The following is a 72,089-nucleotide window of genomic DNA, read 5'->3' on the forward strand; positions in this document are numbered from 1 at the left end:
ACCAGCTTCTCCTCTAATATTCTCCTCTGTTCCAGTGTCTTGGTAATGTACCTTAGCCAGTGGCCAGTGACCGCAGCAGCCTCAAAGCCTATTCTAGGGATAAGAAATAATCAAAGGAAATATAAGGAAATTATTAGATTTTTTATTATATTACATACAATACAATTGAACGCATTGAATTATTTTCCTTTATAATTTTTTTCTGAAAATAAAAATATGCTAATTGTGTCAATTAAGTTATGATGACAAATATTTTTGGCTATTTGGTCATTGAATTGAAATCAAAGCTTTAAAAAAAAAAATGCAAAAGGGATTTGTGATTTATTAAATTATGTGTTTATTACTAAATAACCCAAAGGGTTATTTATTGTTAAAGTTGAAAGAAAAGAGAAATGGAGCTCTGTTAGTCAAAGGTAATTAATCTGCTCTAGTCACCCACAAAGGATGCCTGCTAATGAGAGCTTGACTTGTGATTGACTGCTGAGGGTTCCGTAGGGACCCATTGCTCTTTTGTGGTGACAATAGGGCCTCAACGCACCAGAGAGACAAAGTGACTGGACAAGTCATTCATCTATGCAAATGCCAGCCAAGACATGACCATAAGTATCCATTAATCTCTGCCTCTCTCTCTCTCTCTTTCTCTGATTTTGTGTGTGTTTGTGTGTGATGGACAGCCAACAATGCAGTCCCTCTGCCTCTGCCTTGAGAGGTCATTGGCAGGTTGTGGCAGGAGAGTGCTCTGTTAGGAGAGGATAAATGTCACACCACTACATTCTCAGTCAATTCTGACGGACAAATGTTTTATTCACACTTTTTTTTTATCAGCCCTGATTATAATCACACACACACGCACGCACACACACACACACACACACACACACACACACACACACACACACACACACACACACACACACACACACACACACACACACACACACACACACACACACACACACACACACACACACACACACACACACACACACACACACAGTTGTTACAAGAATAAATCTGTTTCCAGTACAAAATACTATAATTCCCATAATGCTCCGCTTCATAGGCGTTAATTCTCGATGTAAACAGAAGTGAGAACAAAAGTCTGTGGTTTCAGGATTTCTGCTAAAATAATCTCAGATATGGAACAAAGACAGTCTTGCTATATGAATGCTTAATTTGATCTACTGTTAACGTAAGTACATATGTAATCCTTGTTATATTTGTTCTTATTATTGAGTCTGCCACAGTAGTTTGGTCGTTTGCTAGCTAGACAAATCATGCTAGCCATTGCTAACGTTATAGTAGCTATCTGGCTACAATAACTACTTGAATGTTCTTTAGTGACAAACGTCATATTATCATGTCATGTTTTCTTAATAGATTAAGTGCGCATTTGCATCAACTTTAGCTGAACTGACGTATTTATTTCTACTGAGTTAATTTTGGTCCACCATATGTCAAGATAATCACAGCTGAGCTAGCCACATTCCTGGGTGATTAACGTTAATGTTTTGTGGGTTCAGTCAACGCGACAAGTTGGTTAATCATTAGCTCGCTACAGTACATCACGAGAACAACTAACGTCACAACAACAACATCGACGTAACAAGCTATAGCTGGCATTTCTGCAATGGCATGTTCTGTCGCTAGTTGACAGGTGTTTGGGGGGTAGGGTTAGCTTAGCTAGCTATGTCAAGAACGTGTGTAAACTTTAGGGATTCTAGCTACTTAAATTGGCTAGAATTGGGGTAGACCCACGGAGAGAGAAGTAGAGAAAAGGTAATTTGACACTGCAGCATCCCACTTAAAACATTAAACTGGTCCCTCTTTTCTCTCCTTTATTGCCATGTTATAACCAGCAGCACACAGCAATGCTGACCATATGTTTCTTTAATGAGAGATTTGCATTCAGAAATGCAAGCTGCCTCACTTTCGAGGGGCTGATGCGGTTTCTTCTCTCAGTAATTATTTGTCCCGTTTTCGAGAAGACCCTCTGAGGGAACGGATGTGGCCACTATGCAGAGTCTCCCTGTCATGACTTTAGTAAGCCGTGGGTAGACAGAGGCCTTGTTCTTCCACCAGCTCAGAGGATCTGCAGATCTTTGGAGAGGCTCCTCCAAATAGAATTGGACCTCCATTATGGCATCTGCTGAGGGATTCCTTCGTGCTGCATCCCCAGTTGCTCTCTCGTCAAACAGCAGACGTTTGTGGCACTACTGCTGGTGCTTCTGCTCCATCTGATCCCTCTTCCTGGTGCCTGAGCCAGCTGACTGCTGGGGCTGTCCCTCCCTGCTGCTGAGGTTATTCTTTGAAGAGCCTCCTCAATCGTTCTGGCATCACTGAAGGCTAACCTCTTAAATCTGGGGTCAAGTGCAGCGGTTTCTGATAGCATGTGATTATATTCCATTCTGTGGAACTTTCTGTCCATTGATGAACATAGGGTGTTCATCAACTCTGTCACATGTCCTGTGGTTACATTTGCTTCTCTCTGGCGGCTGGCTGTGATTCGCTGCAGACCCTTACACAGGAGTATCATTTTTGAGGCTGTCACATAGCTGAAAAGAGAGAACAGTAACTTATTAGTTCAGGTTCATGTTTTGTCTACTGATACTACATTCTCATCTACTGCTCATATACATATATAATACTGGATTAAATAATGATGTAGTAATAACTGCTTACTGTACCTCTCTCCACTGATCTCCACAGTGACCTGCCTAAAGGGTTCCAGGACTCTGCACACTTCCTCCATCACCTCCCATTCCTCTTGGGTCAGAGCATCATTGACAATGGCCAGGGTAGAAATGATGGCATCCTTTGACTCAAGAAACCACTTCAACATATAAAATGTTGAATTCCACCTTGTAGTGCAGTCTTGTTTAGGCCTCAGCTCAGGCATCCCCATCTGGAAGTAATCCACAGCTGCTTTCACTTTGTCCACAGTGAGCTTCATCACCGTCACAGCATCTCTTACAATCAGGTTGATTGTGTGGGAAAGACATGGATGATGTGTCCATTTTAACATTTTCATGGCTTTGGTTATGTTAGCTGCATTGTCGCTAACAAAACAGACCACTTTTCCATCTACTTGCCATTCTCAACAGTTCCTCTGCCAAGTTCTCTGAGGTGTGTCTGTCGCTGAACTCAAAGCAGTCCAGAAGACAGCTAGACATCGGAAAATCTTCAATGAAGTGACATGTAACCAACATATAAGAAGTGGTTACCCTTGATGTCCAGCAGTCAGTGGTAAGGCAAACTGCAGTAGCTTTTTGGACTCTTTCCCGCACTGAAGCCTGTGTGCTCTTGTACAGTTGTGGAATAACTGATTTTGAAAGGGTTTTCCTGCTTGTAATTGTGTACATTGGATTTTGACTGTTGCTATAATTTCTAAAAGCTCTGTCCTCCACCCACGAAAATGGCTGGAAATCGGTGGCAATCCTTTTAGCCAATGCAATATCAATTTGGCCTTGTTTTGCCTCAGACATAGACTTTGGCATAAACTGGTCCATAGAAGACTGCATTGCTGTGGGTCGCGGAGTAGGCCTACTTGACTGAGTGGATACATCTCCACGTGTGGAGGTGCTGGCTCCACCACTATCACTAGCAGGCCCGCTAGTTTCTCGAAGCTCCTCTACAGCTAGCTTCACAGTTGGGTGCACAGTTCACATATGCCGGTGTAGGTTGTGCGTAGAACCGGCTTTATATGAGATTTTGTTTTGGCAAATTCTACACTGTGCTCTAACATTGTCTACATGATTAAAATGCATCCAAATGCTATAGCCTATATGCTATGGGTCATTTGATTGAGACCACACTAAATAGCCTATAGGCGCACTTGATAATGTGGCCTGCTGGAGGTCATTTTGCAGGGCTCTGGCAGTGCACATCCTTGCACAAAGGCGGAGGTAACGGTCCTGCTGCTGGGTTGTTGCCCTCCTACGGCCTCCTCCACATCTCCTGATGTACTGGCCTGTCTCCTGGTAGCGCCTCCATGCTCTGGACACTACGCTGACAGACACAGCAAACCTTTTTGCCACAGCTCGCATTGATGTGCCATCCTGGATGAACTGCACTACCTGAGCCACTTGTGTGGGTTGTAGACTCCGTCTCATGCTACCACTAGAGTGAGAGCACCGCCAGCATTCAAAAGTGACCAAAACATCAGCCAGGAAGCATAGGAACTGAGAAGTGGTCTGTGGTCAGCACCTGCAGAACCATTCCTTTATTGGGGGTGTCTTACTAATTGCCTATAATTTCCACCTTTTGTCTATTCCATTTGCACAACAGCATGTGAAATTTATTGTCAATCAGTGTTGCTTCCTAAGTGGACAGTTTGATTTCACAGAAGTGTGATTGACTTGGAGTTACAATGTGTTGTTTAAGTGTTCCCTTTATTTTTTGGAGCAGTGTATATCTATCTGTATATATCTATCTGTATCTATCTGTGTATATATATCTGTGACCTTAATTGCCTACCGTCTGTAAGCTGTTAGTGTCTTAACGACCGTCCTCTCACTGTCAACTGCATTTATTTTCAACAAACTTAACATGTGTAAATATTTGTATGAACATAACCAGATTCAACAACTGAGACATAAACTGAACAAGTTCCACAGACATGTGACTAACAGAAATTGAATAATGTGTCCCTGAACAAACGGGGGGCCAAAATCAAAAGTAACAGTCAGTATCTGGTGTGGCCACCAGCTGCATTAAATACTGCAGTGCATCTCTTCCTCATGGACTGCACCAAATTTGCCAGTTCTTGCTGTAAGATGTTACCCCACCCTTCCACCAAGGCACCTGTAAGTTCCCGAACATTTCTAGGGGGAATGGCCCTAGCCCTCACCCTCCGATCCAACAGGTCCCAGACGTGCTCAATGGGATTGCAATCCGGGCTCTTCACTGGCCATGGCAGAACACTGACAGTCCTGTCTTTCAGGAAATCACGCACAAAACGAGCAGCATGCCTGGTGGCATTGTCATGCGGCAGGGTCATGTCAGGATGAGCCATCAGGAAGTGTACCACATGAGGGAGGAGGATGTCTTCCCTGTAACGCATAGCGTTGAGATTGCCTGCAATGACAACAAGCTCAGTCTGATGATGTTGTGACACACCACCCCAGACCATGACGGACCCTCCACCTCCAAATCGATCCCTCTCCAGAGTATAAGGCTCGGTGAAACGCTCATTTCTTCGACGATAAACGCGAATCCGACCATCACCCCTGGTGAGAAAAAAACACGACTCATCAGTGAAGAGCACTTTTTGCCAGTCCTGTCTGGTCTAGTGACGCCCATAGGCGACGTTGTTGCCGGTGATGTCTGGTGAGGACTTGCCTTACAACAGGCCTACAAGCCTCAGTCCAGCCTCTCTCAGCCTATTGTGGACAGTCTGAGAACTGATGGAGGGATTGTGCGTTCCTGGTGTAACTCGGGCAGTTGTTGTTGCCATCCTCTTCCTGTCCCGCAGGTGTGATGTTCGGATGTACCCATCCTGTGCAGCTGTTGTTACACGTGGTCTGCCTCTGCGAGGATGATCAGCTCCCTGTAGCGCTGTCTTAGGCGTCTCACAGTATGGACATTGCAATGTATTGCCCTGGCCACATCTGCAGTCCTCATGCCTCCTTGCAGCATGCCTAAGGCACGTTCACGCAGATGAGCAGGGACCCTGGGCATCTTTCTTTTGGTGTTTTTCGGAGTCAGTAGAAAGGCCTCTTTAGTGTCCTAAGTTTTCATAACTGTGACCTTAATTGCCTACCGTCTGTAAGCTGTTAGTGTCTTAACGACCGTTCCACAGAACGGGGAAACAGTGGATTTTTTGCTGAGTTTATACAGCCTAATAAGCAATTAATTCTAAAACACAGAGAAATACATTTCATAAATTACAAATGACATGACCCGCCACTGGACTAAATAAAAAATAAAAACTTTTTTTTTTCATCCATCCCTAAAACAGATACATTTGCTTATTTCTTAGCAATTTGTGAAAAAAAAGGATTGGCCCAAAGTTTTACTACTAGCACTCTTGAAGATCAACAAGGAACATTTTTCTGTCTTGCTTTTCTAATGCCTTGTGTGTCTTTTTGTCTCCCCCTAACCCACAGGTCCTGTATGTGGCTGGGCCTGTAGGCTGCGCTGTGTTGGGCACGATCACCAGAGCCAGGCGGGCTTCTGGGGCCGCTTCTCAAAAGCCACACCCAGCCCACTGCTCCCCTGACCCACTGTTCCTTATGCTAACTCTTCTGAGCATGTTTTACTATATCTGTCTGCGGCGCCGGTCCAGGAGCGGAACCCGGGGTGAGGCGCTGACCAGCAGGCGTGCCGTGGAGTCAGGCCAGCGGGCTACCCTGCCCATCAGTGTGGAGGTGGACCAGTATGCCAAAGGTATCATCATTCACCTGCTATTGTGCCCTTGAGCAAGGCACTTAGTCCAACCCCTTAAAATAGCTCCAGGTGTGCTGCACTGGAGCCGGCACTTGTGTGTCCCATAATGTGTGCTGTGTGTTTGTGTGCTATTGTCTGGTGGATTGGGAGCAGATGGACTAACCTTATCCTATCCTATAGAGGTGCTGGACTTCAGCTCCCACTACGGCAGTGAGAACAGCATGTCGTACACAATGTGGAACCTGGCCGGCATGCCTAACGTCTACCCCAGCTCTGGGGACTTCACCCAGACGGCCGTGTTCAGGGCCTACGGGACGTGGTGGGAGCAGTGTGCCAGTGCGCCGCTGCCCTTCCGCCGCACGCCCAAGGCCTTCCACAGCCAGGACTACATCGAGCTGGCCTTCGAGGAACCCGTCTACCCCACAGCTGTGGAGGTGCTGGAGACCTACCACCCGGGGGCTGTCGTCCAGATCATGGCCTGCTCCCTCAACCCCTTCTCCCAGAACCCTCCCACCGATGTCCGGTAAGAACCAGTGGTGGTGTGGGACTCGGGTTGTAGAAATGTATTCTATTATGACATTTTTGTTTTTCGTCCATAGCCACTTTCACGCCTTCCCTGTATACCACCCTGCATCCCACTGCTGGGTTGCTTTTGAAGCTAAGCAGGGTTGGTCCTGGTCAGTCCCTGGATTGGAGACCAGATGCTGCTGGAAGTGGTGTTGGAGGGCCAGTAGGAGGCACCCTTTCCACTGGTCGAAAAAAAAAAAAAAAAAATACCCCAGGGCAGTGATTGGGGATGTTGCCCCGTGTAGGGTGCTGTCTTTTGGATGGGACATTAAACGGGTGTCCTGACTCTCTGTGGTCACTAAAGATCCCATGACACTTATCGTGAGTAGGGGTGTTAACCCCGGTGTCCTGGCTAAATTCCCAATCTGGCCCTCGTACCATCACGGTCACCTAATCATCCTCAGTTTACAATTGGCTCATTCATCCCCCCTCCTCTCCCCTGTAACTATTCCCCAGGTCGTTGTTGTAAATGAGAATGTGTTCTCAGTCAACTTACCTGGTAAAATAAGGGTACATTTATATATATTTGCTTCAATCTCTCAACACAACCGGTGCTTCTATTTGAGGCAGTCGTCTATTTCCTTAATGCACACAGCTGTTGCGCAATACATTATTGAAAAGACTACCACATTGTTTATTGTAACCATTTATAATAACACATCTATCGCAGGTCAGACTTGCAAAGACTAGGCTGCCTATCATACACCCCAATTTCTCCCTTCAGCTCCATGGAGAGCAGTACCGGTAATCACTGAAGTCACCTTTTGTTTTTGGTGGCGTTGTGGCTAGCAACGATGACAGCATTTTGAAAGAATGTTTTCAATGCACACGACCGTAGGAATATCAAAGCTGTGTCCATGGTAACCTCAAACCATTTATTTAGACCCAGCGTTTATTTGAAACAGGCTTTTATGTGCTGAAATGTGTGCAGATGCCCGACTATTAAAATGGACAGGTGTGTGTGTGTGTGTGTGTGTGTGTGTGTGTGTGGTGTGTGTGGTGTGTGTGGTGTGTGTGTGTGTGTGTGTGTGTGTGTGTGTGTGTGTGTGTGTGTGTGTGTGTGTGTGTGTATATATAGAGTCAGTATGTGTGTGTGTGAGCAAATTAAGTACTGAGTGAGTGTGTGCATAGTCGGTGCAATAATAAAACTGTAATACAAGGTTCAATGCATATAGTCCATGTAGCCATTTTTGTTATCTGTTTAGCAGTCTTATGGCTCGGAGATAGAAGCTGTTCAGGAGCCTGCTGTTGTCATACTTGTTGCTCCGGTACCAGTTGCTGTGCGGAAGCAGAGAGAACAGTCTATGGCTTGGGGGGCCGGAGTCTTTAACAATTATCCTGGCCTTCCTTTCACACCGTCTGATCTAGAGGTCCTGGATGGCAGGGAGCTCGGCCCCAGTGATGTACTGGGCTGTCCGCACCACCCTCTGTAGTGCCATGCGATCAAGGGCGGTGCAGTTGGCGTACCAAGCAATGTCAGTCAAGATGCTCTCAATTGTGGAATGTCGTTTTTCGAATTAGTTAATTGACCAATAAGAAAGCGAGTTCCAAACCTCTCTGCCAATAACAGCTAGTTGTCAGTTTTCCCCTCTCCACTCAGACCACTCTGACAGTCCTAACAAAATTCTTGCTTGAGAAAATGCTCTTTGCTAAGAAGCCATTTTGTTTGTTTTCAATTAAACGGCTGCATTGGATCTTTTTAAAGTCACGCTTGCACTTTTATTCGTATTTCTTTTGACATATGGGTAGTTCTGGGAATCTAACCCACTGTCCTGTCGTTGCAACCGCCATGCTCTAACAACCGAGCTACAGAGGACCACAACGGAATTGGTGTTTGTACTCTATTGGCTGGTTTCCCGGACACAGATTAAGCCTAGTCTCAGAATAAGAAGCATTTTCAATTAGATTCTCCATTGAGCACGTTTTTATTCGTTCAGGACTGGGCTTAGCATGGGCAAACTGCCCTACGTGAACGTCTCAGATTAAAGAGTGGTGAGTCCGTGTGTACCTCTGACAGGTGTACCTCTGTCTGTCCCCAGTTGGGAGGTGTTGTGGGCCGAGGAGCCCACCAAGGTGCTGACCCCCCAGGCCAGGCAGTTCTCCCCCAGCATCAAGCAGCTGAGCTTCCCCACCAACTTGATCCGCGTGGAGGTCAACAGCTCCCTGCTAAAGTACTACACGGAGCTGGACGCCGTCGTCCTGCGCGGCCAGAAAGAGAGGCCCATCCTCTCCCTTTATAAGATGCCCAGGATCGACATCTGTGACCTGAGTGACAGCGATGAGGAGCTGTCTGACCCGGGAGCCTCGATCAGACAGGCCGGGGATGGCAAGCACGTTAACCTGGGGAATGGATACTTTGATAAACTGCCCTACGAGGTGGGGAGAATACGCTATTAGACACTCACATATACTACAACACTCGTATATGGCTGCTGGCTGCATTTTCTGTCCACAAAACAGCACTGAAATTTGGAAAAAAAGGTTGGCAATACTTTACAGGACAATTACAAGTTGCTGTTTTCCAAACAATTCTCACTTGGGTTTTAATGACGGACTATGCAGAAACCGCTCCGCCATTTCCTGTTTGCAAACGTGACTCGTTCGCCTGATTTTCAGTTTATGTGACTAAAACATGCAAGTATAGTGTAGAGAATCATTGTGCCATCTAAACTGCTATGAAATATATTTTTCATAACCATTTTCAGCTGTTTGAAGCTGGTGTACAAAACTTAAAGTAAAAGACGCAGAAACGAAACTTAACAATGGAAGCATAGAAATAGCACACACAGAACAGATATCATGCTTCTTAGATGTGGTTTTAATGAGAACGACAGATCTATAACATATGAAATATAATTTCTATGTGAATTCGTTTGGGTCGCCCAAAAAGTGACATATTGCAGCTGTAAGTGTAGTCCCATCTACTGAAAATGTTTATGCTTATGGTATCTTGGGCAGTTTTTGTACATTGCCAGGACTTAATTTGACAAAAGATGTCTCCCATAGACCTACACGTACTGTCTTGGACCCGTGGAGATATTTGGTATTAACCTTTCAAAATAGTAATTTTCATGTTATAAAGACATGTCATATTTTCTAAGACAAGCTGTTCTCTTGGTTTTATGTACTACTCTCCAAACCGCTGCCATTCACCTCGCTCCTCACAACCGATGTGCGTGTGTGTGTCTGAAATACAATAGAGCTATTATCTGCTAGCTGATACCCTGTTGGAACACACAGCGTATTGTGTATTCACTGCACACATACACGCCTATTCTCTCTCTACCTCTGTCTTACTGAGAAGCACACCTCCATATTGCTGGAAGGGGCAGATTCACTGCCACACTGAAACTCACTGCCACAAGAATATTGCTTTGTGTGTGTGTTCCACAGACTTTTTTTTATATTATTCTGCTCTGCCTGACATCATCCCCGCTGTCTCTTTCTTGCGTTCCTTGTCTCTCTCTTCATCATTATTTATCTTTCTCCCTCTACCCCCTCTCCCACCATCCTCCCTTCTCTCTTATTATCTCTCTGTAATTCTCTCCCTCCTCTCCCCCTGCAGTTGATCCAGCTGATAGTTAGCCACTTGACCCTGCCCGACCTGTGTCGCCTGACCCAGACCTGTAAGCTACTCCACCAGCACTGCTGTGACCCCCTCCAGTACATCCAGCTGAGCCTGCAGCCATACTGGGCTCGCCTCAGTGACACCTCCCTGGGCCACCTGCAGGGCCGCTGCACCCTGCTCCAGAGGCTCAACCTCTCCTGGACCGGCAACCGTGGAGCCCTCACCCTCACCGGCTTCAGCAGGTGAGGGATGGGGCTGGGGGGACATTTGTGGTTCATCGGTCTCTGTCTTTAGAGTGGCATGTGTGTGCCCATCACTTCGGTTGATTTCCGTGTGAGGAACCATCTGTGTAAATATTGGACTATAAATTGTGCTTTACTGTATTTTACTCGCGCTAAAATCTTTATTCTATTCTACCGAGCCATTCACTTTATGTTCATATTCTTACCTTTTATTGTTGTCGCATTGTCGAGAAGGAACCTGCAAGTAAGCATTTTTTTTGTTGGACAGCGTATACCATGTGTATCCCGTGCATACAACTAATACAACTTGAAACTGAAACTAACATAAAGTTGTCAAATCCTGAACTTCCGTGTTAAAGTTGTTGCCACGCCACAACACAGGTCTGACCCCCCCCCCCCTCCTCCCTCCCTCCCTCCCTCTCAGCTTCATGAAGGCGTGCGGTGGGAGCCTGGTGTGTCTGGAGCTGTCGTGTTGTCACTTCCTGAGTGAACCGTGTCTGGAGGTCATCTCCCAGACGTGTCCCGGGCTGCAGGAGCTCAACCTGTCCTCGTGCGACCGCCTCCACCCGCAGGCCTTCACACACATCTCCAAGCTCACCCGCCTGCGCAGGCTAGTGCTCTACCGCACAAAGATAGAGGTACAGTGCCTTCAGAAGTACCCCTTGACTTATTCTACATTTTGTTGTGTTACAGTCTGAATTTTCAAAATGGTTTAAAAAAATAAATAAATTCACCTATCTACACACAATACCCCATAATGACAGTGTTTTTAGATATTTTGCAAAAAACTAACTCGGCCACTCAGGAACAGTCACTGACTGATTTTTTATGTGCTTGGCTCCATTCTGTTTTATTTTTCCTTCCTTTCCAGGAACTGTGTTAGGAAGGAAGCCTGTATGTTTGTAGTGACTGGGTGTATTGTATTGATCTACCAATAAGTACCCTTCTTTTTGAGGTATTGGAAAACCTCCCTGGTCTTTGTGGTTGATTCTGTGTTTGAAATTCACTGCTCGACTGAGGGACCTTACAGATAATTGTATGTTTGGGGTACAGAGATGAGGTAGTCATTCAAAAAACATGTTGAACATCCAAAATATTTTCTGAAAATTAAGCTCAAGCACCAAGGAGATAAGATGGCATTTGTGTGTTACATAAATGACATAGTTTATTTACAAAAAAATGTATTGACAAAAAAACACTGCAATTTGACATACCTGGTATCGAGCAGAAATTGACTTGAAAAATAAAAATGATTTTGATGCCCATCAATATTACAAACTTACACTATCATATTTATGCCGATATATATTATGTTAACTAATAGCAAAGAAAGGTTTTGGAATGGGCCTAATCAAGACCAAATTACATCTGTGTGACATGATACCCTTTGGATTTATCATTTTAGAATGTCAGTGTACTAGCTAGTACACAGTGCAGGTTTTAATCATGACCAGAGGGACAACCTAAGTGTCAAATTATCCTAGGTAGATTTAAAACTGCATAATTCTGCGTTCCTGGTGAGAACTGGCAAAATGTTTCACAAACTCATCCATGTTGAGGGAGCTTGCCCTCCTTGGCTTAACACTGAGAATTCCGAGGTGACTTAACATGTCATCAACCATTGTTGTCTTAAGGTGGGTTTAAAGCTGAGAAGCTTCTCTCGCAAGACGCACTGCTGACTGGTGTAACAACAGAAATCTTACAAAGTGGAAATAGCTCATGGAAGACCTCTTTATAAGGTTCTAGAAACACTACAAAGTCAAGGAAAGTAGACGATCTGTCCCTTCCACTTTTCTCTCTCCTATCAAGAAGCCGCTTGGTTTCATGGACCTCATGTTTGAGGTCCTTCTAAATCTGACTCAAAGTTCTGAGCAAAGGCAAACAGAGGCTCCTCATTCAAGAATGTTGTACTCTTTGGGTCGAGAGACTGGACCCCTTGCATTATCTCGCAATTCTTTGAAAAACACCTCTGCAGCTCTGCTGTGAGACTGCCAAGCACCTGATAAAAGATAGCTCTTTGGAAGCTCTCACCATCACTTTGGTCTCTCATTTTCTGTCCTACAGTGCTCATTATCAATGAGTCGTAAAATCTTACGCTTGTTTTGGGTCTTTTACACACTGTTTGTACACTTATTTTGCAGTGCTCTGCAATCTCTTCAACTAGGGATGCACAATATATCAATGAACGTGTCGGAATCGTCCGATATTAGCAAAAAAATAAAACGATATCAAAGTTACCTTGCATACCTATATAACGTACAGTTGAAGTAGGAAGTTTACATACACCTTGGCCAAATACATTTCAACTCTGTTTGTTGTCCTTAAGCCATTTTGCCACAACTTTGGAAGTATGCTTGGGCTCGTTGTCCATTTGGAAGACCCATTTGCAACCAAGCTTTAACTTCCTGACTGATGTCTTGAGATGTTGCTTCAATATATCCACCTCATTTTCCTCCCTCATGAAGCCATCTATTTTGTGAAGTGCACCTGTCCCTCCTGCAGCAAAGCACCCCCACACCATGATGCTGCCACCCCCGTGCTTCACGGTTGGGATGGTGTTCTTCGGCTTGCAAGCCTCCCCCTTTTCCTCCAAACATAACGATGGTCATTATGGCCAAACAGTCCTATTTTTGAATCATCAGACCAGAAGACATTTCTCCAAAAGTACGATATTTGTCCCCATGTGCAGTTGCAAACCGTAGTCTGGCCTTTTTATGGTGGTTTTGGAGCCGTGGCTTCTTCCTTGCTGAGCGGCCTTTCAGGTTATGTCGATATAGGACTCGTTTAACCTTTACCTGTTTCCTCCAGCATCTTCACAAGGTCCTTTGCTGTTGTTCTAGGATTCATTTGCACTTTTCGCACCAAAGTACGTTCATCTCAAGTAGACAGAACGCGTCTCCTTCCTGAGCGGTATAACGGCTGCGTGGTCCCATGGTGTTTACACTTGCGTACTATTGTTTGTTCAGATGAACGTGGTACCTTCAGGCGTTTGCAAATTGCTCCCTTAAGGATGAACAAGACTTGTGGAGGTCTACAATTTTTTTTTCTGAGGTCTTGGCTGATTTCTTTTGATTTTCCCCTGATGTCAAGCAAAGAGGGACTGATTTTGAAGGTAGGCCTTGAAATACATCCACAGGTTCACCTCCAATTGACGTCAATTATGTCAATTAGCCTATCAGAAGCATCTAAAGCCATGACACAATTTTCTGGAATATTCCCGAACTGTTTAAAGGCACAGTCAACTTAGTGTATGTAAGCTTCTGACCCACTGGAATTGTGATACAGTGAAATAATCTGTCTGTAAACAATTGTTGGAAAAATGACTTGTCATGCACAAAGTAGATGTCCTAACCGACTTGCCAAAACTATAGTTTGTTAAAAGTGTTTGCTAAGTAGCATATATTGAGAAGATGTAACACAAATTATGCCATATTTTTAGGCTAATGCACATGGGTATATTGGTGGTGTATGGGTTAAGAGGTAGTTGAGTTTCCTATTAGATACATGGCACCTTTGTGGTTTACGTAGGACTAATTCTCTGCTGTCATCATTTGTAATGAACTCAGAGCTCGGGTCACTGTTCTCGCCCAGGCCTGCTACAAAACCTTACAGGGCATTTCTGAGTGTTGTTCTCGTGTTTCAGCCTTTTCCTAAGGCAGACACCATACCGTAGTCTTTCCAGTGCAGTGAGGTTAAGGTCTAAGCTTTCAGGTTGTTTACTGCAGGCAGACTGAGCAGGCTGTGTGTGTGTCTGCAGTCCTATGTGTCATCCAGCCCTGTTGTCTGTCATTAGTCTGTCATTAAAGCTGTCACTGCTGTATAATTAAATAGTTCTCTGACTGCCAGAAGACATAAAAAGAGACCACCAAACACACACACTCGAAAAACCACAGCGTACACATTAGAGATGCCTGCTAAAGTACACGTCACGCACACTCAATTGCCATTGGGTGGCATGTTGACAGTTCCACATTGAAACCTCACCTCTATCCCTGTCTAGCGATGTAGGTGATAAGCAAATGTGTTTTTTTTAACGTTTTGAAATGTTATACTACCCTAATACTGTTGAATTATGTGTTTGCCAGACCAAGTCGTCGTGGAGAGATATAGAATAACATGGGTAGACCTGTTTATTGTAATTTTTGACGTGACACCTTTGATACACATTCCTAAGTCTCATTTTACTGTGTGTGTACACAAAAAAAAGGGGTGCAATCATCATATTTTGGGTCAGTTGATAGAAACTTAACTCAACTTTTGACATTTTCTCTCTCTCGCTTGCTTTGTTTATGTTGCTGCAGCAAATAGCCATGTTGAGCATCCTAACCTTCTGTATTGAGCTGAGACACCTCAACCTGGGCAGCTGTGTGATGGTAAGATGCCCCCCCCACAAATGCACTCACTATCATACCCTGCTCTTGCTCCAGATAGACATTGTAGAATCAGCCTAACCCCTTAACTCTGAACCACAACCAAGAATCATGACAATTGATTCAGTCATTCTGTGTTAGCTAACAGCCCCAAGGTCACCACCCCTATGTTCTCCCTGCAGATAGAGGACTATGACGTAGTGGCCAGCATGCTGGCTGTCCGCTGCCGCTCACTGCGCTCCCTGGACCTGTGGCGCTGCAGAAACCTGACGGAGCGTGGCCTGGCCGAGCTGGCTGCAGGATGCAGATTACTGGAGGAGCTGGACCTGGGCTGGTGCTCCACACTGCAGAGCAGCTCGGGCTGCTTCCAGCACCTGGCCCGCAACCTGCAGTGCCTGAGGAAGCTCTTCCTCACCGCCAACCGCACCGTGTGCGACTCGGACATTGAGGAGCTGGCTGCCAACTGCCCCGCACTGCAGCACCTCGACATACTGGGTGGGTACTACCTCCCTCTTCCTTTCGTAATCTGTCTCTCGTTCTCTTGTTCTATCACACAAGTTTATACGCAGTCATTTTTAGGTACAACCACAGATATGTTCACACCCGATATTTGAATATAGTATTTTTCTTGCCGCATTTAGAACACAGTATTCACCGAGTGGTCACATGTTGCTCACTTATGTGGTATGGTTGTGTTGTTGATTGACAGGCACCCGGATGGTAAGCTCCTCCTCCCTGAGGAAGCTGCTGCATGCGTGTCCGAAGCTGCTCCTCCTGGACGTGTCCTTCTGCGCGCAGGTGGACGCCCGCATTGTCCAAGAGCTCTGCGGACTCTTCCCCAACGTGGCCATCAAGAAGAGCTTTACCCAGTGACCTCACCCAGCCACACCCTCATACAGGGGCAGTGACACAGGGACACCTGGGGGAGGCACTACTTTTGACTAGTGGGGTGGATACCCAGTGGCTAGAATGAATTTGTCTGATGGCTGAGAGCACTGAGGCCTATTATAATATGGACTGAATGGTTAGGAGTGTTGTATTGTGGTGACATGAGCATCAGCTGAACCACCTCACCTACATCTCAACACAGTCTCTTCATGTTAACTTCTTATGGCTACAATCCCTTTAACGGGATGATATGACAACAGCCAGTGAAAGTGCAGGGCGCCAAATTCAAACAACAGAAATCTCATCATTAAAATTCCTCAAACATACATGTATCTTATACCATTTTAAAGGTAATCTTCTTGTTAATCCCACCAAAGTGTCCGATTTCAAATAGGCTTTTCAGCGAAAGCACCACAAACGATTATGTTAGGTCACCACCAACTCACAGAAAAATTCAGCCATTTTTCCAGCCAAAGAGAGGAGTCACAAAAAGCAGAAAGAGATAAAATGAATCACTAACCTTTGATGATCTTCATCAGATGACACTCATAGGACTTCATGTTACACAATACATATATGTCTTGTTCGATTAAGTTCATATTCCTATCCAGAAACCTCAGTTTACATTGGCGCCATGTTCAGAAATGCCTCCAAAATATCCAGAGAAATTGCAGAGAGCCACGTCAAATAACAGAAATACTCATCATAAATGATGAAAGATACATCTTTGATGAAAGATACATGTTTTACATAGAATTAAAGGTACACTTGTTCTTTATGCAACCACTGTGTCAGATTTCAAAAAGCTTTACGGCAAAACACAATATTCAATAATCTGAAAACAGCGTTCAGCCACAAAAGCAAGCCATACAGTTACCCGCCAAATTGTGCAGTCAACAAAACTCATAAAAAGCATTATAAATCTTCACTTACCTTTGCTGATCTTCGTCGGAATGCACTCCCAGGACTCCCACAAGAAATGTTCGTTTTGTTCGGTAATGTCCATCATTTATGTCCAAATAGCTATTTTTGTAGCGTGTTTGGTAAACAAATCCAACGTCAGGAAGCGCGTTCAATAAAAGTGGACGAAATGTCCAAAAGTTCCGTAACAGTCAGTAGAAACATGTCAAACGATGTATTGAATCAATCTTTAGAATGTTTTTAACATAAATCTTGAATAACGTTCCAACCGGAGAATTACATTGACTTCAGATGAGCGATGGAACAGAGCTTACATTTTTACATTTACATTTAAGTCATTTAGCAGACGCTCTTATCCAAAACGACTTACAAATTGGAAAGTTCATACATATTCATCCTGGTCCCCCCGTGGGGAATGAACCCACAACCCTGGCGTTGCAAGCGCCATGCTCTACCAACTGAGCCACACGAGCCACATGGGAGAGCTCCCTCTCATGTCAACGCGCATGGTCAAAGAATGGTCAGGTCATGGCAGACCTGACCAATTCCCCTCTCATTCGGCCCCCCTTCACAGTAGAGGCATCAGACAAGGTTCTACAGACTGTTGACATCTAGTGGAAGCCGTAGGAAGTGCAAACTCATCCATATCTCGCTGTGATTTCAATAGGATCTTGGTTGAAAATCGACCAGCCTCAGAATTTCCACCTCCTATTTGGATTTTTTCTCAGGTTTTTGCCTGCCATATGAGTTCTGTTATACTCACAGACATAATTCAAACAGTTTTAGAAACTTCAGTGTTTTCTATCCAATACCACTAATAATATGCATATATTAGCAACTATAACTGAGGAGCAGGCCGTTTACTCTGGGCACCTCTGTGCACCTTTCATCCAAGCTACTCAATACTGCCCCTGCAGCCATAAGAAGTTAAGCAGCTGAATGCTAGAGAGAGTCTTGAGAGGAAAAACTGGTTGAAATCAGGGTCACGGGTGCCAAAGCCACTAGATTTCATTGTTGGTCAGCCTAGTAACTGATACATCTGGTGGTGGCTGCTTGTCATCTGTCCACCCCTCCTGTGACGCATTTGTAAAATGTCTGACCTCCGTGTTGCATCTGAATCTGAAATCTCAGGGTTTTTATCTTGTTCGTATTGTTAAGTTATTATATATATTTTTTCAGAAACCAGCTGAAGAGCCTCCTTTATTCTGAGAGAAACATTTGAGTCCTGTTTGATTTGATTTGTTCTGAGACAACGAAAATCCGGGGAAAATTTTTCATTTGGCACTAATACTGAGACAAATATTTTTTGGGGTGTATTTGATGTTGAATATTGTACAAATTGTATGATTGTAAAATGATATCACTATCCTTAATTATTTATTGATCTTGTAATATATTATTGCACATCTCCAATGCTACGTTAGCATTTCCTTCAAACTGAGACTCAGCGATACGAGCAGCAGTGTGAAACAAAGATATTTAGGAATAAACGCTATACAATAGGCTGTACTTGTGAGCACCCACAGTCCCATACAGAGCATCTTCGCATGTGCATGGGATGCCGCTTCACTCTCCTGCAAATGTGATAGCTGAGGGACAACTACTGAGGAGTAGATTAGCCTCTTGCTTCACTCTCTTTGTTGTTGGGGAATATCGGCCTGATCTGCAGCTACTAAAATTTGTACAGCTGAATCTACCTTTAAGCAAACACTTGAAGTTTTGAGCAGTAGCTAGCTAGTATGTGAGGTATTTTTGTGCCTTATATTCATGACTGAATGTGGTGTCTATGTGTCAGTGGTTGTGATGCTTTGCTTCCTGTCCTCTACCAAAGTTAATCCCAGGTCCCTCGCTATAGCTTTATTTGACCAGTGAAGAAATCTGTGCAGATCAGTCATATTGATTGACATATGCAAAGCCATATTTATTTTAAGCGGAATCTTATCTCCATCTTTCAATTCTCTTTTTTATTAAGTGGCAGTTATGTGAATGTCTGCTTTTTGGATTACATTTGATTTTTTATCTGTGGGAACGTGGTCTGGTCACACTCCAATCACTAAAGTAACCTGTAAAAGAAATGGAACTATAGAACAAATTCTGGCCACTACAACTACCACATTCCCTACCTAATTTAGTGGACTTTGTCTACGTTTGTCCTCAACACTAGTTTTTGAAAAACACATATTAATGTTAACACTCGTACAACGAACACACACAATCTGTAATGCTGCTACACAAATCTAGTTTCTCTCCTTTGTCCGGTCACTAGCTGACCAAAGTCGCCACAATTTTCACCACGTTGTAATGCTACTTTTATTTAGGGGCATTTATTTACGTGGACCTGCCATTTTTTCATTGCTACACATTTCCCAGTCAGTTTTGGATGTGTGTGTGTGGTCAAACTTTGTGCCATTTGTAGAACTTTTAGTCATGTACCCTTAACTAAGTGTGAATGTCAGGTGTGGTGTCCTCAAGACCCGCTGGCAGATAACCACTCTAAACTATTGAAAAGGTTGCACCTGTACTATGACGAAACGGGGTGCTTTAATTTGAAATAAAATGGAGGTTGACGTTGTCCGTTGAAATGCCAGGTTCGACTGCCTTGTATTTATGGCTCATAGTGTACGTTGTGTTGACATTTCACCACCTTGTTTTGATCACTCTTTAATTAGAAAGGTGCCATTACAGTGTTCTCTGGCTTGTCCCTGTAGGATAATTATTTTTGGGATCCAGGTAGAACCTTTTCAGCCAACAAAGAACCCTAAAATGACAAGTGTCTTTAGATAAAAATAAATAAAAAAAGGTTCAATGTAGAACCCTTTTTTCTGAGGTGCCTTATCATGAGCGGTGACTCAACAGTATTGACTATATTGAAGTGTAGCGGTAACGTCATCTTGTCTGACGACTCAAACGGAATTTTTTCCCGCTGCTCTACCGTTTGCTACAAACTTCAGTCTGAGATTGCCATCGTTGAAGTCGTTTGTGGTGACGCCAAAATGACGGGTGTTGTACCAAACAATGTAATCAGCGATTGGATCATCTCTAACCAATCGGAGTAACAAAGCCAATGACACATTTTCAAATCTCCGCTTTACACATAGGCGTGTGTTCTGGCTCTTGCCCAGCCCATCGGTTTCTGGGACCAATCAGAACGGTTCATGTTTTTTTCCGTTCTAGAAATTGTCATGAAGGTACTCCGATCCAGACTCATTGCAGAGAAGAGACATCCGTGGGCGTGGCGTAGCATTTGGCCGGAGCCATGAGTTTGGGTAGCCAGGGGCCATCTTGTGTTTCTGGAACAACTAGAGGCCATTAGTCAGGTTGACTGGGAGTTCAGCATTAGCCTTAACCCTCTGCCGTTTTACTGCCTATTAATACTACAGGGAGAAGTGACATTCGCTTGTCTCCTTAATGGCCTTTTAATGAATTGTTTATGCCCGGGTTTAATGATGTATATTGTGGCCCTGTAATGTGCCCTAATGATGGAGAACGAGGCGACCGTCGATGAAGTATTAATTTGGACTGCCTCCCCGATGATTACTGCACCAACGCCGCTGCCTGTCCCCCCCCCCCCCCCCCCCCCCCACACAACGTGATTCATGGAGACTTTCTGCTTGATGCAGCGGCTTGATTTTTCACTGTCTTGCTCTACTATAATCCTGATGCATCCGTAGGGGATCCTCCGCAATTAGTTTAGCTTGTATTTGTTTTGCAAGAGCCAGGCCAGATGAATCTAGAAGAAAAAAGTCTGGATGAAATTATTGCCTCCTTAAATGAAAAGTTCTGAAGTCAAATGTTTGAACCCTAAACAAGTGAGGAGTTGTTAACTGTCCCAACAGATGATGTTGAACTATTGTGGTTACTGCTGGTCTAACAAGCAAATATCTAAGCATGGCATAATGAGAGCTTCCACACTACTGAGCCGAACCAAACCAAGCTTGGCCTGGTTATGGATCCATCGTAGTTGCTGGAACTAGGCGGGAAAGGATCATGTGAAAATAAAATATCTGAGCCCATCACAGGTCGGATCATGTTGGCACACTTGCGTGAAAAAGCAGTGCTTGGATCAGTGATGTCACTGTTGGACATTTCCCTCTGTCCAAGCTGTAGTTTTTCAGAATGGTGGTGTTCCTTTGTTAATTTTATGGTTTCCACTAGTTACCACAGCCACAAAGTCAAAATGGGCTTTATCTGATTTTATGAATGATTTCTGATTTTATAATGCATGTTTCTGTAGGTTGCCAAACCTTTTTGTCGTTTTTTTCAGACACAAATTACAAACAAAAAAATATTCCACTCAAGATTACGCAAACACTATTATGCAATTTTAAAAGGATTACATAATTACATTATTAAACATAATTCCGCAAACATAAAAGAACAGTATAATCTCTTGTAGGGAGATTCTGTGTGTAGACCAAAGAATCAGTTGGAACTGAATGGGATTGCGTGAGATAACGAGAAGCAGTAGTTCTGTTATTTTGGATGTTTTAGGATTGGGCGAAGGCCGTGCTTAAACTGCTTAGATTCAAGTGCTTTGCCCATGGGGGGGCTTTGGCTATGTGAGGGTGGAGACTTTGGTCCCGATTCAATCAAATCATCTTTAGCCGAAATCCGCATAGCTAATGTTTTGGCGGTTTAAGAGGTGGGACTGTTTTAGAGCTGTCAAATCCACAAGCGGCTCCCAGCGTTATACCTAAAGCAGACATTGCCATTGGTTGCACCAAGTCGCTTTAAGAGAAATCCCATACAGCTGATCTTACAAGTTCTAACACTAGAATGTGAAATTGTGTATACACCTCGATTTAAACTGATAGAAATCCTCATGATCACATTTTAATGATTTTTCAATTTGAGCGTCATTATTTCTATGGGACGGATGTGGCTTCGAGACAATGATCACAAGAGCAGCTCCTCACCGATTTGACAGCTCCAACACAGTTCCACCCCTTACACCGCCAAAACATCAGCGATGCGGGTTTTGACTATCGCCGGTTAGTGCTTGATCTGATTGAATCTAGCCCTTCCCCTTTGCCGGAACTCTCAACTTCTAACACGTATAGTCCCAGAAGTTAATCATCCAGCTGACAAAATTACACAAGATTTTACTTCTGGGTTAACCGAGATTACATACATTAACATAATTATTACAAATTACAACATTGTTGACAAGCATTTCAAAGTCCAAGGGTACGAGTTGGAATTCGTAACATATTTTTTTCCCCAGGAAGTAACATCATACGAATTGGATGACGTTGCACACAATTTGGGCAAAATCTTTGGGGTCCGTTTATACAAAACCTCTGTAGTACCTGCAACAGAAGAGGATGTTCTGACTACTGTTGTGGCGGATGAAGAACAGAAAGTGTGGTCGGCTTTGAAGGTACGTATAGTATGCTTTCTTAACATTACTGTTCGGGGACACAGCCTTGTGGCAGCCGCAGCCTCTGCGCTTTCCTCATTCACCTCTACAAAGGCCTTGTGCACCACCTCAGACAACTCCAGGTTGAGAAATTGCTCCTGAGCCCTTCAAAGGAGTCCATCATGCCCATGCTGACCAGAACGGCTTTCAGGTTGCATGTCTTCTCCATCTTCTGTCTGGACAAGTGCATATGTCCCACGTAGGCCAGGTCCATGCAACAAAGTTATCATACGTGAACTCCCTCACCAGTTTCTCCAGCCCAGTTTGTCCTCTATCTCTTCCTGGAGCATGCTCAGATTGCTCCAGAATCTGGCAGTTGACCTCAGGGATTAAGGTCAAGCAGAACATGCTCTCCTGATACACAATTTTCACTGACTTACTCAAATTTTCTCTCACCTTGAACGGAGCTTCTCTAGTGGATCTCTTCTTGAACTGCTTGCCTCACTTGCCCTTGAAAATAAATGACATTCACCAACAAGTTTTGGTTGTTGACAGCTCCCTTTTGCAACCGGTCCTGGAGTTTTCCCTTTTGTCTTTTTATCCACCCAGTTGTTTATGTTAACCCTAACGCATTGGACTCGAAGTCGACAGACTCGAACCTGGCACCGTAGTACTTCCTAGTTTCACAGAGGAAAGCTTTTGAAAAGGTTTTGCCAGGTTCAGTGCATGGGGGTAATGCGTACGGGGCCCAGACAGGAGTTTTCTGAACACCTTAGCTTTGTGGAGGGGCAGGGCCTCTAACATCCGTGTGGCAGTATTGCTCCTGGCTCCACTATTGGCCCCTGACCCCTCTAAACAGACGGTTGGCCAGGCTCAGTGTGTATGGGGTTTGTCTTTGTTCAGCTCAGACATTAGTTTTTTTTTAACCCATCATGGATGTCATCCTCAGCTTTGTGGAGGTGCAGCGCCTCTGACATCTGTGTAGCAGTATTGTCCTTGGCCTCAAGGAATACCATAGCCAAAGCAGAGGAGATTTGTATTTATTTTGGATCCCCATTGCAGCTACTCTTCCTGGGGTCCAACAAAATTAAGGCTGTTTATACAGTTTAAACATTACAATACATTCAGACTGTGTGACCTCAGGACCCTACTCCACCACTACCACATATATACAGTACAAAATCCATGTGTACGTGTGTGTATAATGCGTATGTTATCGTGTGTATGCATGTGTCTGTGCCTATGTTTGTGTTGCTTTACAGTCGCCGCTGTTCCATAAAGCGTTTTTTTAATCTGTTTTTTAAAATCTAATTTTACTGCTTGCATGAGTTACTTGATGTGGAATAGAGTTCCATGTAGTCATGGCTCTATGTAGTACTGTGTGCCTTCCATAGTCTGTTTTGGACTTGGGGACTGTGAAGAGACCTCTTGTGGCTTGTCTTGTGGGGTATGCATCGGTGTCTGAGCTGTGCGCCAGTAGTTTAGACTGACAGCTCGGTGCATTCAACTTGTCAATACCTCTCATAAAAACAAGCAGTGATGAAGTCAATCTCTCCTCCACTTTGAGCCAGGAGAGATTGACATGTATATTATTAATATTAGCTCTCTGTGTACATCCAAGGGCCAGCTGCCTTGTTGACAGTGCTGTCAAGAAGGTAGAGCAGTGCCTTATCATGGACATACTTCTCCCCATCTTAGCTACTGTTGTGACAATATGTTTTGACCATGCCAGTTTACAATCCAGGGTAACTCCAAGCAGTTTAGTCACCTCAACTTGCTCAATTTACACATTTATTTATTACAAGATTTAGTTGAGGTTTAGGGTTTAGTGATCCCAAATACAATGCTTTTAGTTTTAGAAATATTTAGGACAAATTTATTCCTTGCCACCCATTCTGAAACTAACTGCAACTCTTTGTTAAGTGTTGCAGTCATTTCAGTCGCTGTAGTAGCTGACATGTATAGTGTTGAGTCATCTGCATACATAGACACACTGGCTTTACTCAAAGCCAGTGGCAATTCATTAGTAAAGATTGAAAAAAGTAGTGGGCCTAGACAGCTGCCTTGGGGAATTCCTGATTCTACCTGGATTATGTTGGAGAGGCTTCCGTTAAAGAACACCCTCTGTGTTCTGTTAGACAGATAACTAACTCTTTAACCACAATATAGCAGGGGGTGTAAAGCCATAACACAAGTTTTGCCAACAGCAGACTATGATCGATAATGTGAAAAGACGCACTGAAGTCTAACAAAACAGCCCCCACAATCTTTTGTCATCAATTTCTCTCAGCCAATCATCAGTCATTTGTGTAAGTGCTGTGCTTGTTGAATGTCTTTCTCTATAAGCATGCTGAATGTTTGTTATTTGTTTACTGTGAAATAGCATTGTATCTGGTCAAACACCCTTTTTTCCCAAAGTTTACTAAGGGTTGGTAACAGGCTGATTGGTCGGATATTTGGGCCAGTAAAGGGGGCTTTACTATTCTTAGGTAGCGGAATGACTTTTGCTTCTGTCCAAGCCTGGGGGCACACACATTCTAGTGGACTTAAATATGAAAATGTGGCAAATGGGACGCTATTAACCTCAATAATTTTCCATCCAAGTTGTCAGACGGCGGTGGCTTGTCATTGTTGATAGACCATTTTTTCACCTCTTCCACACTAAGTTTACGGAATTTAAAATTACAATGCTTGTCTTTCATAATTTGGTCAGATATACTTGGATGTGTAGTGTCAGCGTTTGTTGCTGTCGTGTCATGCCTAAGTTTGCTAATCTTGTCAATGAAAAAAATAATTAAAGTAGTTGGCAATATCTGTTGGTTTTGTGATGAATGAGCGATCTGATTCAATGAATGACGGAGCTGACCTTGCCTTTTTCCGCAGAATTTAATTTAAGGTGCACCAAAGCTTTTTACTATCATTCTTTATTTCATGTATCTTTGTTTTATAGTGTAGTTTCTTCTTCTTTTTATTCAGATGATTTCTTAATTTGCAGTACGTTTGCCAATCGGTTGTGCAGCCAGACTTATTTGCCATTCCTTTTGCCTCATCCCTCGCAACCATACAATTTTTCAATTCCTCATCAATCCACGGGGATTGAAGTTTTTTCAGTCATTTTCTTAATGGGCGCGTGCTTATTAGCAACTGGAATAAGCCATTTCATAAATATGTCAAGTGCAGTGTCTGTTTGCTCCTCATTACACACCACGGACCAACATATATTCTTTACATCAATAACATAGGAATCACTACAAAACTTATTGTATTACCTCTTATACACTATATTAGGCCCAGCCTTTGGAATTTTGGTTTTCCTAGATATAGCTACTATATTGTGATTATTACATCCTATGGATTTGGATACTGCTTTCAAGCCAATATCTGCAGCGTTAGTAAAGATGTGATCAATACATGTTGATGATTTCATTCCTGTGCTGTTTGTAACTACCATGGTAGGTTGGTTGCAGGCACTGGTTACAGTTTGAAGTTTTTTCCTGAGTGGGCAGCTTGATGATAGCCAGTCAATATTTAAATCACCCAGAAAATATACTTCTCTGTTGATATCACATACGTTATCAAGCATTTCACACATGTTATCCAGACACTGACAGTTAGCACTTGGTGGTCTGTAGCAGCTTCACACCAGAATGGGCTTTTGGTGAGGCAGATGAACCTGTAGCCATATTACTTCAACAGTATTTAACATGAGATCCTCTTTAATCTTCACAGGAATGTGGTTCTGAATATAAACAGAGGAGAGAAGATGGTTTCCTTCGCTGTTCCTCTCGCTGGTCTTCTTGAAGAGAATCAGGGAGAAGTTGTCGTTTGACACAGACAGAGATGCCGTCGTAACTGTTGTGAGCGACGGGGAAGAACTGAAAATTGAACTGTTGTGAGATTTATAGAGCGGGATGTGGTCTCAAAGGTGAGGAGGAAATGCATTCAGGTCAAAAGTACAAGTGTGACGATCTTTTTTTCCCCCCCGAAGTAAAGCTCACCACTGGTGTCGTGGCCAAAGAGCTCTATTTTCATGACATTGAACAAATGTAAATGTCTGGAGTTTGCTTAACGGCATTGGCACTTGGATTAATAGGAAAAGACAACCCATACCTACTGTAAAAAATGCTGGTGGATCTTTGATGTTATGGGTCCATTTTGGTTCCACTGGTCCTGGGGCCCTTGTTAAAGGTCAACGGCATCAAGAACTTTACCCAGTACCGGAACATTTGAACCAAAAACCTGGTTGCCTCTGCCAGGAGGTTGAATGTTGGTCTCAAGTGGATCTTCCAGCAAGACCATAGCCCCAAGCACACATCAAAATCCACAAAGAAATGGTTAATTGACCACAAGATGTTGCAATGGGCATCTCAGTCTCCGGACTGGAACCCTGTTGAAAACCTATGGTTTGAATTGAATAGGGCAGTCCAGAAGCACAAAGGAAGGATATCAAGAATCTGGAAAGATTCTGTATGGAGAAATGGTCTAAGATCCCTCTTAATGTGTTCTCCAATCTCATAAAGCATTTTAGAAAACGGCTAAGTGTCGTTATTCTATCAAGGGGATAAAATAATATCATTGTTTAAAAAAAAATGTAGCATACACTATAGCTCAGTAATTGTATTATTTATTTTACGTCGTCTTTTTACCTCATCTTTAGCGAGCAAGAGAGAGAGAGATTCAACCTAACCCGCCTGAGGGAGGCCTCACCACGACAGTCATTATGTGGCTTTGTGTCCTCTCTGATTACCCTGCTTTGATTTGGAAGGAGGGCAGACTGGGTGGAACAACAATGCATGTTTACGGTGTAAAGACAGACAAATTGCTGACATCATGTCTTCATTATTATTATATCCATTTTAAGGCGTGAGAATAAAAAAAACAACATGTATAACCACCCCCTCCTTTTCAGCACCATATGTTTTTATCTTGACAACTAGGATCATAAGAGACATTGAACCATTTAAAAGGCTGCTAATGTTTCTGTTGAGGAGACAGCCAGTGGGTGCTTCCCAAATTGCACCCTATTCGCTATATAGTGCACTACTTTTGATCAGGGCTCTGATCAAAACTGGTGCACTATGTAGGGGATAAGGTGCTATTTGGAACACAACCAGTGAAATGAAGGCAAGTGAGATGGCCATGCTGAGGGATGAGCAGTGCTATATACTCCGTGAACAGGACAAGCAATTAGCCTGAATAATTACTCGCTGAAGGGGAGACATGCTTCGCTCCACTGATCAGCAAAGTTCACGCAAAGTTATAATTAACAATAACTTGTTTACAAATGAACGCACACAAACATTTGTGTACTTAAGGGCGCACAGTGTAGTTAGCGCAGATGCATCTGAGGGAGGTTGAAAAACAACAATGTCAAATGGTGGAATTATGGGCACTGGTGAGCCTTTGTCCCAGTTATCTGTCTAAGGGAGAGGGATAGAGGGAGCGAGAGAATCATCCCACTGGGCACAGACATCTAGTTTTGATTTACATTTGGTTGAGTTGTCAACTAAGGTGACTTCAACGTGACATCAACAAAACATTTCACCATGTCATTGGATTTAGGTTAAAAGTTGGGTGAAAAAAATACTAAATTCCCTTATATTTCGGACTTTTTTTCAAATCCAATCAGTTTTCCACGTTGATTCCCACTTCATCACAATGGTGTGGAAACGACGTTGATTCAACCCGTTTTTGCCCAGTATTTGACTAAAAAGTCATCATTTGAAACCTTTGCTTACATTTGTATATGATCATGTCTCTCTATTATATGTAGGAATAGTTAGGAACAGATATCCAAAATGAAAATAACTTGGAGCTGATTTCCTGGTGTTTTTAGTCTTTTATGACCAACAATTAAAATTCTGTAAAATGTCAATTGGGGAACACTGCTGTAAGCTATGTACCTTGGGCATACACACAATGATCTATTGTGTATATGCGCAAAGTACATAGCCTGCAGCAGGGAAAGTACTTTTCCCCTTGACTTTTTCCACATTTTGTTACAGCCTTACTCTAAAATTGATTAAATAAATAAAATCCTCAGCAATGTACATACAATACCCCATAATGACAAAGGTAAAATAGGTTTTTAGAAATTTTTGCAAATGTTTTAAAAACGTGAAACAAATTCAGACCATTTGCTATGAGATTAGAAATTGAGCTCAGTTGCATCCTGTTTCCATTGATCATCCTTGAGATGTTTCTACAACTTGATTGGAGTCCACCTGTGGTCAATTCAACTGATTTGACATGATTTAGAAAGGCACACACCTGTCTATATATGGTCCCACAGTTGACAGTGCATGTCAGAACAAAAACCAAGCCATGGGGTCGAAGGAATTGTCCGTAGAGCTCAGAGACAGGACTGTGTCAAGGCACAGATCTGGCGAAGGGTACCAAAACATTTCTGCAGCATTGAAGGTCCCCAGGAACACAGTGACCTCCATAATTCTTCAATGGAAAAAGTTTGGAACCACCAAGACTCTTCCTGACCAAGGCCCTAGGAAGGCCCCAGCTCTAGGGAGGTGACCAAGAAGCCGATGGTCACTCTGACAGAACTCCAGAGTTCCTCTGTGGAGATGGGAGAACTTTCCAGAAGGACAACCATCTCTGCAGCACTCCACCAATCAGGCCTTTATGGTAGAGTGGCCAGATGGAAGCCACTCCTGAGTAAAAGGCCTATGACAGCCCTCTTGGAGTTTGCCAAAAGGCACCTAAAGACTCTCAGCCAATGAGAAACAAGATTCTCTGGTCTGATGAAACCAAGATTGAAATTTTTGGCCTGAATGCCAAGCATCATGTCTGGATGAAACCTGGCATCATCCCTACGGTGAAGTATGTTGGTGGCAGCATCATGCTGTGGGGATGTTTTTCAGCGGCAGGGACTGGGAGACTAATCGAGAAAAAGATTAACGGAGCAATGTACAGAGAGATCCTTGATGAAAACCTGCTCAGGACCTCAGACTGGGACCAAGGTTCACCTTACAACAGGACAACTACCCAGAGCCCACAGCCAAGACAATGCATGAGTGGCTTTGGGACAAGTCTCTGAATGTCCTTGAGTGGCCCAGTCAGAGCCCGGACTTGAACCCGATCAAACATCTCTGGAGAGACCTGAAGATGGCGGTGCAGCGACACTTCCCAACCAACCTGACAGGGCTTGAGAGGATCTGCAGAGAAGAATGGGAGAAACTCCCTGAATACAGGTGTGTCAAGCTTGTCGTGTCATACCCAAGAAGACAGAATGCTGTAATCACTGCCAAAGGTGCTTCAAAAAGTACTGAGTAAAGGGTCTGAATACTTATGTAAATGTGATATTATGATACAAAATATAAAATTAGCAAAATGTCTAAAAACCTGTTTTTGCTTTGTCATTAATGGCGTATTGTGTGTCGATTGATGATAGGAAAACAATTTAATCAATTTTAGAAAAAGTCAAGGGGTCTAAATACTTTCACTGTATACACTAACTGACTAATAGAGGGTGCTCTGTTGAAGCCACCGTGCGTCCATCTTGGCACTCCCCCATCATTGTAGAAAATATTTAAGAAAATATAGAAATCCATTTATTAATGACTACATTTTTTTGCCACGTTATTCTATTATACACTTTTAAATGATATATATGTGTGTGTGTGTGTATATATATTTATGTGTGTGTATATATTTTTTATTTAACCTTTATTTAACTAGGCAAGTCAGTTAAGAACAAATTCTTATTTACAATGACGGCCTAGGAACAGTGGGTTTAACTGCCTTGTTCAGGGGTAGAATGACAGATTTTTACCTTGTCAGCACGGGAATTCGATCTAGCAACCTTTCGGTTACTGGCCCAACGCTCTAACCACTAGGCTACCTGCCAACCCGGCATATAAACTCAGCAATAAAAGAAACGTCCCTTTTTCAGGACCCTGTCTATCAAAGATAATTCGTAAAAATCCAAATAACTTCTCAGATCTTCATTGTAAAGGGTTTAAACACTGTGTGAACGTGCCTTAGGCATGCTGCAAGGAGGCATGAGGACTGCAGATGTGGCCAGGGCAATAAATTGCAATGTCCGTGCTGTGAGACGCCTAACTCAGCGCTACAGGGAGACAGGATGGACAGCTGATCGTCCTCGCAGTCGCAGACCACGTGTAACAACAACTGCCCGAGTTACACCAGGAACACACAATCCCTCCATCAGTGCACAGACTGTCCACAATAGGCTGAGAGAGGCTGGACTGAGGACTTGTAGGCCTGTTGTAAGGCAGGTCCTCACCAGACATCACCGGCAACAACGTTGCCTATGGGCACAAACCCACCGTCGCTGGACCAGACAGGACTGGCAAAAACTGACGAGTCGTGGTTTTGTCTCACCAGGGGTGATGGTCGAATTCGCGTTTATGGTCAAAGGAATGAGCGTTAAACCGAGGGCTGTACTGTGGAGCGGGATCGATTTGAAGGTGGAGGGTCCGTCATGGTCTGGGGTCATGGTCTGGGGCGGTGTGTCACAGCATCATTGGACTGAGCTTGTTGTCATTGCAAGCAATCTCAACGCTGTGCGTTACAGGGAAGACATCCTCCTCCCTCATGTGGTACCCTTCCTGCAGGCTCATCCTGACATGACCCTACAGCATGACAATGCCACCAGCCATACTGCTCGTTTTGTGCGTGATTTCCTGAAAGACAGGAATGTCAGTGTTCTGCCATGGCCAGCGAAGAGCCCGGATCTCAATCCCATTGAGCACGTCTGTGACCTGTTGGATCGGAGGGTGAGGGCTAAGGCCATTCCCCCCAAGAAATGTCTGGGAACTTGCAGGTGCCTTGGTGGAAGAGTGGGGTATCTCACAGCAAGAACTGACAAATCTGGTGCAGTCCATGAGGAGGAGATGCACTGCACTACTTAATGCAGCTGGTGGCCACACCAGATACTGACTTACTTTTGATTTTGACCCCCCCCCCCCCCCCCCCCCCCCCCCTTTGTTCACATGGGACACATTATTCCATTTCTGTTTGCCACATGTCTGTGGAACTTGTTCAGTTTGTCTCAGTTGTTGAATCTTATGTTCATACAAATATTTAATCATGTAAAGTTTGCTGAAAATAAACACAGTTGACAGTGGGAACACTTCTTTGCTGAATTTATATGTATATATGTGTGTGTGTGTATATACAGTCGTATGAAAACGTTTGGGCCCCCCTCTGAGGCTGCATAATAATTTACTCTGTCGTCACAGAAAATGATCACAGTGGCATGCCATTCATTTTCTAATAAAAGCTGAGTACTGGGCTATTGTCCAGACAAAGATTTTTAGTGTAGCAATATTAAGTTGTATGAAATTAAATCAGATGTGAAAAATAGGCTATGCAAAAATGTGGGCACCCTTGTCATTCTGTTGATTTGAATAACTAACTATTTAGCACTGATTAACTGGAACACACAATTGGTTTGGTGAGCTCATTAAGCCTTGAACTTCATAGACAAGTGCATCCAATCATGAGAAACGGTATTTAAGGTGGTCAATTGCAAGTTGTTGTTCTCTTTGACTCTCCTCTGAAGAGTGGCAACATGGGGGCCTCAAAACAACTCTCAAATGACCTGAAAACAAAGATTGTTCAACATTATGGTTTAGAGGAAGACTACAAAAAGCTATCGCAGAGCTTTAAGCTGTCAGTGTCCACTGTGAGGAACATAGTGAGGAAATGGAAGACCACAGGCACAGTTCTTGTTAAGGTCAGAAGTGGCAGGCCAATGTAAAATATCGGAGAGGCAAAGGCGAAGGATGGTGAGAACGGTCAAAAACAGCCCACAGACCACCTCCAAAGACCTACAACATCATTTTGCTGCAGATGGTGTCACTGTGCATCGTTCAACAATTCAGCGCACTTTGCACAAGGAGAAGCTGTATGGGAGAGTGATGCGGAAAAAGCCTTTTCTGCACACACGCCACAAACAGAGTCGCTTGAGGTATGCAAACGCACATTTGGACAAGCCAGCTTCATTTTGGAATAAGGTGCTGTGGACTGATGAAACAAAGATTGAGTTATTTGGTCATAACAAGGGACGTTATGCATGGCGGCAAAAGAACACAGCGTTCCTAGAAAAACACTTGCTACCCACAGTAAAATTTGATGGGGGTTCCATCATGCTGTGGGGCCAGTGCCGGTACTGGGAATCTTGTTAAAGTTGAGGGTCGCATGGATTCCACTCAATATCAGCAGATTCTTGGGAATAATGTTGAAGAATCAGTCACAAAGTTGAAGTTATGCCGGCACTGGATATTTCAACAAGACAACGACCCAAAACACTGCTCAAAATCTACCCGGGCATTTATGCAGAGGAACAAGTACAATGTTCTGGAATGGCCATCCCAGTCCCCAGACCTGAATATCATTGAGAATCTGTGGGATGATTTGAAGCGGGCTGTCCATGCTCGGCAACCATCAAACCTAACTGAACTGGAGATGTTTTGTAAGGAGGAATGGTCCAAAATACCTTCATCGATAATCCTGACACTCATTAGAGGCTATGGGATGTGTCTAGAGGCTGTTATTTTAACAAAAGGAGGCTCTACTAAATATTGATGTGATTTTTCTATTGGGGTGCCCAAATTTATGCACCTGTCTAATTTTGTTTTGATGCATATTGCACATTTTATGTTAATCCAATAAACCTCATTTCACTACTGAAATATTACTGTGTCCATCAGTTATTTGATAGATCAAAATGAAATTGCTGATCCAAACACCCAATTATTTATAAATGGAAATCATGGAAATTGTCAGGGGTGCCCAAACTTTTTCATACGACTATATATATATATTACAAATACACTGCTCAAAAAAATAAAGGGAACACTTAAACAACACAATGTAACTCCAAGTCAATCACACTTCTGTGAAATCAAACTGTCCACTTAGGAAGCAACACTGATTGACAATACATTTCACATGCTGTTGTGCAAATGGAATAGACAAAAGGTGGAAATTATAGGCAATTAGCAAGACACCCCCCAAAACAGGAGTGATTCTGCAGGTGGTGACCACAGACCACTTCTCAGTTCCTATGCTTCCTGGCTGATGTTTCGGTCACTTTTGAATGCTGGCGGTGCTTTCACTCTAGTGGTAGCATAAGACGGAGTCTACAACCCACACAAGTGGCTCAGGTAGTGCAGCTCATCCAGGATGGCACATCAATGCGAGCTGTGGCAAGAAGGTTTGCTGTGTCTGTCAGTGTAGTGTCCAGAGCATGGAGGCGCTACCAGGAGACAGGCCAGTACATCAGGAGACGTGGAGGAGGCCGTAGGAGGGCAACAACCCAGCAGCAGGACCGCTACCTCCGCCTTTGTGCAAGGAGGAGCACTGCCAGAGCCCTGCAAAATGACCTCCAGCAGGCCACAAATGTGCATGTGTCTGCTCAAACGGTCAGAAACAGACTCCATGAGGGTGGTATGATGCTACCACTAGAGCGAAAGCACCGCCAGCATTCAAAAGTGACCAAAACATCTGCCAGGAAGCATAGGAACTGAGAAGTGGTCTGTGGTCACCACCTGCAGAATCACTCCTTTGAAGCATAGGAACTGAGAAGTGGTCTGTGGTCACCACCTGCAGAATCACTCCTTTATTGGGGGTGTCTTGCTAATTGCCTATAATTTCCACCTTTTGTCTATTCCATTTGCACAACAGCATGTGAAATTTATTGTCAATCAGTGTTGCTTCCTAAGTGGACAGTTTGATTTCACAGAAGTGTGATCGACTTGGAGTTACATTGTGTTGTTTAAGTGTTTCCTTTATGCTTTTGAGCAGTGTATATAAAACATTTTTCTTAAAGTATGATTTTTTGAGATAACTGATGTTTCTTTCCCAACTACAACAAAAAACGACTTAAATACATGTAATTCTGTCTGAGACTTTTTATTGAAATACTGTAGAATTCAATTCATTCCTACTGTATGGAGGACTGCTCCTACTGGGGAGTGCCAATATGGCCGACTGGTGGCTTCCAAGCCTCTCAATGGCCAATACATAGCATTAGCAATCCAGGGTTTATATACATCACTGCATATACATCATGCCCATGCTTTGAGCTGACCTGTGTCGGTTTTGTACTGTATTTCAAGTTCTTTAAGCACCAGAAAGTGAAAAAAGAACACAGAGTTGAGAGAGAGGACTCTTTAATCCTCAGTAATCTCTGCTCTCCTGATACAGTCCCGCCAATAAGAACCAAATGTACCCCATATTGTTCCACTTCATGATATACAGTTGAAGTCGGAAGTTTACATACACCTTAGCCAAATACATTTAAACTCAGTTTTTCACAATTCCTGACATTTAATCCTAGTAAAAAATTCCCTGTCTTAGGTCAGTAAGGATCACCACTTTAGTTTAAGAATGTGAAATGTCAGGATAATAGTAGAGGGAATGATTTATTTCAGCTTTTATTTCTTCCATCACATTCCCAGTGGGTCAGAAGTTAACATACACTCAATTAGTATTTGGTAGCACTGCCTTTAAATTGTTTAACTTGGGTCAAACGTTTTGGCTAGCCTTCCACAATCTTCCCACAATAAGTTGGGTGAATTTTGGCCCATTCCTCCAGACTCAGCTGGTGTAATGGAGTCAGGTTTGTAGGCCTCCTTGCTCGCACACGCTTTTTCAGTTCTGCACACAAATGTTCTATAGGATTGAGGTCAGGACTTTGTGATGGCCACTCCAATACCTTGACTTTGTTGTCCTTAAGCCATTTTGCCACAGCTTTGGAAGTATGCTTGGGGTCATTGTCCATTTGGAAGACCCATTTGCGACCAAGCTTTAACTTCCTGACTGATGTCTTGAGATGTTGCTTCAATATATTCACATAACTTTCCTCCCTCTTGATGCCATCTATTTTGTAAAGTTCACCAGTCCCTCTTGCAGCAAAACACCCCCACAACATGATGATGCCACCCCTGTGCTTCATGGTTGGGATGGTGTTCTTTGGCTTGCAAGCCTCTCTCTTTTTCCTCCAAACATAACGATGGTCATTATGGCCAAACAGTTCTATTTTTGTTTCATCAGACCAGAGGTAATTTCTCCAAAAAGTACAATCTTTGTCCCCATGTGCAGTTGCAAACCGTAGTCTGGCTTTTTTATAACGGTTTTGGAGCAGTGGCTTCTTTGTTGAGCAGCCTTTCAGGTTATGTCGATATAGGACTCGTTTTACTGTTTACCTGTTTCCTCCAGCATCTTCACAAGGTCCTTTGCTGTTGTTCTGGGATTGATTTGCACTTTTCGCACCAAAGTACGTTCATCTCTAGGAGACAGAACGCGTATTCTTCCTGAGCGGTATGGCGTCTGTGTGGTCCCATGGTGTTTATACTTGCCTACTATTGTTTGTACAGATGAACGTGGTACCTTCAGGCATTTGGAAATTGCTCCCAAGGATGAACCACACTTGTGGAGGTCTACAATTTTTTTTATTAGGTCTTTGGTGATTTCTTTTGATTTTCCCATGATGTCAAGCAAAGAGGCACTGATTTTGAAGGTAGGCCTTGAAATACATCCACAGGTACACCTCCAATTGACCCAAATTATGTCAATTAGCCTATCAGAAGCTTCTAAAGCCATGACATCATTTTCTGGAATGTTCCAAGATGTTTAAAGGCACAGTCAACTTAGTTGTTAAGGCTGTCGCTTTCCTCATCCTCAGATGAGGTGAGGAGAGAAGGATCTTCTAACCAAAATGCGGGTTCAGGGAAATATGCCATCTTTATTATATATTTGACAGCAACACGAAACAAAACAAAACACTTTCAAAACTACAAAATAACAAAACGACGTAGAACGGAACCTGAACATAAACTCACATCACAAACGTAAACTCACGAACAGGAACGTTACATCAAAACACACGAACAGCCAAACAGCTCCGAAAGTGAATAACATCGACAACGACGAAGACATCACAGGAGACAATCACCCACAAACAAACAGTGAGAATGCCCTACCTAAATATGACTCTTGATTAGAGGAAAACGCAAACCACCTGCCTCTAATCAAGAGCCATACCAGGCAAACCAAAAACAACATAGAAACAGATAACATAGACTGCCCACCCAAAACTAACGCCCTGACCATAAACACATAAAAACTAACATAAATAGGTCAGGACTGTTACAGTACCCCCCCCTCAAGGTGCGAACGCCGGGCGCACCAGCACAAAGTCCAGGGGAGGGTCCGGGTGGGCAGTTGACCACGGTGGTGGTTCCGGCTCAGGACGCTGTCCCCACACCACCATAGTCACTCCCCTCTTCTGTCTACCCCCTCCACTGACCACCCTAAAACTACTTTCCCCAAAATAAACAGCCAGCACCGGGACAAGGGGCAGCACCGGGACAAGGGGTAGCACCGGGACAAGGGGCAGCACCGGGACAAGGGGCAGCACCGGGACAAGGGGCAGCACCGGGACAAGGGGCAGCACCGGGACAAGGGGCAGCACCGGAATAAGGGGCAGCACCGGAATAAGGGGCAGCACCGGAATAAGGGGCAGCACCGGGACAAGGGGCAGCACCGGGACAAGGGGCAGCACCGGGACAAGGGGCAGCACCGGGACAAGGGGCAGCACCGGGACAAGGGGCAGCACCGGGACAAGGGGCAGCACCGGGACAAGGGGCAGCACCGGGACAAGGGGCAGCACCGGGACAAGGGGCAGCACCGGGACAAGGGGCAGCACCGGGACAAGGGGCAGCACCGGGACAAGGGGCAGCACCGGGACAAGGGGCAGATCCCGGCTGAAGGACTCTGGCAGGTCCTGTTTGGACGGCTCTGGCAGGTCCTGGCTGGACGGCTCTGGCAGGTCCATGCAGGCTGACGGCTCTCGACGCTCATGGCAGGCTGACGGCTCTCTACGCTCATGGCAGGCTGACGGCTCTCGACGCTCATGGCAGGCTGACGGCTCTCGACGCTCATGGCAGGCTGACGGCTCTCGACGCTCATGGCAGACTGACGGCTCTCGACGCTCATGGCAGACTGACGGCTCTCGACGCTCATGGCAGACTGACGGCTCTCGACGCTCATGGCAGGCTGACGGCTCTCGACGCTCATGGCAGGCTGACGGCTCTCGACGCTCATGGCAGGCTGACGGCTCTCGACGCTCATGGCAGGCTGACGGCTCTCGACGCTCATGGCTCTCTGACGGCTCTGGCTGCTCATGGCTCTCTGACGACTCTGGCTGCTCATGGCTCTCTGACGGCTCTGGCTGCTCATGGCTCTCTGACGGCTCTGGCTGCTCATGGCTCTCTGACGGCTCTGGCTGCTCATGGCTCGCTGGCGGCTCTGGCAGATCCTGTCTGGTTGGCGGCTCTGGCAGATCCTGTCTGGTTGGCGGCTCTGGCAGATCCTGTCTGGTTGGCGGCTCTGGCAGATCCTGTCTGGTTGGCGGCTCTGGCAGATCCTGTCTGGTTGGCGGCTCTGGCAGATCCTGTCTGGTTGGCGGCTCTGGCAGATCCTGTCTGGCTGACGGCTCTAGCGGCTCCTGTCTGGCTGACGGCTCTAGCGGCTCCTGTCTGGCTGACGGCTCTAGCGGCTCCTGTCTGGCGGATGGCTCTGTAGGCTCATGGCAGACGGGCGGCTTTGCAGGCTCATGGCAGACGGGCGGCTTTGCAGGCTCATGGCAGACGGATGGCTCAGACGGCGCTGGGGAGACGGATGGCTCAGACGGCGCTGGAGAGACGGATGGCTCAGATGGCGCTGGGGAGACGGATGGCTCAGATGGCGCTGGGGAGACGGATGGCTCAGATGGCGCTGGGGAGACGGATGGCTCAGATGGCGCTGGGGAGACGGATAGCTCTGTAGGGAGGAGAAGGAGAGACAGCCTGGTGCGTGGTCTAGGCACCGGCTGCGCTGGAGAGGAGGAAACAGCAGGAGAGAGAACCCGGAGAGACAGCCTGGTACGGGGGGCTGCCACCGGAGGACTGGTACATGGAGGTGGCACCGGGTCTACCGGACCGTGAAGGAGGACACGTGCTCTTGAGCACCGAGCCTCCCCAACCCTACCAGGTTGAATGAACCCCGTAGCCCTGCCAGTGCGGCGAGGTGGAATAGCCCACACTGGGCTATGCAGGCGAACCGGGGACACCACCTGTAAGGCTGGTGCCATGTACACCGGCCCGAGGAGACGTACTGGAGACCAGCTACGTTGGGCCGGCTTCATGGCACCCGGCTCGATGCCCAACCTAGCCCTCCCAGTGCGGCAAGGTGGAATAGCCCGCACTGGGCTAAGCACGCGTACTGGGGACACCGTGCGCTTTACCGCATAACACGGTGTCTTACCAGTACGACGCCTTCTACCTCCACGGTAAGCACGGGGAGTTTGCTCGGGTATCCTACCCGGCTTTGCCACACTCCTCGTGTGCCCCCCCCCAAGAAATTTTTTGGTCTTACTCACGGGCTCCCAACCGCGTCGTCGCGCTGCCTCCTCATACCAGCGCCGCTCAGCCTTCGCTGCTTCCAATTCCTCCTTTGGACGGCGATATTCCCCTGGTTGAGCCCAAGGTCCTCTACCGTCCAAGATCTCCTCCCAAGTCCAGAAGTTCCTGTTGCTCCGTCGAGCATTCCCATACCGCTTGGTCACTGTTTGTTGGTGGGTGATTCTGTTAAGGCTGTCGCTTTCCTCATCCTCAGATGAGGTGAGGAGAGAAGGATCTTCTAACCAAAATGCGGGTTCAGGGAAATATGCCATCTTTATTATATATTTGACAGCAACACGAAACAAAACAAAACACTTTCAAAACTACAAAATAACAAAACGACGTAGAACGGAACCTGAACATAAACTCACATCACAAACGTAAACTCACGAACAGGAACGTTACATCAAAACACACGAACAGCCAAACAGCTCCGAAAGTGAATAACATCGACAACGACGAAGACATCACAGGAGACAATCACCCACAAACAAACAGTGAGAATGCCCTACCTAAATATGACTCTTGATTAGAGGAAAACGCAAACCACCTGCCTCTAATCAAGAGCCATACCAGGCAAACCAAAAACAACATAGAAACAGATAACATAGACTGCCCACCCAAAACTAACGCCCTGACCATAAACACATAAAAACTAACATAAATAGGTCAGGACTGTTACATTAGTGTATGTAAACTTCTGACCCACTGGAATTGTGATACAGTGAATTATAAGTGAAATAATCTGTCTGTAAGCAATTGTTGGAAAAATTACCTGTGTTATGCGCAAAGTAGATGTCCTAACCGATTTGCCAAAACTTTTGTTAACAATAAATTTGCTTGTTAACAATAAATATGTGGAGTGGTTGAAAAACAAGTTTTTATAACTCCAACCTATGTGTATGTAAACTTCCGACTTCAACTGTAGGTATCAAACTTGGTACACTAATACTAGATACCTTTTAAGAACATTTTAAAGATTGGAGGCAGCAGGGTGCGAATTATGGCGTATCCCCTGAATGAAACATTAGCTCCCCTAAATGCAACAAAAGTCAAACTTTGGTTGGGGGGGTCTCTAAATAATGTTAATTTTACGATTATCCTATTTGTTTAAAATGCAGTGGGAAATATGTTTTACTGTGGTAAATATGAAAATAAATGCTTCCAAATGAAACTAACACCCCCACCTCTCTGTCATGGTTTAAACCATTTATTTCTAGGTGGCTCCACAAACAGTCTCCTGGTCCACTGCCTGTCCACTCCGTATAAAAATAGCCTTTATTTTAATGCATTTAAGCAAAAACGCCCACAGTCAACAAGCTAGGTAAGAGATCATTATTAAATATGTTTAAGTGATTCAAAAGACTGATCTAGATCAAAGGTAATTGAATAATAAATATTGTGTTGCACCTTTTACCGAATAGCCTAACAAATGAACAACTCTTGATAAAGACTTTTGATTGTCTTTATTAAGTCAAATTTCAGCCAGGCCGACCAGCCAGCCCGAGCTGCCTGCACGCACAACCCCCACCAATCTAGACAATAACTCTCCCCCCAAAAAATTCCTTCACAGTTCATACCTTACATTTTTGGGGGAAAACAAACTAAACAAAAAAAAACTACATACACCTCAAATATACATGAACACACAGAAACCTAAAAAAAAGACCTTGCACACAATATAGCTGGGTCGCCCCGTCCTGTCCCTAGGGATCCACTACCCTGCAGCGCCCCAACATACCCCACTCACCTTTAGGATCTTAGTCAAACATTCATATTGGTTTCGGGTGTGTTTGGCAAAAGCCAGAGTGATAACCCACAGGATGGCAGACCACCAGGGCCAGGACTGAGCAGCCCAGCAGCTAGGGATTGCCTAAATACATATCTCCCCCTTTTCAATACAGACTCCTTTAGTCGTACTGTTTAGTCGTACTGTATTCCATACAAGGCACCCAGACCTAACGAAAGTTTCCCAGTATACCCTTAATCTAGTAATAAATCAAATCTAGGGATACATGACTTGACATTGTGGGAGGATAAACAATCCTTCCAATAAACGGCAATGCATTTCTTAGCAGCTATAAATGCTTGGTTACACAGTTTCTTAAGATAAGTCTCCAGAATCAACATTTCCAAGCAAACAAAAACCGGGAGAAGGGAGAATCTGTAGACATGCTGAGATAAAAGACCATACTCTTTGCCAGAATTCAGCCAGCCTTCATAAGACCGTAATATATGCAAATATGTCCCCTTTTGTGTTTTACACCTCCAGCGGAGGACTTACATTTCTGAGTGCATGTAATTCAGTTTCAATGGCATATGGAATGTTCTACGGACGGTCTTCAACTGCAGTCATTTATGTCTGAGATGATATGAACATGACTGGGCATTCAAACACATCTGTAGCGATTCTCTTTCAACCCTTGATACATTTTGGAAATCAACTTTGGAGGTTTGTCAGACTGCCTTAAAATAACACCTGGCTCGTCCAGTGTTTACTGCACAGAGAGACTAACGTTTTGCATCTGCAAAAATTCACCTCACCTCTGTCACAAACTGGTCTTCCCTGGCTGCCTGACCCTGCTGAAACCCCTGTCACCATCTGATCCTCCTAAAATGAGGTATGACAAACAATTACCTTGGTGTACATTTATACATAATATTATCCAAGAATATAATCAATGGTTCAATAATTGAAATGACCATTATTCCCAGTTCCCAGACCGTAGCTTTTAAACTTAAACTGCTGTCCTGTGGCTACTGTAGGTCTACCCATCAATTCAAGATGGAACGTTGTATCATTCACTGTTATTGTTAATAAAGGCTTACTGCAAAATTCACCTGAGCTCCGTAGACTGATCTTCCCTTGCTGTCTGACCCTGCTGGGAACACTATCGCCCTCTGATCCTGCTAAGACATGATGAGTGTAGCGTTGTGTACTGACTGCACTGGATCGCTGCATCCCCACTGAATGCCTGCGGGACCCAACGGAGATCATTGTGGCGCGGTCTGTATTTGTCATGCTGCGGGCGGGAGCGGGCTGTCAGACGACTTTGGGATGAACATATTTTGTTGTCCCACAGATTATTTGGAACGGTCCTCTTTCTGCTTTGTATGCATTAGCCTACATATTGTATTAAAAGCACTTTTTTTTGTTGCATTATTCACACACTCAGAATTCACTGCTTCAACTTAATGGTGAGCAAGCCTTTTTCTACAAATATTGATTACCCATTTGTCTCTGCCTGCAAATCGTCCTCCTATAAAGGTAGGCTATATCCTAGAGGACTGTGCAAAGCATAGCGAGTGTTGCTGTCATCATCCTTGCTGCCTCCAGTTCAGTAGCCATACCTGCAAGATCAGGTGTTCTCAATTAAATAGTAGGCTATAGCCTATTCATGGGCGGGGAATAACAGAGCAGTTATCTTTCCAAGGAAATGTTATTCCTAAATAAGCCTATGACTAGGCCATAGTTTACTACATTGCCTAGAAATAGGCCTAAATGTTGATCACTCATATTCAGTGGCGATTTTAGCATGTAAATCTTCGTGGGGTCCAAAAATTTGGGATGAATGCCAGCAAAGCCACAACACTAAACAATACATGAATTGCACTCAAACGGTGCCCACCAACTGTTAGGGCTTACCTAAATCTGTCCCAACAGCAGAGTCCCAACAGGCTATCGCTATCTGACTGATAACTAGAGGCTAGAGCTGACCTGGCTGTGGTAGCTACTAGCTAGCGTAGCTTATTCATTCACCTCAGTCGAGAGGGGATGACACATTAGCTAACATTACATGTCAGGTTACAATACTTGCTCAGCACTGTTCTGTTAAGTTAAACATTGGTGACCTTGCCAGCTATATCAGTCAACTAAAGGATAGACAATTTCTGCTCTGCTTGCTTTTACAACTCGGTGAAAGAACGCTACACATACACACGGAACTATTCTCAACTCTCCAATGCTGGTCCAGCCAGCCTTCCAGAAGCTTTGCCTTCACACAGCCTGTCAGCCCGCTCTGTGGTGTCCACAAGTGGTCCTAAATCTAGCCGGCTGAACACTCCAAACAGCCTACCTGACTTCTCAGGGGTGTCTGCATGGTCCTAAAGCACCCCATCGCCTCTTTTGAATCCCATGCAATGATAAAACTGGGGAGGGACAAAAATGCAATTTCAGACTAGCCACCCTGTATTGTTTCTATCGGAGCATATTTATCGTATGCCACGCGTTGTTTGATTTTGGCCGCATCATGAGAAAAAAAAAAGCTAACATTCAGCACAATCATCCTTAAATTACGTGGTGTTTTTGGTCCTACAGTAACGGTATAGTATGCTATTATATTCAGGCTGTTATGTAGAATACTTATTAATCATTCAGTAAGTGATGTGAGACAGTAATTCATTGCTCCGGTGTGCTCCAGCAGCACTACACCCTTGATTATACTCAGGATTCCAAAATGACCACCAACCAGCTCCAAAGGGCCGTAATGAACAGGATTCACATGGCCATATCTCAATAAATAATTGTTAGGCCTACATACAGCCCAATGATGCCTTAAAATATTTGAGGGGGTCTGGAGAACACAATAAAATGGCCCAAGTATGCCATATACTGTATATGTATCCTTTAAATATTTGGTAGAAAAGTGGTGAAGAAGTGCCCAAAAATCTACCAAAATTACACATTTTTTACGTACTAGAACTCTACGTAAGTGATAATGCCGTCGAAACCGGTGTTTGGAGGATATATTGGCATGGGTGTTAGGCCCGAGATGAAGTCGCGGGCTGGCAAACCTTGCCAATATATATCCAATTGCGATCTTGTCTCATCGCTGCAACTCCCCAACGGGTTCAGGAGAGGTGAAGGTCGAGTCATGCGTCCTCCGAAACATGACCCATCAAACCAAGCTCCTTAACCACACGCCCGCTTAACCTGAAAGCAAGCCGCACCAATGTGTCGGAGGGAACATCGTCAGCGTGCAGGCGCCCGGCCACCACAAGGAGTCGCTAGAGCGTAATGAACCAAGTAAAGACCCCCCCGGCCAAACCCTCCCCTAACCCGTGCACCGCCCTATGGGACTCCCGGTCAAGGCCGGCTGTGACACAGCCTGCGATCAAACCCGGGTCTGTAGTGACGCCTCAAGCGCTGCACCACTCGGGAGAAATGTTAGTCTAAAAGAAATGTAAGATAATGTTTAGATGCTTTTTATAGTGGTGATCAAGTTTATAAATTGCCTGGCTGGGCTGATGAGACAGTGGATTACGCAGTCAGATGGAACAGAGTAAATAGCCATTTAACGTCATAGATTTAGCCGCTGGTAACTTGCTGGAATGCAGTTTTAAGCAATCAGCCTTCAACCCACCCGTTGTATAACTTAATGTACGGGATGAACTACTAAGCCTACATTAATTATTAAGCAAGCACTGTTTTGGTACATGTTATATATTCTAATCCACAGATATCACACTTTTGAAATTTTATCCTCAATCGAAGAATGAAAAATATGTTTATAAATCAGTGATTTGGACATCATTTTGGGCATATTTTTGGTCATATTTTCTAAAACGTAATTTAATATGAAACTTACTAATTAAGTTATGGCCAATTCAAATTACAGAACAGTAATTTTAAGAGACAGGTGTGTGTAATGATGGGGAGCAGGTGTGCTCTCTGACGCGTGACTCCAACCGCAGGATGACGTGGGCCAGGGGGACAGCCCCGAAAGTAAGGAGCGGGCCGGTCTGGACGCCAGAGATGGAAGTCTCGGACGATGTTGGGGTCCAGGATGTCGGCTGTCGGGACCCAACAGCGCTCCTCTGGGCTGTACCCCTCCCAGTCCACCAGGTACTGGAGCCGACCCCCCCGACGTCGGGAGTCCAGAAGAAACCTGACGGCATAGATTTTTAAGGTCTCCAGGTCTCTCCTGGACTCCTGACATTGTGGGGGTCGGCTCCAGTACCTGGTCGACTGGGAGGGGTGCGGCCCAGAGGAGCGCTGTTGGGTCCCATCGATGTCCATGGGAAGCGGAGGGGTGTTGAAGGGGACGGCACCAGCCAGGGGACCAGGAACCACCGGTCTGGGTAGGGAAACATAAAAAGAGGGTGAGATCGGGTAGTTGATGTCACCTCATTGACCCTCTGAAGGACCTTGAAGGGCCCCACAAACCGGGGGTGGTTAGCCAGATGTGAGCACCAGGATGGAACACGGGAGCCTCACCAATATGTGTGAAATGCTTGATAATGTATGTGATATCAACAGAGAAGTATATCTTCTGGGTGATTTAAATATTGACTGGCTATCATCAAGCTGTCCACTCAGGAAAAAAACTTCAAACTGTAACCAATGCCTGCAACCTGGTTCAGATTATCAGTCAACCTACCATGGTAGTTACAAACAGCACAGGAATTAAATCAACAAGTATTGATCACATTTTTACTAACGCTGCAGATATTTGCTTGAAAGCAGTATCTGAATCCATAGGATGTAATATTCACAATATAAATCGCCATATCTAGGAATACCAAAGTTCCAAAGTCTGGGCCTAATATAGTGTATGAGGTCATACAATAAGTTGTGTAGTGATTCATATGTTGATGATGTAAAGAATATTTTCTGCTCTGTGATGTGTAATGAGGAGCAACCAGACGCTGCACTTGACACATTTATGAAACTACTTATTGCAGTTACTAATAAGCACGCACCCATTAAGAAAATGACTGTAAAACTGTTAAATCCCCTTGGATTGATGAGGAATTGAAAAATGGTATGGTTGAGAGGGATGAGGCAAAAGGTATGGCAATTAAGTCTGAATGGCAAACATACTGCAAATTAAGAAATCATGTGACTAAACTTAATAAAAATAAACTACACTATGAAACAAAGATACATTATATAAAGAATAATAGTAAAAAGCTTTGGGGCACCTTAAATTAAACTCTGGGGAAAAAAGCCAACTCGGCTCCTTCATTCATTGAATCAGATGGCTAATTTATCACAAAACAACTGATATTGCCAACTACTTTAATGACTTTTTCATTGGCAAGATAAGCAAACTTAGGAATGACATGCCAGCAACACTACACATCCAAGTATATCTCACCAAATTATAAAAGACAGGATTTGTACTTTTGAATTCCGTAAAGTCAGTGTGGGAGAGGTGAAAAAATGGTTGTCTATCAACAATGACAAGCCACCGGGGTCTGACAATCTGAGGATAATAGCAAACAATATTGCCACTCCTATTTGACACATCTTCAATTTAAGCCTACTAGAGAGCATGTGCCCTCAAGCCTGGAGGGAAGATAAAGCCATTCCGCTATCCAAGAATAGTAAAGTCCCCTTTGCTGGCTCAAATAGCCGACCAATCAGCCTGTTACCAACCCTTAGTAAACTTCTGGGAAAAATTGTGCTTGACCAGATACAATACTATTTCACAGTAAACAAATTAACAGAATTTCAGCATGCTTAAGGGGAAGGACATTCAACAAGCACAGCACTTACACAAATGATTGATGATTGGCTGAGAGAAATTGATGATAAAAATATTGTGGGGGCTGTCTGGTTAGACTTCAGTGCAGCTTTTGACATTATTGATCCTAGTCTGCTTCTGGAAAAACTTGTGTTATGGTTTTACACAGCCTGCTATATTTTGGATAAAGAGTTACTTGTCTAACAGAACACAGAGGGTGTTCTTCAATGGAAGCCTATCAAATATAATCCAGTCAGAATCAGGAATTCCCCAGGGTAGCTGTTTAGGCCCCTGCTTTTATTCTTTTTTACTAATGACATGACACTGACTAAGGCCAGAGTTTCTATGTATGCGGATGACTCAACACTCTACACGTCAGCTGCTACAGCGACTGAAATGACCCTCCTGCATGCGTATCAGATTGATCAGTTTAGTAAACAAAACTGGCCCCGCAGAGCTCCTCTATGGCCTTGGTTTCAACCACCGACAGAGGGTAGACGCAGCTGTATGGAAGCGCAGAGTATGCAAGCAGGTCGATGGTACTGTCCCAGGGGTGATGAAGAGGGAGACAGGAGGCTCGGGTCTAGGAGAAAACCTCCTGGAGATCCTGGTAAACCTCTGGGAGTTCGGGCTGGAGGGCTACCACAGGACTCTCAACTGACGTTGAACCACAGGGTAAGGGAAAGCAGGTCTTCCGACATCCTCGACCAGGAGATGGTGGGGTCATGACATTGGGGCCACGGGAGGCCAAGGATGACTTTGTGTACTAGTGTGTTGATGATGAGGAAGGGAAGGCTTTCTTGGTGCTGGGGTCCCACGGTGAGGGTGAGTGGTGCTGGGATGTGCATGATTGTGCCAGATCCCAATGGTCGATTATCCAAGGCTTGGACAGGAAAAGGAGAGGAGAGCGGGTGCAAGGTGGTGTTCAGGGAGGAGGCCGAAGAACGCCCTGAACAGAGCCATGAACTTCTCGTGGGAACCCAGCACTTCCTCTCCTGTCTCCCGGACGGCTGTACCCCACTCCAACGCCCGCCCGTCAGCAGGGAAATGGCCGTGACAATCTTGGACCTCAGTGGTAGGGGCTCCCATCTGATGGGTGAAATAGAGGGAGTACTGGAGTAGGAAGCCACGGTATTTGGATGGAGTCCCATCATACGAGCATCGCTGACCTGGACGGATTGCTGGGTGGGCTGGGACGACTTGTGGTAGGAGGCCCTCCACTAGTTGGAGGTGAATCCTCTCGGGTGGTGTCGAGGTGGTGGAGGACGAAGAGGACCTCATCCATAGCCGCGCCCAGTTGCGCCAGCTGATCGTGGTGTTGGCGGAGTAGGTGTCCCTGTTCGTCGACCGTCTGGGAGATGTCCTTTTCTTCTGCTGCTTCCATATGGTGAGGCAGTATTCTGTCACGTTTGGAGTCAGGAAGCAGGTGCAGAAGTTGAGTTTAATGATAAGAAAGGCAGATAGAGAAGGCAGGAGAACGTGGCCTTTCCGTTCCAAATGAAATGTTGATTCCCCGTACCTGCTTCTCATCTCCAGCGTTGGTTCTTACACTGCCTGACTACTAAGGGCTAAATAAAGGGAAAGTAATCAAGGTGATGATGAGGTCCAGGTGTGCATAATGATCGGGAGCAGGTTTGTGTAATGATGATGCCAGGACCGGTGGTTAGTAGACCGAGCGCTGGAGAGGGAGTAGGCGTGACAGGATGGCAGCGTTTTATTAAATTGACCACACTGGTTGACTGACGGGCTTCCCATTTTTGCCTCCATCTTTAAAATGCTCCTTTAGGTATGTATTATATTGTATCATAAAATGTAACAATTATTTCACCTATCTGCTGGACTAACACAGATTCAACCACAAAGACCAGGGAGGTTTTCCAATGCTGTGCTAAGGAGGGCACCTATTGTTAAAATTCACCTTGTTCAAGAGAGATTTACACGGTTATCAAAACATCACGCCAGGGTAAGCCTACACGAAGCAAAGCCCTTATGTGCGTTTCTAAAATCCCCCATGGGAAAAATGAATGGTGGAAAAATTATAGGAACCATTTCTCTGTTTGACTGCTAGGTTTTATGGGTATTATTACTCATACTGTGGTACTCTATAGAGTGTAGGCCAGTGACACAAAATCACAGTTTACTCTATTTAAATTCAGGCTGTAACACAACAAAATGTGGAAAAAGTTGAGGGGTGTGAATACTTTCTGAAGGCACTGCATGTCTTTTGCCACAATGTAACAAGCTGTATATTTGGCATGCATGCAGCCTTCCCAAATGTAGGCAACTGGTAACTGTCAAAATAACGGAAACACTTGACTAAATGAAGGATATAAATAATATGTCATGGTGTGGGGTGCATTTTCCTGGCATGGTTCAGGTCCACTTGTAGTACCTATGTCAAGGCTCATTGAAGCTGTTCTGGCAGCTCGTGGTGGCCAAACACTCTAAGACACTATGTTGGTGTTTCCTTTATTTTGGCAGTTACCTGTATGTGCTTGTGATAAAATTGAATCCACAGATATGTTTTAGAACCTATTGATCCTCTGTGGCTAAATTACGCTCTGTTGTATTTTGAACATTGAGAGCGAGCTCCTGTGGTTGGCAAAAATATATACAGTACCAATCAAAAGTTTGGACACACCTATTCATTCAAGGGTTTTTCTTTATTTTCACTATTTTCTATATTGTAGAATAATAGTGAAGATAGCAAAACTATGGAATAACACATGTAGTAACCAAAAAAAGTGTTAAACAGATCAAAATATTTTATATTTGAGATTATTCAAAGTAGCCACCCTTTGCCTTGATGACAAGGTGGTGAAGTGAGTGGCGCCGCAGTCTAAGGCACTGTATCTCAGCGCAAGAGGTGTCACTGCAGTCCCTGGTTCGATTCCAGGCTGCATCACATCTGGCTGTGTTTGGGAGTCCCATAGGGAGGCGCATAATTGGCCCGGGGTAGGTCGTCATTGTAAACAAGAATTTGTTCTTAACTGGCTTGCCTAGTTAAAGATTTATTTTTATTTTTATGACAGCTTTGCACACTCTTGCACACAGCCTGATCCTTACACATGTGCACCTTGTGCCTAGGGACAATAAAAGGCCACTATAAAAATGTGCAGTTTTGTCACACAACACAATATCTCAGATGTCTCAAGTTGAGGGAGTGTGCAATTGGCATGCTGACTGCAGGAATGTCCACCAGAGCTGATCCCAGAGAATCGAATGTTCATTTCTCTACCATAAGCTGCCTCCAACGTTGTTTTAGAGAATTTGGCAGTATGTCCAACCAGCCTCACAACTGCAGACCACGTATAACCACGCCAGCCCAGGACCTCAACATCCGGGTTCTTCACCTGCGGGATCATCTGAGACCAGCCACCCGGACAGCTAATGACACTGAGGAGTATTTCTGTCTGTAATAAATGTCTTTTGTGGGGGAAAGACTCCTTTTGATTGGCTGGACTTGGCTCCCCACTCGGTGGGCCTATGACATAGATTAGGGCCAAATGAATTTATGTAATTTGACTGATTTCCTTATATGTCAAATCAAATTGTATTTGTCACAGGTGCAGAATGCAACAGGTGTAGATCTTACTGTGAAATGCTTACTCACAAGCCCTTAACCAACAATGCAGTTCAAGAAATACAGTTATGAAAATATTTACTAAATAAAGTAAAAAATGTAATCAGAAAGTAACATAACAATAACGAGGCTATATACAGGGGGTACCGGTACCGAGTCAATGTGCAGGGGTACAGGTTAGTCGAGGTCATTTGTAAAGTGACTATGCTTAGATAATAACAGCGAGTAGCAGCAGCGTGAAAACAAAGGGGTGCTGGGGGGGTCATTGATTAATTGTTCAGCAGTCTTATGGCTTGGGGGTTGAAGCTGTTAAGGAGCTGTTTGGACCTAGACTTGACGCTCAGGTACCGCTTGCCGTCAAGTAGCAAAGAGAACAGTCTATGACTTGGGTGACTGGAGTCTTTGACCATTTTTGGGGCCTTCCTCTGACACCGCCTAGTATATAGGTCCTGGATGGCAGGAAGCTGGGCCCCCGTGATGTACTGCACTACCCTCTGTAGGCACTACCCTCTGTAGAGCCTCACGGTCAGATGCCGAGCAGTTGCCATACCAGGCGGTGATGCAACCAGTTAGGATGCTCTCGATGGTGCAGCTGTAGAACTTTTTGAGGATCATGCCAAATCTTTTCAGTCTCCTGAGGGGGAAAAGGTGTTCTTGTGACCTTTTCAAAACTGTCTTGGTGTGTTTGGACCATGATAGTTTGTTGGTGATGTAAACACCAAGGAACTTGAAACTCTCGACCCGCTCCACTACAGCCCTGTTGATGTTAATGGGGCTTGTTTGGCCTTCCTATTCCTGTAGTCCACGATCAGCTCCTTTGTGTTGCTCACGTTGAGGGAGAGGATGTTGCCCCGGCACCACACTGCCAGGTCTCTGACCTCCTCCCTATAGTCTCGTCGTTGTCGGTGATCAGGCCTACCACTGTTGTGTTGTCAGCAAACTTAATGATGGTGTTGGAGTCCTGCTTGTCCATAAAGTCATGGGTGGACAGGGAGTACAGGAGGGGACTAAGCACTCACCCCTGAGTGGCAGATGTACACTCACCCCTAGCGTGGCAGAAGCACTCACCCCTAGCGTGGCAGATGCAAGCACTCACCCAAGCACTCACCCCTAAGCACTTACCCCTAGCGTGGCAGATGTGTTGTTGCCAACCTTACCACCTGGGGGCGGCTAGTCAGGAAGTCCAGGATCCAGTTGTAGAAGGAGGTGTTTAGTCCCAGGGTCCTTAGCTTAGTGATGAGCTTTGTGGGCACTATAGTGTTGAACCCTGAGCTGTAGTCGATGAACAGCATTCTCACATACAGTTGAAGTCGGAAGTTTACATGCACTTAGATTGGAGTCATTAAAACTCCTTTTTCAACCACTTGTTAACAACCTATAGTTTTGGCAAGTCGGTTAGGACATCTACTTTGTGCATGACACAAGTAGAAAGAAGCTCAGGTTCAGCCAGAACCTCCAGTCTCACACACTGCTGGGCCCCTGTTGCTTTACATGTGTAAGCCCAGCAAGACTTCTGCTGGAATCTTCCACAGCACTCTCACGCTCTCCTCCTCTCTCTCTCTTATACTCAATCATACACTTTCTCTGTATATACAGTTGAAGTCGGGAGTTTACATACACTTAGGTTGGAGTCATTAAAACACGTTTTTCAACCACTCCACAAATTTCTTGTTAAAAAACTATCGTTTTGGCAAAAAAATATTGTTTCGGTTCCCTTACCATCCAAGATATCCTCCCATGTCCAGGATGTCTGCTCCTCCTGGCCACGCTGCTTGTTCCGTTTGTGGTGGGATCTTCTGTCACGTTCGTTTAGAGATGGATTGGACCAAGGTGCAGCGTGGTAGGCGTACATCATCAATTTATTAAATGAACACCAAAAACAAGAAAGCATAAACGACACGTAAAGTTTTGTAGCACTATAACACAGCAACTAACCAAAAACAAGATCCCACAAACTAAAGGTGGAAAAGGCTGCCTAAGTATGATCCCCAATCAGAGACAACGATAGACAGCTGCCTCTGATTGGGAACCATACCCAGCCAACAAAGAAATAGATAAACTAGAATGCCCACCCAAATCATACCCTGGATTCAATCAGATCAAGCACTAACCAGCAATAGCCAACACCCACATAGCTGATGTTTTGGAGGTGTCTGAGATACAACTGCGCTGGAGCTGTCAATTTGGTGAGCAGTTGCTCTTGATCATTTCCATGAAGCCACACCTGTCCCACTAGCTTTAGAAGTTCAGAACCGGTAAAGTGTTAGGCTACGTAGAAATAATGACGCTCAAATTTAGAAATTCTTATTTTGTATAACGATTTTATCAGCCTAATCGATGTATATTACTCCTCTCTCATTCCAGTGTTTGAACTTGTAAACAAGGCTGCATGGGATTTGGGATTTCTCCTAAAGTGACTCAGTGCAGCCAATGGCAATTCCCGCTTTAGGTATAATGCCGGGAGCCTCTTGTGAATTTGACAGCTCGAATGCAGTTCCACCGCCAAACAAAACCTCTATGCGGATGTCAGCTGAAGCAGGTATGATTAAATAGAGCCCTAAGATTGCTTAATTTGATTATTATTATGAGGCCTATAATACATTATAAATCGGCCTACGCTACATAATGAATGTTAAGTAGCCTACTGAACAGGATCCCACCACGAAAGACCAGCTATGTTAGCCTGATGAGAAGGTGCCTTAAGTTGTTGAGTTTGTTAATTGACCAATGATTGGGAATTATGAAAGCGTGTCTTAAGAATGAAATGAGCAGTAGGCAAGCTGTAAACCTTAAACCCATGTCCCTATCAATTTAAGAGGTTCTGAGAAAGAATGTGTTCCATGTGTCGGCCTAGGCTACACTAAACTGGCCCACCTTTTAGGCTATTATTCAGCCAAGGACTCGCTAGATGGCACCAGAGGATTGACGTTGCGCAACGTGAGCTGCGTGTAGCGGATAAGCACCAAGCAGAACCGTGCACTGCGCGAGCCTAATGGGAATTTTCAAGCAAACTAAATAAAGAGGAAGGTGTAATTAACATGTCGCAGTATTAATTGCATCTGCAAGTGAACGAATGAAGTCAATTTATTTATATATATAAATATATATATATATATATAATTAGGCGTTGCTTCTGTAAGGGTCGAGATAGATCAGAGGCCGGTGCATTTTATGCAAATCATTGAAATGGCATTGTGGGCTCCTGCACACAGCGCACATTCCTTTGGAATATTTGGTTTTATTCAAATATAACATGTTACTGGTATATGCACAGATGCTCAGTAAAGGCTCAGTAAACAAACCAAGGCTATGTAAACAAATAATAACAATTAAAATGAATGACACTCTGGAATAACAGTAAATATTCATAGGCCTACAAATCTGTCACGTAGGCTAGGAAATGCAACTTCCACAAGTTCCCAAAAAGAAAGCCCGGATAGAAGAAGGCATGTAAGACCAAGCTCTGCAGTTCTCATATTGACATTTCTTCTTTCGTAGGGAGTCTTTGAGGTAGCCTGCAACCAAGTCCTTCCAAATGTATCAATCAGGTGTTAATGGTGGATTGGCCCTAAGGAGTCATCTAACCATAAAGGTATTAGGCTATACAGCATCGCCGTACAGGGAACTGACTGAGCGCATTTCGTAATGAAGGCCTTGCTTAAAAGGAAAGCTATGCTTCTTCGCCTTAAATAAAAGCTCTTTGCTGTTGAACGCATATATTTGCTTTACCATGGCATTACAGTTAGTAGCCTAGGCCTACCTATCAATATCAAGACTATTGAAATTCCATTAGATCCGGTCACATTAACACTTTCAAACCATCGATAATATGCCTTCCACCCTTTCACATCAGAACGTTATTGAACTTGTGAAGCATCGAGTGTTTGTGCCGGTAGAAAGGCTGATAAGTATGATTGGCTCAGATTATCATCATATGATCGCATGTGAACAAAATGGAAAAAATAAGGGACATTCACGTCTATTCAAGGTTTCTAAATGATGCAATACAATATGGCATTTTTCTTTGAATTATTGGGCTCCCGTGTAGTGGTCTAAGACATTGCATCTCAGTGTAAGAGGCGTCACTGCAGGACCTGGTTCGAATCCAGGCTGCATTACATCCGGCCGTGATTGGGAGTCCCGTTGCGCGGCGCATAATTGGCCCAGCGTCGTCCGGGTTTGGCCGGGGTAGGCAATCATTGTAAATAAGAATTTGTTCTTATTAAATGACTTGCCTAGTTAAATAAAGGTTTGAAAAAATGTTGGGATTATATTGTCCCCCAAAATGTTTCATCCGGTTAAGATAAACATGATGTTGTGATGTAACGTAAGTATTACGATCATACCAGATGCATCGTTATTTACTTTTTCCCAAACAAGCACGTGGAGTAGTTCGTTGTTCGACCATTTGTGTCGAAAGTGAAGCAACGCCCCACTGGGCATACTGGTTGAATAAACGTTGTTTGAATAAACATTTCATTGAAATGATGTGGAACCAAGGTGGAATCGACGTTGAATTGACGACTGTGCTCAGTGGTGCTGCTCTCTGATCAGCTTTCAAATATTACCTTAGCACTATAATTAATCTACAATACTAACGATGGATCAGCTCCTATAGATATTACCAGCTTTGGCTGCAAATATTGAAGCGACTTATTCTAAATGCTTAGGCCTATCCTATAATAATGCACTAAATCAAGATTCGGGGCATCATTCCGCACGTTGTTCGACATCGTGAAATATATTGAGGCAAGAAGTACAGACAATAGCCTAGAATTAGCCAAATATAATTAAATTGAATGAACATCAAATTGATTTCAATGTGATTTAAATATAGGCCTACGTAGCCTATAACGTAGCATATATTTTTGCTGTCACCTCGGTTTTCATTTGAAGCACGCATCGTTTTATTATTCGTTTGTAACAAACGCAAAGACATAAGCAACATAGGCGAGCCTATTTGTAGTCGACTGCGTTCTGAACTTTATCCGCAGTCACAGACAGACCGATGAACCTCTTGATGAAGTGTTAAGCGGAGTTCTTCTGTGTATAAAGTGACGCGGGACGGCAAAAAAAAAAAAAAAACATCTAACGACTCCCTTAGATGTTCTACGAGTGGTCTGAGGCCGTCAATAAATAACGAGCGTCAGTTGGTGCAACTTTAGTAACGATGGTTTTGGGAAACAGCTCGGCTACTATACATCATAAGATTATTCTAAAGAGGATCGTAACGCTACGAAAGCTCGGAGAGCCATGCCCTTGTCTGGGTTGTGACCAAAGAGTTAGATAAAGGACTCTCAAATCTTGATTATATTTAGTTACTTCTAGGCTACTGTCTGTACTTTTTGCCTCAATGTATTTCATGATATCTAACAACGTACGGAATGATTTGACAAATATTTTTTTAAGTCCATTATTATAGGGTAGGCCTAAGCATTTAAAATAAGCCGCCCCTATATGAGTGGATCCATCATCAGTTGTGGAATAAAATCTTGTTTTAGCATGTCCAATGAGGACTTTCACCATTTTGAAGTAGTCCACGTGATTCCATCCTGGTCATCAGGAGGAATAAGCCAATTAATTATAGTCATGAGCAAACATTGGCAGTAAATCACCAACCTTGGCTTCATACCTGTTCAAACAACACACTACAGATGGCAGCATGCACCCTTTCCGTTTGTTTGCCAACTCATAAAAGTAGTAGAAGAAGAAAATGGACTACTTCAAAATGGAGGAGTCCTCAATGGGCTGCCAATAGCGCTGCCCGTGCGCTCACAGACGCCATAATAACGACCGATACAATGATGCCAGGTCTATCTAAATCTATGGTTGTGATCGATAGAGGGCAGTTGTAGGCCCTATTCTTTTCAACCCATGTTCGAATGGATTCATTGACCCTAATTTATACGTCCACAGAGCTCAATGGTGTTGTGGTCCATTTGACCTTTGGAATGTAGGGCTACATTTAGCCTACAAAAGACCGCACGCTGTTGAGAGAGCAGAAACAAAATAGGCCTATAGCCTATATTTTCCTTCTAGCCGAGGCTCGCCACCCATTTGCTCATATTAAATATTTTTTGTTTAGTCAGTAAATATGAACGAATGCACAGAAATGGCATAGCTGTCGTGAAACGGTAACTTGCATGAATCAGGTCTTAGCATTTGGTTGGCATAAATAATACAATGCGCCATGGCCATGAACTGTGAAACATTTCCATCTTGCTATTGTTCTAAATTTCAACATGGTATTAACCAATTCGATGCCTCTCTTCTGGCAAAACCCAAAATGAACCAGATTCGTCATTATGACGTGATGACCACGAAAAGACCTTTGATGAGAATACAATAAAAAAAAAAAAGATGGTGGGAAATACCCAGAAAGACCATGTTCCATGCAGCTTTAAATAAAAAGAATACATTTAAATAATACATTAGATCTCGACATTGAAAAAAGCTTTTTAATATCAACCCCATTATTTAAAAATGTGCAAGTCTTTGTTCATGTGATATCAAGTGATGAAATATTTCCTAAACATATTTCTATCACCATCTGCGTGTTTAACCCCCAGGTTTATCCAGATCAATTAAAAAGTGAATGTGACAAACGCGGGAAAATAAATAAATAAACAAAAACAAAACATCGAATTTGTACATCCCACAGTTTGATTATCAGAGAATTGTATGATCGGTCGATTAATTCAAGCTACAGAAAAAATACGATCAATACCATGAACTTTTTTCTTAAAAAACAAAAGTAAATGAGAAGAACACAAGTCCCTGCATATAATTTGCATAAAATGAAACAAAGCTACGGAGAACAAGCCATATGGTTATCAGAAAACATGTATATACACGTAGCATTGACGGTATAGGCTATGGAAATCCCGCTGAAATAAAAAATACTATCTCTCCCCCTTTATGACTAGCCTATATTCCATAAGCCTTTTCGATGCCATTTATATATCTATTGTACTTTGTAATCTATAAAAGTCATTATAGAATAAATTACAATCTCAATAACAAAATTATAAAATTAAAGTATTTGATCATTATTCCCATATCGCAATGATACCAAAACAAAAGAAAGATGGCAAGGATAAAATAAAATCCTCACCTATGATAAATAATAAAATAATAATAATATATTATTCTTATTATTATTTTCATGATATGTGATGTCAGGTGACTTGTTTTTGACAAAAGGTCTAAGTTGTTTTTAAAAGTTGATATAAAATGTAGAACACTTAAATATCTATTTCCTTTTGTAAAGGAATTATACATCTTTTAAATAAAATATATTTCAGCGAGCATATCGCCTTCTTTTGCCAATCTGTGGGCTGATTCATTATTTAGTTGCCAATCAATTAGACCATAATTACTTAAAGCACATATTTGATTCAAAAATATAATGCCAGGTGGACATTATTGTAAGCCAATGACAGGACAACATGTGAAGTCAATTCTGCCAATCCAATTGAATTCACATCAATGAAAATCCCTCTGAATTGAACATAAAATGCGTCTCAAACACATGACACCGCAAACAACAAGCATAATTTCGGCTACAAATAACTTTAAATAAAAATACAAAGTAGGCTATTGAAACCTAAAATTGTGTCAAAACCATTTGGAATAAAAAAATAGACAGCTAAAACCTGTTTTTGTTTTGAAAACACCGAAAGAAAAAAAGTGCCCCAGTGAGAAGGAACTAAGCCGTGACTGTTTAGTTATACAATATTTACAAAATTGATCACAATGTTCTGTGAAACTTGGTGATACATCTTCCTCTAGAAAAGTGCCAGGTTTCCATCGCCACGTAGCCCTCCCGTGACCTGACTGCTAGCTGCTGGCCGCGTGGCGTGGAGCGGAGCTCAGTGGTTGGCAGCCTTTTGTGTTTGATCCACACGTGCTGATATCATTGAGAGAACGAGGAGGATGATGTGTTCTTGTGTGCGTCCAAACGAAATACTAAAACCATACGACTTATGTGGTATCAATTATTCAAGGAGCTCCTTCGAACTGCTCTTGACAACAATAATAATAATAGGGCTATAACAGGCAAAATAATAACGCTTTCGCCCATAATAATTTGCCTAAACGCCTCAAAGCAATGTTGAATGTCAAAACTAACTGGAAAAAGATGACAGACGGATGATCAACCCTCACACATTGCTCAGCCGATGCTCAACCCACAGCTGCTTGTCTGGGACAGAGAAATGGCGTTTAGGCTATGTTTCGTCGAATGCAGCTCTCATTACTTTTCTTGTCGGACCCACACGTCCAGAACAAAACAATGATGATTACGCAGCGCTTTTCTATGTGTTGAATACACTAGAAAAGGCGAGAATGTAAACCATTTTAGATAAGATTCCCGAGGCTAGTTTTTAACGATAATTTCATTTACGACAAATATTTTTCACAATAGGGCTACACCTTGAAACTGCGTTGAGTCACAGTGCTAGGCATATCCTCGAACATGTGTTCGCTTAGCTCCTGAAGAAAACAATTTCCACTCCATCGCTAATGATATTCGGGTTTTGAATGGTATTCAATGCAGATATTGTGTAAGTAGCCTACTCATGCCATAGGCTAGGCTATTATACATAAAACACCCACTATCGCTCATAGTCCAGTGAATTATATATAATTTTCAAGACAAATAAAGAAAGTCTAATAGTGGTCCGTTATTGTTCATTGAACCGGTGTTTGGACTCCATGATGTGGCGGTGTGTCCCCATACACATCCTCGGTTCCAGGAAGCGGTCCACCGGGAGGAGTCATCCGTTTCTCTTTCTGTCTCCTGTTACAAAACCAAACCCTCACCACCTCTTTCTCCAGCTGTAGACCGTCCGCCAGGGAAGTAATTTCCGCCGCTGCGGGTTTAGGACACTTCAAGAAATGGGTCTCCAACGCCCCTTTTACGCTTACCTCGATAGAGGTCCGTTTTTTCCTTTTCCTCCCTTGTGCAGCGATTTTGTCCAAGCTGGTCGGACTGCCCGAGGTGGAATCCGCTTCTTCCAACCACTTGTTCAACAAAGGCTTGAGTTTACACATGTTTTTGAAGCTGAGCTGCAGGGCCTCGAACCTGCAAATAGTGGTTTGGGAAAACACATTTCCATACAGCGTTCCCAAGGCGAGTCCGACGTCAGCCTGAGTGAATCCCAGCTTGATCCTCCGCTGCTTAAACTGCTTGGCGAACTGCTCCAAGTCGTCGGAGGTCGGCGTATCCTCGTCCGAATGGTCGTGGTGACTCTGTTGCTGGTGCTGGGACGCCTGGTGGCCGTGGTCGCTGAGATGCGGGCTATGGTGGTCTTCGTGTGCATCTCTTAGGTTGTGGTGGTGCATTCCCTGTCCGCTGCCTGGAATCAGGCCGTTGACGCCGAATCCGGGCTGTGAATAAATAAGGCTCTGGCCATTGGATGTTGCCATGCTGGGTATGTGGGCTGCGTTAGTTCTCCACGCTCGGGCGTCGTGGTGGTTCCCATGTGACTGGTGCACCAGGTGGGGCGGTCGCGGCTGGTGCTGGTGCTGCAAGTTATTGGAACTGTGCATCTCGTCTCTGGTGCCCTGCACCGCGGGTTTAATGTCCTGCTCGCCGAGCGGACTGGTTGACCACGGAGCTCCCTCTCCGTGCGACAGTGCCGTTATCCACTGGTGCGCGTGGCTGAGCGGGTGACTGTTGCTCTGCAATGAGTAGTCACTCTGCAACAGGGTCTGCGCGTCCCTGTACGCCGATGCTTGCTGCATGCTCCCGGGCTCCGAGTGCACAATGGATGCGCTGGAGGTGAGGATATTGTAATGATTAGACGCTGTGGTCGCCATGACTCTCGGAGCCGGACTGATCGCTCTTATTAAAGGAACCTTGCATTTGACAGTTACTGTTTTGCCACAGGCGTCTCCCAGGCACTCTGCCAAGTGGACACAGCGGCGCGCACCTGCACTCCGCCTCGTCCCGCTGTTCATTGGACAGAAATGGATGATGGACGTGGTTGCTACTGGCAACCGCCCACTCATTGGACGTTAGAGAGTCTCAACAAACACTACCTCTTGCTAGAGAACTGCGAGTTCTGCTGCGACACCTCTGAAACGTGAGAGACCGAGTGCGGCATGGAAAACGGAGAGAGGGGATAGGCACTGGCCGAGATTTCAAATGGAACTGTAAGGAATTTACTCAAATTAATACGATACTGTTTTAAACCAATATATGAATATCATGATTGCAGATCATTCGAGTGAAGCAGGCTTCAAATGCTTTTGTGAAATGTCCAGTTGAGTACAGTTATAGATCTTCTTCTATTTATTTGGAGTAAATAAGTTTGTATTTATTGTATTTACATTTACTTTTTCAGACATGAAATGTTATTAATACTTATCATAATTGTGTGGGCATTTTCATATTTTGGTCGTTCAGTGTTTGTGGCGAAAACTTTTTTTTCTTCAAGGATAAAGTTTTGTTTGAGGTAGTAGGCCTATAGTTGCAGTTACATGTGTTATGTATTTATTGTGTACCTAGGCTTATACTATGAGATAGGATATGGATTCCTTGACATTGAATAGCCGAATGAGAGTAACTGAGACTTATTGCGAGGATCCGTGCTGGTTGCATTGTGGAAATGATTGTAGTGCTTAATTATTTTTTATGGGCAAAAATGCAGGGATTGAAAACACGTTTTACTGTGAACCTGTATAGATACATGCTCTGTGCCACTGAGAGTACTTTGCGTGTGCATGTGTTACGTGATCTGTTTGTATACAATTTCGGTGATGTAATGCCATGTCCATCTGCATGACATGTGCTCTACAATACTGGGATGTATTGTATGACTATACAAATATAAGGCTAATAAGTACAATAAACATTTAACAGAATCAAACTAGTCTTGGCGCCATGAACATATGAAGGTGTAAACCTTAAAATAAAAACTTTCAGTAATAGGTTACTTATGACTCAAATTGTTTACATCAGAAGCTAGACATAGATAGCAGTCTTGTATTAAAAAAACACAATTTGTGATAATAGACGGTTTAATAGCTGGAGTATGCATTTAAAACCGGAATGCATAATGTCCAACTATGGGCACGCTGTTCATTGGCTATGATGTCATTGTTGTTTTGGACTCCTTTTGTGTGTGTGTGTCATTGTGTGTGAGTGTGTGTGTGAAACGCTTCCACCTCAGACCTATGAAAATCAGGTCTGAAATGGTACGAGTTTTCAGATATTCGTTTGGGCACTATTTCATTTGGTTTAGGTTTAGTAGAAAAATTCGTTGATGTAATTTGTAAATACCAAGTTGAACATCTTTGGATTATGGAGAACTACACGAATATAAAACGTCTCTACAATAAAACAAAAAGTTGGACCACCACAGCAATGTTAAACAATGACGGTAAGAGATTATAAAAGTTGTGCGTGACAAGGCAGATACATGAAAGGCCTATGGAACAGAAAAACAAAATTGCGACAACATTTCAAATATTTGAATAAGCATTGCATCTGCTTAGGTGTTTTCAGCTGTAGGCCTAACTAACTCTAGCCAAAGTTTGCAAACCATGATTAAATTGCGCCTACTCAACAAACGTTCCGCAGTGGCTAAGAAGTGAACGTAACGCGTTAAGCACAGTGCTTCATTTGGTTATATAGGCAAGACTAGTGTTGTGTTGCCTAAGTATACTTTTCAAATCGAACCCATTAAAAGTATGATCTTTGGACAATTAGCTTTCAATATTCTACTTAATTGATTCAAATATAGGGAAAATAAGTAATAAATACATGATATAATAGTACAAGGAAATCAATATTTTATGTCTGAAGTAGGCCTATATACATATTGTCTATACAGGGTTGGGGAGGATCTGATTACATGTAGCCTAATCATGTAATCTGATTACAAAAAACGAACTGTAATCAGTTATGTTAACAGCAAAAATATTGTAATCAGATTACAGACACTTTAAAAAAAGATATTACTTATTGTTTTTTTTAATGTAGAAGGGATGTTTGAGAAAAAATACTTTATGACACATGTCTGTTTTCCCATGACATTCAAGTTTAAATTTGTTCCACCTGAGCGAGCTCAGACCACAAGTCAGAGACCACTATGACACACCAAATGCTTTCGATGGGAAAGGGAAAGTAACTGAAAGTAATCAGATTGTTACTGAGTTTGGGTAATCCAAAAGTGATATTACTGATTACAATTTTGGACAGGTAACTGTAACTTTCTAAATGTAATGGATTACATTTAGAAAGTTACCTACCCAACCCTGTGTCTATAGGCCTAGTCATAGTCTACGTTTATGATTTGAGATTGTAGGTCTATAGGCTAGTAGGCCAAATAGTCTACAACAGGGCTCTCCAAACCTGTTCCTGGAGAGCTACCGTCCTGTAGGTTTTCAATCCAACTCCAGATATAAATAACCTGATTCAGTTTATCAACCAGCTAATTACTAATCAGTAATAAAAAAGTTATTTTTTTCTCACTTAGGCCAATATAAGGCTAAATATTTTCTTAGAGTGAGAGTCGACTGGCTGATGTTTAGTCAGTGAGGCATCAAGGACAGAAGTGCATACAAGCGGCTTAGTGAGATCATGCCTCGATCCGTGGCGTGGTGCGCAGGTGTCAAACCCGCCACAGCTGCCGTCCTCTCTCTCCTCTCTGTGCGGTTCAGGGATAGGATAGGACATTGTCCAAAGAGAGACATTCTTGTCGAACCACTGCTGGTTGCCATAGAGAGGAGTAAATGAAACAACAGAGCTCACGTCACAGCTACTTTCGCCCCCTCTTCTTGAATATCTAAAGGCCTATTTAAAGGGGCCCTCTGGTGGGACAAAGGCCGGAGGGAGAAAAGGAGGGAGTGGGTGTTATTGGGAACGTTGAAGGAGAAGGGATGAGAGGGAGGGAGTGAGATGGAGAGAGGAGTGAGAGAGTTTCTGTGCGTGCCTGATAGAGTAGTTATGATAGGCCTACAAACGACATAAGGGGTTCAAACTGGCCCCACTTCTCCATTCTCAAACTTTTTTGCATCATTCAAGCAAATTTTCCGTCACAAATATTAGGCCAAACTACCCGCTTGAGTCTTCATTAATAGTAGCCTAGCCTATCAGTCTAGGGGGCAGGCCAAATACAATAGCCCTCTGAAATATCCCCAGTAAATATGTTAATATTTTGGAGCATGGAATTGACCACCAAAACGAATAGGCCTACAACGTGTTCAACCATAAGTATGGAAAAACAGTATGAATATTTTTTTTGGGGGGGAAACTAAAATAGAATGAAATCTAATATGAATTCAATCGAATATTTAAAAAAAGCTAACGATCAAAAGGTAGCCTATAAAAGCTCAACAAACCGCCAATGCACATAATAAAGGCATATAGACCTATTAAAATAGGTCCCATTATTGGATAATTGAAACAATCTTTCATTTAGCGTGGAACAGTTTACTGGTAATCAATTGTCTGATTAGTTCAATACACAAAAAAAAGGTTCTGGATAGAACCAAAAAGGGTTATTTATATCGCTTGCTTCATATATGGCACACCTGAAGGTTCTAGATTCTAAGGTTCTTCTTCACTGAACCAAACTTGGTTCCATATAGAACCCTTGGACTCCATACAGGGTTCTATATGGAACCAATTTTGGTTCTATATAGAACCTTAAGGGATGCCATATATGAAGCAAGCATGGAACCCTTTTCGGTTTTATCCATAACCCTTTTCCCCCCTAAAAGTGTAGATTAACAATCCGGGTTGACTGAATGGCATTATCCACAGATTTGTGCATCCATCCATTATACCAATAGTTTGACCTGAGTATTCTCTTGACATGTCACAGCAAATAATAGACTGTGCATATCACACAGTGCAAATATGAAAGGATTAAAGTCCAAGCACAAAAGTTCCAAGGCATGGTTCACTAATTAATTTGTTGTATATCATCATTGTGGCGTAACACTGAAACCATCCAAATCAAAAGAACATTTGTGGTAATTAGAGCTGTAATTCAAGGAATTACCACATCGCCACACAGGCTTAAATAGCCGTGTTGGGAGAAATGCAAAGCACATTGTTTTAATGGTGTAATATGCAAACTATGGGTCGTTCAATTACATGGCTTAACAACGCATAAATGATGCGAGTCTTGTTATTTGGACTGCGGGGTCCGTGGTAATTCATTCGGAGGGGGCAGTGTGCTTTCCCATACAGTAGAATCTATCCCTGTGCTCTAAGAGCTGCTGCCAAACATTTAAGGGAATAAAAATTAACGATGGAGAATCTGAGCGTTAAATTAACAGTAATTATATGACCCGCATGCTGTAAAGTTTCAATTTTTAACGGTCTAATTAGGTAACTGTCTCCCCATACATCAACTCGTATCCCTCTGCGAATTTTTCACAAGAACTCGTTTGTGTTCCAATGCTGTGGGGGGAAAATAATTACAATTCATAAATTGTTCATGTAATGAAAAATCGAATGATGAGTTAGTTAAAGATATGATGTTTTTTTTTTTAAATCTTCAATTGTTCCATACACACTCCATTGATTCACGTTTAGAGAGTAGGCCTATTCACGTACACAGCCGCTCTTTAAACCAGGAAGAGCCATAATCTCTCTTGATCTAGCCTACTATCTCACGCTTTCAGAAAGCAATCTTACAAATGGTCATCCGGGGGGGGAAAAAAACGTATTGGTAGGTATTCTTTTTTTTTTTTGTCACTGGAAAACCCTCATTTATAGTGAGTAGGATGACGACAAACCTGTAGGCCTCATAGACCAATCCCTCACGTTGCATTATGTAGACGTGATGTTACCATATTAACATTCAGGACATGCCTGTGACCACTTCCGGTCCCCTCCTCCAATTGTACTGAACCGGAGGAAATATTATGCTTATTAATCTCATGCCATAGGTTAGAAATAAACAGAAAGGATTTAGACTAGACACAGTCATCATTTAACACGGAGGCCTTCCAGGTAGTCTGATATGTAAAACCACGGAAACATGTCCTTGAAAACCGTAGCTATATCCAGACCAATATCACACGGCATTGGACAATTGCTACCTTTCAGTGGTCAGGTTATGTCACCATATAGAGATGAATTAACTGCATATACCTACTAGCTTTTTTTGCAAGGTAATTACATACTGGTACATTATTCAACTAGTAGTATAGGCTACTTGTTTAAGGATTGGTGTGTATTAAGTTGACCCCCCCTACAGCTCTTACATATAGTCCATGCTGTAATTGGTGTACGTATCAAAGGAAGTTGGATTGACAGGTTGCGTGAGAATTAATAGTGTGTGTGTGTGCGCATACGAGTGAGAGAGGGAGAATGAAAGACAGAAAGAAAGGAGTGACGAAAGAGAAAGAGCGGTAGAGGAGGGAGAGCATGGAGAGTATTAATTGTGTGTATTGTGAAGGGTTTGGCAAAGTATGGCTCTGGAGGTGCTGGGGAGCGAGCCCTCCACATGTCGGTGTGATCAGAGCCAAGCTCTCAGGCTCCTGTATTCCAATGCAATTAGGCCCCTCAAAGGCCTGCTTAAAGCTGCACCCCTCAGCAAGCAGAGCCCCAGTGGTTCTCGTCTATTGTGGTGGGATGTGTATTCCGTCCCTCTTTAAACCTGGATGAGACCACCCCGGTGAAGAGAAAAAGGGAGGATTGCCCAATGTGTACTTCTCTGGAAGTCCACTGATGAGCTGATCTGTAGACTAACTACCCCCGACAATAAGATGGGTTGGTCCTAGAGCTGTGGATGTAGTTCTCGGTTAGTGCCATTGGCGAGTTTGTTCATTTGACATTTTGAAACGGAGGTATTTTTAGCATTGGTTGTATAAAAAAAAAAATGTTAGTAGGTATTGTTAGTTGGTAAATTGTTAGATCGCAGCCTAGTAGTTCAGAAGCTGTAGTTTCCTACTACCATGACAGTCAAATAAGTCAACAAGCAGTATAGGCCTACCTTCTCCTCCTCCACATTGGCAGCGGTATTACAACTATCTCCAACAGCATGCTGTTCTGAAGCGAAGCGCGCCACGCTTCCAGTGAGATCTCTTGGCCCTATTTCATCATGTCTCATTCCCCAGAAAGCATTTAACGCCGATTTACAACCTAAACACTTCTTCCCGGAAACACACACACACACACACAAAATAACTGGCACATGAACACCTGCGTCGCTCCTCAAAAGCATCAACAGATTAGGGAGGTAATCCACACAACCACGTCTTTGATTCTAGGGTTGGCAGACAGTAATGCCAAGCATAATGCCCTGTATTATTTCATACCCTCCCAGCACGCCAACCTGGCACAAAGCATTTCCTTTTCAATTTTTTGTTGTTGTCGGATGCGCTTTTGAAGAATTCTCCACACACATGGTATGATTCTCTTCCCTGTCAATGCATTATTACCCTGTTAGGTGATCCTATCAAAATGAAAAGGGAGAGTTGGAATCAGAGGTTGTCCTTATAGTTAATAGGGTGTCTAAACCAGAGGGTGAGGAGCCTCCCTTCTGTTCCCTCCCTTCTTTCTCTGCATAGAAACGTGTGTGGGAGACAGAGTGTGTCCGTGTATCCATGTGTGTGTGTGTCTGTATGTGTGAGAGAGTGAGAGTATATCTTTGTAAGTTGTGTGTGTGTGTGCGTGCATGCGTGTGTGCGAGATCTCGCGGTCCCATCGCTCATGTGCGGCTCGATTAGCCCCACGTGCCTCGTTCGTCAGACGTGGAGTCAGAGCAGATGGTTGGTGATGCTGTGTTACCATGCTGCTGCGCTATGTAACGCTATTCTAATTGAAACATCAATATAGCCGCGTCAATACGGTAGAGGTACTTCACAGCAGTACCATGGTAAACTGGGAGAAAGATCTTATGTTCACGAACCACATCTTGGGAAATCAACTTTTTGATCATATTTTTTTGTTTTGATAAATGTTTTGATACTCTTGTTAAAATCAAACGGGCTAGGCCTACCTTCATGTTACTGTTATCAAGTGTGTAGATGGTTGTCTTAGACCTCACCTTAATAAAACGATGTATCTCACTCCTCTATGCCCAATGTGTGATTGTATTGTCTTATATGAGAACCTATACAACCGTGTCCCTGCATTACAAGCGTGAATTTGGGTCCTGAAAACATTGAGGACTTGAGCCAACCAATTATTTGTTTCTTTGTCAGTGTGAATATTTTATGAATTGATAAAAGGTTGAGAGTGCTCAAATTGCTATTATCTGGATTATCACGTGGTTATTTGAGATCAGTGGAGGACAGGGAGAAATTAGACAGCTGAAATGTAATTTGTTGTTTGTCCAGCCCAATGAGGAATGACACAGTCAGTTAATGAGAATGTAATTCATTTCCTGAGCTGAATTCACACTTCCATGAAGTAAAAACACAAATGTAACTTTCATAAACCTTTACAACTTTGGCAGCAAGAGTCAAAATAGGAGGTGGTTATTGAGAATTGTGCAGAATTATTTATTTTCTAAACAAAAACGTTTTTGTGTAAGAGCGTGAGAATGCATTTTACTCACGAACCTCATCCTCCTCTTTAAGGCTATGTAGAAAATGTGTCTCTCTTGCTCACACGTTTAGGCAAATGTAAACACACAGATCCCATAGTTTTCTAAACAGTCTCTGTTGGACCAGGGCTGAGAGATGCTGTTTCAACCGTGCCCCTTGCCCTCACTGGCCGGTGCCCCTGCCCATGGTCTGCCCTGCTGGTTCGGAGAAGATCCATAAGGTGCATCTCTCCAACGTCCACGGCGACATCACGCAATAGCGGTGTCCTTTTCTGAGGTGGTGAGGACCTGGTGACACCGCCCACACTGTCACGGAGTTTATGCATCATCCCAGGAGGCTCCACCCCCACCACTGGTCCTGCCCCCAGGAAGTTCCGCAGGGCAATGTCTGCCCATCTTAACTGGAAGAGACAAACAAACAGCAAACTCAAACATGATGGCAGAAATAACACACACAAAACACAATGAGCTATATTGTGGATAATTAACCCAGCCCATGCAGACAACTACAAATAGACAGAAGACAGCGCACACACAAGAAATACTGTATTATCTCTGGTAGTCAGTCACCTGTGGAGACTGATTCCCTGTAATGGACTTATAGAGAAACCAGTTGGTCTTCACTTTATCCCTGAGAGTGTTCCACATGAGCTTTAGGTGGGAGTGGAGGTCTGCTCCGTCGGTATCATCCAGATCCAGAGAATTGAAGGACTGCACCGGATGTATAACCAGTTCGGAATTCTAAAAGAGAAAAAAATAGACACATCCCAAACATGAGACATGGTGGTAAATGAATGAAAGAAATTCAGAATCCAGGGAGATCTTACTGACATGTTTCAATAGAATAGAATAAAGTGCTCTTCAAACACTCACATAAACTCTTAAGTGCCCAGAAGCATTTCAGTTCCTTCTTAACGTCATTTGGGAGAATAAAACCCCAGCAGGGCATATGAACAACTGCAAAACCATAAAAATCACAGAGAGCAAATAACCTAGAGAACTACAGTAAATGTAAATCATACCTTGTTTTTGGAATAGTAGAAAATATGTGTCCAATATACAGTGGTGTAAAGTACTTAAGTAAAAATACTTTAAAGTACTACCTAAGTAGTTTTTTGGGGGGTATCTGTACTTTACTTTACTGTGTATAATTTTGACAACTTTTACTTCACTACATTCCTAAAGAAAATAAATGTACTTTTTACTCCATACGTTTTCCATGACACCCAAAAGTACTCGTTACATTTTGAATGCTTAGCAGGACAAGAAAATGGTCTAATTTTACACACTTATCAAGAGAACATCCCTGGTCATCCCTACTGCCTCTGATCTGACAGGCTCACTAAACACATGCTTCGTTTGTAAATGATGTCAGAGTGTGCAACTGGCTATCTGTAAATGAATAAAAAACTAGAAAATGTGTCCATCTGCTTTGCTTAATATAAGGAATTTAAAAGGATTTATACTTGTACTTTTACTTTTGATACTTAAGCATATTTTAGCAATTACATTTACTTTGATAGTTGAGTATATTTAAAACCAAATACTTTTAGAGTTTTACTGAAGCAGTATTTTAATGGATGACTTTCACTTTCACTTGAGTAATTTTCTATTACGGTATCTTTTACTTTTACTCAAGTATGACAATTGGGTACTTTTCCTCCACTGCCAAAATAGTCTAAATAGACTGACAGGGGGGAAATAAAACTGAAAATAAAATCATAGGAATGTTTGAACTTTAAAGTCAAGCACATCACTCCCATCTGAGATATTAGTTTAGAGATCATCTCTTGTGATTTAAAAATGAAAATCTGTCGGCAAAGGTTGGTGAATGTGATATTTGGGTAAAACAAATATGTTGTTGAGGTGGAGGATTTGAACCGGAAAGTTCATAGTGGGTCTGTAGTGGGGAGGCACTGAATCTGCTGATTCCGCTAGTTCACATTTAGCCACATATGTTCATTCAACTAGAAATGGTTATTTTTACCTAAAGAAAAACACAGTGGACCTAGTTACACACAGCGCTTTACACATGCAATGATTTCAACATACATATTTGAAATACATACATTGTGCATTTATACAGTAATTATTATTCAACATGTTCTCACCTGGGATTTGAACTCACAACCTCTTGGTTCACGGCATGCTGATCTTCTTGCTACACCACCATGTCTGTGTCAATTATCACTTCATCTGACTATTCTCTCGTCATTGGTTTGGCTTAATTATTTAAGCAATTGCAGGTTTTTCTGTATAGTTGTCTAATATCGGCGGGGCATATTACTCTGTTTTTAATGTTACTCCTTAATCACTATGATAAATCAAATAAAAAATGATTGAGTGTACATTTTACAGAGCTGAGATTTACTTTGACGTGCAAAGTGTAGCAATACAGGTGAAATCAGTTATTGACGCAGACATGGTGACGTAGCAGGAATATTGGAAGGCTGTGAACCAAGAGGTGGTGAGTTCAAATCCCACGTGAGGACATGTTGAATACTAATTACTGTATAAATGAACATGCACAATGTAGTTGTTGTATGTAAGTTGAAAACCTTGTATGTTAAAAGCACTGTGTGTGCCTCCCGATTAGCGCAGTGGTCTAAGGCACTCACTTGCAGTACTCGCTGTACCACTAGAGTTCCAGGCTCTGTCGCAACTGGGAGACGCATGGAGGGGCGCACAATTGTCTGGGTTAGGGGGGGGTTTGGCTGGCAGGGATGTCCTTGTTCCATTGCGCTCTAGCGATTCCTGTGGCGGGCCGGGGTGCAGTGCATGCTGACACGGTCAACAGGTGTACAGTGTTTCCTCCGACACATTGGTGCTTCTGGGTTAAGCGGGCATTGTGTCAAGAAGCAGTGCAGCGTGGCTGGGTTGTGTTTTGGAGGACGCACGGCTCTCGACCTTCGCCTCTCCTGAGTCCGTGAGGGAATTGCAGTGATGGGACAAGACTGTAACTACCAATTGGATACCATGAAATTGGGGTGAATAAGGGGTAAAAAAAGATAGATAAAAAAAGCACCGTGTGTAACTAACTGTACTGAACAAAATTATAAATGCAACATGTAAAGTGTTGGTTTCATGAGCTGAAATAGAAGGTCCCAGAAATGTTCCAAATGCACAAAAATGGTATTTCTCTAAAATGTTGTGCACAATTTTGCTTACATCCCTGTTAGTGCAAACAAAATGCCACAGAAGTCTCAAGTTTTGAAGAAGCGTATTGACTACAGGAATGTCCACCAGAGCTGTTGCCGGAGAATTTGTCAATTTCGTGTCTGCAAGCAGTTTGCTGATGTCAACATTGTGAAGCGAGTGACCCATTGTGGCAGTGGGGTTATGGTATGGGCAGGCATAAGCTACGGACAACAAACACAATTGCATTTGATCGATGGCAATTTGAATGCACAGAGACACTGTGACGAGATCCTGAGGCCCGTTGTCGTGCCATTCATCCGCCGCCATCACCTCATGTCTCAGCATCTGCATTTCAAGGATCTGTACACAATTCCTGGAAGCTGAAAACGTCCCAGTTCTTCCATGGCCTGCATACTCACCAGACACGTCACCCATTGAGCATGTTTGGGATGCTCTGGAACGACCTGTACGACAGCGTGTTCCAGTTCCCACCAATATCCAGCAACTTCGCACAGCCATTGAAGAGGAGTGGGACAACATTCCACAGGCCACAATCAACAGCCTGATCAACTTCATGCTAAGGAGATGTGTCGCACTGAATTACGTAAATGGTGGTCACACCAGATACTGACTGGTTTTCTGATCCACGCCCCTACCTTTTTTTAAAGGTATCTGTGACCAACAGATGCATATCTGTATTCCTAGTCATGTCAAATCCATAGATTAGGGCCTAATTCATTCATTTTCAAACTGTAACTCAGTCAAATCTTTGAAATTGATGCATGTTGCATTAATATTTTTGTTCAGTTTAGTTCCATGGCCATTTTTTGGTAAAATTCCACACAAAAAACATCTAGTTGAATGAACATGAGAGACAAAATGAGTAAACACATACTTTTATGTTGGCAGGAATTTTTGCCAAAGTTTTCTCACGTTGAAGCTAAGTTTGGGCCAACCAAAACTTAATGCTCACTTAAAATCATGTAACTTAATAATATCTAGTTGAAACAACGAGATTTGACCTTTGACTGGGTTTTCAAGATTAGTAAAGGCCCCCCAAAAAACCTCTACATACTTTCTTTCACTCTTCCTTCAAATCTCCCCCCCCCCCCCCCACACACACTCTCCTCACACTAATTTCCCCAATAGATGAAACCTACAGCAGTCTTAGCTTGGCATATCTCTCTCTGTCCAGAGAAGAAGAGCCATTCGAGGAAGCCCGACAGAGATGTTTCTGAGAACCGTCCCTCCCCCACTGTCACAATGGGACAGTAGAGGTCCCCTCCCTAATGGATCAAACAAAGGACATCATTTTGTAGGCCAAGTCTTTTTCTGAGCCCCCTCTCCTCAGCTCCGCATACCAATCCAATACAGCCCGAGGAGAAAACCTCAGCGCTAGCGTTCGGGCCGGGGGTTAGAAGGTCTGTTTACTCTCCGTCAAGCATCGATTTATCCTTTCCTCCAATTGATTTCTCCTCCACGCCTCTGCGATCCATTCAGATCTGCCTCTGCCCTCCAGGAAACACATAGTCTTCCCAAGTGAACAGGCCCACAACGTAGCCTAACACTGACACAGCTCCTCTAGGACACAGATAGACAACATGGGCCATCTACACTGGCTGACTATCTACGACGTACACTACCGTTCAAAAGT

The 72,089-nt window shown here is 43.6% G+C and overlaps 3 protein-coding genes and 1 pseudogene across 4 annotated transcripts in view; 1 reads left to right on the plus strand and 3 right to left on the minus strand.

Moving 5' to 3' along the window:
- The first annotated feature begins 1,044 nt into the window (after positions 1–1,044).
- On the plus strand, positions 1,045–16,348 carry LOC129837322 (F-box/LRR-repeat protein 4-like). 2 transcript variants are annotated; one of them, XM_055903392.1, is made up of 9 exons: positions 1,045–1,192; positions 6,108–6,387; positions 6,568–6,910; positions 8,994–9,330; positions 10,520–10,764; positions 11,189–11,402; positions 15,066–15,137; positions 15,317–15,629; positions 15,844–16,348. In XM_055903392.1, the coding sequence occupies exons 2-9, from the start codon at positions 6,234–6,236 to the stop codon at positions 16,005–16,007; spliced, it is 1,842 nt and encodes a 613-aa protein (XP_055759367.1). In that variant the 5' UTR covers positions 1,045–1,192; positions 6,108–6,233; the 3' UTR covers positions 16,008–16,348. The 2 variants fall into 2 exon arrangements, with proteins under 2 accessions (XP_055759367.1, XP_055759368.1); XM_055903393.1 differs by lacking the exon at positions 1,045–1,192 and having other exon boundaries at positions 6,302–6,387; positions 6,570–6,910.
- Positions 16,349–21,990: 5,642 nt separating this feature from the next.
- LOC129837575 (leukocyte elastase inhibitor-like) lies at positions 21,991–47,046 on the minus strand (annotated as a pseudogene).
- A 9,173-nt stretch (positions 47,047–56,219) lies between these two features.
- Positions 56,220–59,697, minus strand: LOC129837325 (POU domain, class 3, transcription factor 2). The gene has a single exon (XM_055903397.1). The coding sequence runs from the start codon at positions 59,601–59,603 to the stop codon at positions 58,473–58,475; it is 1,131 nt and encodes a 376-aa protein (XP_055759372.1). The 5' UTR covers positions 59,604–59,697; the 3' UTR covers positions 56,220–58,472.
- Positions 59,698–67,112: 7,415 nt separating this feature from the next.
- LOC129837324 (PC3-like endoprotease variant B) overlaps positions 67,113–72,089 on the minus strand; it is a 153,112-nt gene continuing 148,135 nt past the window's right edge. The window contains exons 19-20 of the mRNA XM_055903396.1: positions 67,868–68,038; positions 67,113–67,698 (exon numbers count right to left, since the gene is read on the minus strand). Of these exons, the coding sequence (XP_055759371.1) occupies positions 67,402–67,698; positions 67,868–68,038 (468 nt within the window). The 3' untranslated portion in view covers positions 67,113–67,401. The remainder of the gene's footprint in view (positions 67,699–67,867; positions 68,039–72,089) is intronic.

This window comes from Salvelinus fontinalis, chromosome 38, assembly GCF_029448725.1.
Source record: "Salvelinus fontinalis isolate EN_2023a chromosome 38, ASM2944872v1, whole genome shotgun sequence".
In the NCBI taxonomy this organism is placed as follows: Eukaryota; Metazoa; Chordata; class Actinopteri; order Salmoniformes; family Salmonidae; genus Salvelinus; species Salvelinus fontinalis.

Bases quoted from the DNA above. Each gene is read 5' to 3' on its own strand.
- LOC129837322 (XM_055903392.1), top strand. From the start codon at position 6,234: ATGCTAACTCTTCTGAGCATGTTTTACTATATCTGTCTGCGGCGCCGG. The intron at 6,388-6,567 runs GTATCATCATTC...CCTATCCTATAG, and splicing joins GGTGGACCAGTATGCCAAAG to AGGTGCTGGACTTCAGCTCC. The intron at 15,630-15,843 runs GTGGGTACTACC...GTTGATTGACAG, and splicing joins GCAGCACCTCGACATACTGG to GCACCCGGATGGTAAGCTCC.
- LOC129837325 (XM_055903397.1), bottom strand. From the start codon at position 59,603: ATGGCGACCACAGCGTCTAATCATTACAATATCCTCACCTCCAGCGCA.